Here is a 72,089-nt window from a genome sequence, read left to right as displayed (position 1 = left end):
GCAACATAGGAGTGTGTAACTCTATTTTAGCACATGGTGTCTACAACATTAATTTTCCTATCACACCCTTGTAGGCTTATCCTCTCATCATCGCACATACTTATGTGCTTAATGGAGGATAACCCATATTTGGTGGACATGTGCCTAGTTGTATGAGATATCATGATGCCAATTATGAGGCATTCTAGATGAATCTCAGAGGCCCTTATATATAGGCACTCCTAGTGTACTCTTATCATGGCATATTGAATATATTGTCATTCTGATCATATTCTCTCTCTTGGTGTACAGTTGTTCTTGTGTTTGAGTTCTTAGTTCCTAGATGAATTTTTCCTTTAGGAAAATTCTTACATGGTATCAAAGAAACTTGGAGATTTTCTCATCACATAGCCATTTGAGACCACTTATTGTTTTAGCACCTCAACCCAAATCCAAAGTACTATAGAAATTGGAATTGTCTAGAGCTAGATCTAACCTTGCCATTATGTCCAGAATGTTGAATCGATGAAAATCAACTATAAACTTGGCTACCTTGGCCCAAATTTGACTATGGGGAAATTTTATTTTTGTAAATTGGAACTCAGGGGCCTTGATTTGCAATTTGGGTCTGGTCATTATTTTCATATCTGTAATTTAATTTTAATTTGGATATGTATTTTCTCTATATTTCTATCATATATTTTTAGAATATATTTCTTGGCAAAGAAATTTTTTTTGTAGAACTGGGCTATCAAATCTCAGCTCTACATTGTGGAGGTTTTATTTTTGTTGCAAGAAATTATTTTTAAATCCACCAATAGTGACCAGTGTCATACCATTCACAGCCAAGCCTTGGCTTTGGTTTATTTGAGCACAAGTGTCATTATAAATAGCACAGAGCCCTAACCCACTATGAATGTGGGATCTTTCCCTAAGGAAACTAGCACCCTTTTCTGATCCCAATGAGTGCCACAGTAAACCCAACATCGACCTCAGATTTCAGTTGCATTTTCCAATCATTACATCAACAATGTTAGGTTCTTCGACCTCCATTTTTTTTTTTTGGCGATTTTGTTTCCATTCCTAGCAAGACATCTCTGTTAATGCAAAGTTTATTTGGTTGACTATTGCAAACTTCTTGACTACCTGATTTTGTATTCCTGCACATTGATTGGTGCTCATTGTATTCAAAACCCAGTGGCTTGTAAAGAAATATTCCAATGATGCTATACAAAATTCAACCTATGTCTTGATTTTTTGGTGTGGGTTAGTCTCCACCAACAACGTCAGGAATATTTTGTGGGGCAAAAGGTGATTTCGAGCACTGTGCTTTTCCTACACCGCCCTTCTTAAAATCCAACATAGGTGATTTGAATCTTTGGTAGGAGTTTAAGGTTTCTAGCAGTGTCCTTCTATTTTTGGTGTGTAATCCACCATTTTTTAGTGATTGACAACCATTCTACATCTTGATGCATTTATTACCTTTGGCTTATGCACGAAAAAAAACCTCAGGTGCATATTCCATCTTCGGCATCAAAAAACTCAACTTCCAATTGTTCTACCACCATTCTCCCACTTTTTCTGGCAACTTGTGTGCCACACAACCTACTTGGACAAAGACTAGTAACCCTCCCAATCACATCTCAACACATGTCCAGCCATGGTAAATCTATCCACATGCTGACATGTCAACACATTTGACACATCATCTGAGACTACCACGTTAGGAGTACAGTGCCACCTCAGCTGCCACATAGTGTATAGATAGCCACCTCATCTAACACATCATCAGGGGACATGGATTTTTTTGTTGACGTTATCTTTTCATGAGGTTAAAGTCAATGGTTGTTTGACCATTAAAATAGGAAATTTTGAACTGCAATGATGGTTATTTAACTGTCAAATTTAGACTCATAATTTTTCTCCATTACCCCTCTCTAGATTGCTTTTCAGTTTGGTAGCCTAACTTTGTGAGCTCATATCTCAGATATCTGGACATTGATTTAGGTGTAATTTTTTTAAAAATGTAGAATTTCCTAAATTTTCTAGTGGTTGTATTGTTTTCTGGTTTTGATGCATAGATTTTGTAGAAATTACATTTTTTGGCGATTGTACTTGCATAATCCTACATTTTGTAACTTCAAACACTTTGTACGGGCACGTTTGGTCACTTTTTCAGGTTTCATTTTTTTTGAACGTGTAATTTTTTGTCTACTTTCTAAATATGAAGTTAAATTCTAAGGTTGTGTGGACCAATTTCTCACTTTTAGAATTAGGTCTTTTTTGGCATTGTAAAGCTTTGATTCTTTTTCAAAACTGTTGTAAATTTGAGCTATAGTGCTTAAGTGATAGATTTAAGCCTCATAAAGAAATTATAAAAGAAAAATTAGAAATTCCACTTTGTTCATTTTGACAAGTGCCCCATTGTAAATGCACTACTTATAAAGTGCCAACAACATCTTTTTTGTCGGGTCTTTTGATTGAGTGAAAAGGGCAGGGTGTGTACTATTTTTTTGTGTCTCTCTATTTTGCTCTTTTCATTTTTTGCATCATGGGTTTTAAATGTCATCCTCTAACTTCATGCAACTATTCTACATGGAAAGAAATTACATGGAGTAAATTAATGGAAAAAGGATATAGCCTTTATGTTTATGGTACAATTCCTAAACCTACTAATACTAAAGAATTCGTTGATTGGAAAACTTAAGACCAATAGGCTTTAGAAGCTATTAGGAGTTGTGAACATGGGGATCTTCTCTTTCACATTAAAAATTGTTTAGAATCCAAAGAAGCTTGTGATAAACTTGAACAATTGTATGGTAAGGTGGATAAAGAAAAGGGATTTTAGATTGAGGATGATCTACTTCTCTTGGATCCAAATAATTTTGAGACAATGCAGGATTTCATCATTAATGTCAATGAGTATAGGGAACTTTTGAAAGATTGTGGAAATCCCATGAAGGATGATAGGTTGATTAATCACATCCTGAAGAGGCTATCTCTTGAGTATGCTAACTTTGTTTCAAGTTTTAATTTTGACAGGTTGGCCATGGGATCTACTTATCACAAGCCTTCCTTTGATGCATTTGAAAAGATGTTGATTTTTGAACAATCTCACTTGATGGATTTAGGACTTCTCAAGTCATCAAAGACCAAAGCCTTGGTGGCTAGTGATGAGCACAAATCAAGTCAAGGAGGGAAAAGAAACAATAAGAAAAAGTAGTGGAAGCAGAAAACACAATTTGAGACACAACAATCCTCCTCTCAACAAGGAAATTCTTCTTCAAACAAGAAGCGACATAATGAAAAGAAGGAAAAACACTTTTTTGCATATTGCAAAAAGCCAAATCATGATGAGCATCATTGCAAAACTAAAAGAATAGATGAGTTAGAAAATCTACTTAAGAAGAACAAGATTCAAGTGACAGGTACTTCTAAGGATTCAACTCCAACCTCTTCAAAGGGTAAAGGGAAAGCACTTATGGCAAACACAAGTTTTTCTTTGAAATGGATACTTGACTCAGGTGCCCCTTACCATATGGGTTCTTCAAAGGAAGATTTTTCTTCATTGGAGCAGTCAAAGGTACCACACATCTTTGTGGGAGATGATACGAAAATGGAAGTTGAAGAAAAAGGACATGTGGAAATGGAAAGTGGGGAATTCAAAGATTTTATCTACATTCCAAACCTTAGCTCCAATCTCCTATCAATTTACCAAATCACTCACCTAGGAGATGGTCACAAAGTTGAGTTCCTTCTAGATTCAGTGATGGTGCATATTCTTAAAGATGATTCCTCAGTTGTAGTGGGGAAAGTCAATGATGACAAGAGGCTTTATTCCTTCCCCCACTTTGTGCCTAAGTCTCTTTCTCAAGCCTTTTTGACTCACTCTACTTCAAACATCAACCTATGGCATGAGCAGTTTAGTCACCTTGACTTCCACTCTCTTCAGTAACTTGCTCTAAACAAATGGTCAAAGGTCTACCTAACATTAGCCTTTCTAAGGGAGAATGCTCATCTTGTTCAGTGGATATGAATCTCAAGGAGAAGTATGATAAAGGGAATTATTCTTGAGCTCTAGTTATTCTTTAGCTAGTTCACATGGTTTTAGCAAGACCCTTTGCAGTGACTTCAATCAGCCAAGGCCACTACATCCTCATATTTGTTGATGACTTTTCATGATTCACTTGGGTCTATTTCCTTCATCACAAGAGTGAAGTAATTCATAAGCTTCAAGACTTCAAGACTCATGTTGAACACAAGTCAAGGAAATTCATTAATATACTAAGGGTGGAAAAGGAGAACAAATATGTGGATAGAAGACTTAGAGACTTTTGCATAATTGAGGGGATTGATCTTTAGAACCCACCAACATTCTGTCCGCATAAGACAAATGTTGCAACTATGAGGATTAGGACTTTCAAGACCATGGAAATTTTCATGATCAAAGCCAAGTCTCTTGATCCTACATTAGAAGTTGAAGCCATTAGTAGTGCTACTCACATACTTAATAGGTCTCCTCATAATGCCTTAGATAGGAAGACTCCTTTTGAGGCATTGTGCGGCAGAAAACTAGTTGTATGTCACCTTAGAGTCTTTGGTTGTCCAACATGGGCAAACCTATCTTCCAAGAGTTGTAAGGGACTAACACCTAGGCCTTTTACCTTTATTGGTTATGAAGACAATGTAAAGGCTTACAAACTTATGGATCCAGAGACTCACGAGATCTTTGTGGAGAAGGATGTTCACTTTGAGGAAAGTTCACCTAGCTTATCCTCTAATCCTCTTTGGACATCATACATAGTGGAAATTGATAGTGGCATAAGTACATGGGGTTTTGTCAACAGTTGTAGTGAGAGGTCACATCATCCTAGTCCACATGCTTACATTGCCATAGTGAAAGGTCCATCACAACATGGTACATCTCGTCTTCCAACCCTAGCTTTAGTTGACTTGGGAGACAAACTTGAGGATTCACATCTTCTCATTAATGGAGGTAATTCTTCTATAGTTTTTATGAGGGCTCACTCTAACCCTCATATCCATTCTATTGGGACTAAAAATTGCATGCTTCATTTTTAGTCACATTTCAAAAATTTTGAATCAAATCAAGCCCTATGAATGCTCACATTTGCATGTGTACTCGATTGTGCCTTTGAAGCCCCCTAATGTGTTTAATGTTTCTAACACCCTCTATGTAGCCCGTCCACATGTTCCATGATGTTAGATCGATGTTATGAGCTATTTGGAAAAGTCTTGATTTGAGTTGTTGTCAATTCTGCATTTTCATCCAAGTATCAAACAGCAACAAGAGGCCTTGTTTGCATCTGAATATCTCACACCCAGAATTGTCTCATGACTCGCCACTTTTGGAATATCTAATATCCATATCCAAGAGCCTATGTTTCAGATTTTGAGTCATTTTGAGTTTATTTGATTAGGTTTCAAACCCCTCAAAGTTGGCAGTTTAATGTTTTCATGCTGATACACTGTGCAAAATTCTAGGAAGCCCTGTTCGACCATTGATATCTTTGACCCAGTTGACCCAAATGAAGGAATTATTTTTGTATTGTGTTCTAGGGGTCAAACACTTCATATGTTCAAATTTTGAGGTCATGATGAATCCATTTGATCAATTTGCTAACATGATTAAAAACCCAGTTTGCATTGTTTTGTTATGGCTAAGGTATCAAGATTGATTCGCACCCCTATTCGGCACATTATAACTTTGATTCTGTGATTGGTAAGCCTAAGTGAATTGTACCATTGTGTTGTGTCCTGAAAGTCCTTGATGTATGCCAATTCTTAAGTCATGATGAGTACATTTGCATACTTTAACATGTCTGTACATTTTTCAAAAAAATTACTTTTTGACATATTTGCCAGTTAAAATTTCCAAGTACCTATTTTTAGAAATTCGCCAAATGCTTCCTATGATTCGTCATGAGCCCAAACCATAGAATTATTTTTGCCTCATAGCAAAGAACTTATATCCTAGTTTTCAAAACCCCAAGCGATCAATAACCCAGTTTTATAATGCCAAACCCGAGCCAAGTTTATGTTTTTTAACATTGTTTGCCTGTAGGATAATTGAAGTATGGATGTTCGGCAATTAAAATCTTTTGATTGGGAATTCATCATGGGCTGATAATTTTCAATATGTAGAGTGTGTAGGATTGAACACTCATGTTGATTTTTGTGGCTTGGTTATTGATTGAATCAGTTTTTAAGGCCACCTAGCAGGCCTCCAGACACAAATTCACAGTTTGCAGGCAAGAAGTGAAATGAGTTTTTAATGATCAGTTAGTGCTCAAAATTAATTCTAGTGAGTATCAGATGGTCAATGGATCAATTTGATGGATCAATCATTTGAAGACAAAATTGTTTTAGCCAGACCCACCTTGGGTCCGACTATTCTCATCAAATTGCAAAATCATAATTTCAGAGTAAAAGCAATTGAAGGAGATATTAAAGCAAAGCACCATGAAACAAAGGACTTCAAGAGTCTTGAAAATTGGATGTTGCCTTTCCCTGCACAACATTGGAGAGTTTAATTAGTTTCATTTAAATGCCAAATTGACCTTATCCAAAAGTTGTGGGATTTGAAAAACATAAAAGAGGGATGCATATAGCTACTTTATACAAGGTAGTTTCATGCAACAGATATAATTTTTAGATTTATGAGAGCTGATAATATGCAAAATGTTTTAGCTATGGCTTTGAGATTTGAATAAATTAGTCTCCCAATAGCATCTCAAACCACAATGGAAGAAGTCAGCAACATGAATAAAGTTTAAATTGCCTTGACAAAGGTTTAAAGAAAACGTTGCAAATGTTTTGACTAACTTTTCTTTTGCAATCCACCCAGCTCCACATCTGAAAAGGAGGTTATTTATGCATATTTGATGAAACATAGTGGATGAAAGCTATTGAAGATGGGGTAGACATAACTCAAATGGCTAAATCACAACTGGCAAAGAGAATAAGGAAAAAGCAACAGCTACTGGATACAGATCCACTTAATGCTAGTATTGACAAGAAAATGGAGTGCAATTCTTTGGAGTTGATGTGTATCTTTTTTACAAACATAGTGATCATCCTCTACTTTTGTACAAAGGTCCCAAGAAAATTATCTCTTGACTCAATATCAAATCTACAAAGAGCAGTAAGACAACAGTTGCAGGGGACTAAGGAAGGCCCACAATAGGGAAAAATGCATCCAATAAAAAAAGAGGCATATGCTTAAACAGATTATAATTTCTAAAATTGGAAATATATAATAATATTAGATAAGAACATGGAGGACTTGGTGAGCCTATTTTAGCCTCAAATCCCTCATTTCCAATAAACTTTTATTTCAAGTCATTATTTAGTCTTCCAGGAAATAAACATTTCGTGCCCGCTAATAAATCTTTTGCCTCATTGTGCCATAAAAAGATGGCTTAAAATGAATGTGCTTGGAAAAGGAAAATTATGACAAGATAATTAAAAGGCATCATGTTTAGAAGAAGACACGCATAAAAGGAAGTTGTCAAAGAGTCTATGGAAAGGGAGCAGCTCACGTCAACTAAAGACCACATGCTTGAAGCAAGCTTCCAGCAAGAAAAAGGGAGTGACCACTGATATAGGAGAGACCACAGGTAAGTAAAAAATGTAATCAAAGAATTAAACCCACGTTGCAAAGAATAGGAAAGATGTTCTACAGCAGGGACATGTAAAAGAACAAACCTGTGCATATAAAACTGGAAGTTGCAATCAAAGATTCACCCCATGGAGAGAGCAATACACTCACTTGGGACTCAAGAGGGAAATGAGGAAACCATTTGCAGGAGCCATCCATGCAGATAAGAAGGAATATGTGACAGGAAAGCCTATTGTGGTTTATCCCACATTGGCTAGACAAAAACAATTTTAATAGTTGAAATACTATTCTTTGCATAGTGCATAATATCATAAGATAATGGGGTTTTTTGAAGCCTGTGCTGAACGTGGGCCCAGTGATGTCATTAGAAGGAAAGACAATGTGCAATATTTTAAATGAAAAAGAAAACAAGCTATAGGCGATCGAAAAATGAAAGAATCCAACACCTCGCTACTTTTCTAGCTGAGAAATTTCAAAAAATTCGGCTAACGAGGTAGCGAGTTACCGAAAAACCTCCAAAATTTGGCAAGGATCAAAGTACAATGTGGGTCCCACCTATAGATCTTTTGATGAATCAAGCAATGACAAGTAGAAGCCAACAGGACTCAAGAATGATGACAGGACACATAAAATGGAGATTGAAGGAGATGTTGCCATGTGGCACATCTGGTGGTTCTCGTTATCTCGCTAACTGAAGTTTCTCACTGGTTAAGCATGGTGAAGTAGTAAAAAGATGACACGTGGTGGATGATGTAGACCATGTAGGCCAATCATAGAGTGACACATGGCACTTGGTCAACTAAAGTTTGACCCCAGATTCAGAGGATAAGGGAAAATTTCAAAGGAATTAAAAAATAATTTTTTTCTTAGTGGGCAGTAAGTGTGCACGTTCAAAATTTTTTTTAATTCAAAAGGTCATTTTTACAAACTCTAAACATTAGAGATTTTAAATTTTTTAATTTTTAAAATCTTAAGTTGCAAGTCTGAGTTTTCAACCAGAGGGGACTATTTTTCAAATGAAGATTTTTGGCTTTTTCGAGAGGCTATATATGCCTTATCATATACTGCCAGAATCGTAAGAATCTAAATTTTCCATTTTTGAAGTTAGTTTTTGTACAGGTACTTCCTAGTTTGAGTTATAGGTAGAAATGTGAATTTTGGGGCTTTCTTAATGGAATGGGTGAAAACTAAAAATTCAGTTAGAGGATCAGTAAAACTTGGTGAGAATGCAGTTGGAATTCACTTTTCTCACATTCACTCAATTTAACCCAATTTTTCCCAAGCATTTACAGGGGTTCTCAGATATTTTGGTGAATCACACAATTTTAATCATTTAGAAAGTGATATTTTGCAAGTTTTCCAATTGCAGGAGATTGAATTCCAAGTGGACACTTGTCATTCTGAAATCAGATTCGAGAATTGATCTGGGCTATATCATTCTTTCTTTCTATCATTGTAAGGGTTCTAGTTTTTTGTTACTGTGAAACCATTGTTGGTAGGAAATCTTCAGTCCTTCTGGGAGACCACTTTGTTGGATCCAAATCTGTGATTCCACCTTCATTCTTTAGCATTTTTCTCTTATGTGAATAGAAAATGTAAAGATAATACAGATAGTTCTGAGATGTTAGGTTGTTTCATGCATTTGAATGTATAGTTTCAAGGAAATGAATACATATGAGCAGTAATTTCACTAGTTTCATTTTGGTTCTTGTCTCCTGTCTCAGCAATCTATAAGTCTTATGTGGTTTTGGAACAAAGATCTGAGACCCATTTGCATCCCTTTCAGGTTGTATGTTTGATGTATTTTGCTGTTGGACCAAAGGGCCAAGTAAATGCTTGATATGTTTAAACAAGGTTACTAGTTACTTGAGAAGGATATTGTATGAGAATGAGACTTGAATGAACACTAATTTCTGAATCACAAGGTGATTAGATAGATCTGATGCTGGGTATACAAGATATGTTCCAATGTCATAGATGTATGTTTTAAATTCATGGGATTGCCCAATGGATTAGGCACTAATCAGTTATAGGATCACTTGTTATACTTTTGCATATTTGAGGATTTGTTGAAACTCAACATCAATAATCAAACACTTTTCCCCTTTCATGTTGAAGAGCTATAATAGAATGCCCTCACTCAGCGTTATGAGGTTCCTAGATCTACATTTAGCTACTATAGATTGATGGTATTTCATGAGTTATCAAGAGAAATAAGGGTTTTATCTGCTTCATATTAGATTCAGTGTATGCTTTGATAACTGGTACCATATAAAGAATCTATAGGTCTACCCACCTAGGTTTTGTAGAGCCTGAAGAAGAAGAAGGGTCTAGCCTTATAGTTGGCTTGGTGTCTGAATGGGCATGTTGAAAATGGGAGTTAGCTGCCCCTAGATGTGTTTTATTCTCATTAGGGTAATTGAAAATCAGTAACATTTTCAAACACCAACACATTCTTTGCATGATCAATCTACATAGGTTGGCATGATTGTGGATCCTTATGAACAACAATTAGTGGAGGTCACTTTGTCAGTTGAGGAGATAGATGGTTTAGTGGAATAGGTTCAACAGACATCCTTGCTAGATCCACATTCATTCCTTTTAGCATAGTTGGAAGGGGCAAGCATCAACATTAGCATAGGGATAGTTGAGCAGGTTTTAGGGCCACCGTACATCTTTAGGATTGTACCTTTGCTTTTGTTTCTTCCTAAGGGGAGGAACACCATACTACATTCTTGGACCAGCTTCTTCATCGTAGCAGCTTTCACTTGTTGGCATTCTTCTTTGTGGGGGGGTGGGGGGGAACTCTCTTCCTTCTCTCATTCTCTTATGTATATATTGGATGCATGTAATAATAGGGGGGTCTTAATTACTCCATCCATCCATGCATCCTCTTTTATCTCTCTTTTTGGGGGAGGGCTTTTCCATGAGGTTTTTCATCTTTCCCTACTTTATGAGAGATTGCATTTTCATTATGTACATGGATACCTAATATGGCATAGTAGCTAGGTCCCATCTTGCATCTTCATCCTAGTTTTTGTAAGCTTAAGAGCAATCCCCTAAGTTTCACTTAAGGGGGGTTGTTGGTGTAAATACATATGCACTATTTACACTTACTTAAGTTTACTTAGGTTAATGCATTATTTTATTTCTAAGAAACTTAGGAGTTCGCACACCTTTTTGAGTTGTCAAGTAGACAACATAGGAGTATGAAACTCTATTTTAGCACATGGCATCTACAACACTAATTTTCACTTTACACCCTTGTAGGCTTATCCTCTCATCATTGCACATACTTTCATGCTTAATGGAGGATAACCCATATCTAGTGGACATGTGCCTCATTGTATGACATATCATGATGCTTACTACAAGGCATTCTAGATGTATCTCAGAGGCCTTTATTTATAGGCACTCCGAGTGTACTCTTATCATGGTATATTGAATATATCATCATTCTGATCATACTCTCTCTCTTAATCTACATTTGTGCTTGTGTTTGAGTTCTTAGTTCCTTGGTGAATTTTTTCTTTAGGAAAATTCTTACAAAACCATCTCATACTAATTCATAATTTATTTCCACTCCCTAGCTTAATGGAATGAAGAGATGCCAAATAAGAAGATGTCATCAACAAATTACTAGATAATTTGTGGTGGGCATAGGGATGTAGGTTTGACACCTTTTATTCTACCAAAGTTAGCCATGATCACTATATTTTTTCTCAACACCTCTACTACAATGATGAATAGGTAAGGTGATAGGAGGTCACCTTGTCATAGACCTTGGGAGGAAAAAATGAGTCTACCAGGGTCCCCATTAACAAGAACCAAAAATATGATAGTCTTCACAACACTCCTAATAATTCTGATAACATTCTCATTAGAACCTAGATTATTCAAGGTAGAAAAAATAAACTACCTCTTGACTTGATTATTATCCTTGGAAATTTCAAGTTTAAGGGTCATACCTAGGTTCTTTCTCCTTTCCATAGAAGGAATTACCTCATGTATGGGTATGACCACATCAAGGACCTGTTCCTCTAACACAAAACTATTCTATTGTAGTCCTATAAACCTATCAAGTAGGGGCTTGATGAAATTAACCATAATCTTGGCAAGAACTTTATAGATCATGTTGTAGAGACTAATGGGTTTATAATCTTCCAAATGTCTAGGATCATCTATCTTAGGAACTAGAATTATTAAGTTCCTTCAACAACTTGCTATTTTTTATGAAGTCATTAGCCATGTGAAGCACCTCATACTTAACAATATCCTGGAGTTACTAAAAATAGGTAAGGGGAAACCCATTAGGTCCTAGGGCTTGGTATTGATTCATACTAAACATTTTCTTTCTAATCTCCTCCTCCTTGACCTTACCAATCATGGCCTCAGTCATCTAGTTATTCACCACTGAATGAAATTACTTTAAAATATTATTTTTCATGTTACTACTGACTTGAATGATAGGGGGATTGTAGATTTCCTAGAAATAGTCATTTACCTTATCTTCTATCCCCTCTACTTCCATTATATCCTGACCATTATCATCAACCAACATGTTTATGGTGTATAGTTAGTTTTATTATTATTGTGATTTTAACAATTTTATAGGTATTACTAGTCTAAAACTAATCCTTATAGTGGGGACATTATAGTGGTATCAGAGCATGATCTTGCCATCCTATAGGGTTAAAAAAGATCTATAAAAATATTTTATATCAAAGATGAATGTACAAAGTCAATGACTATTAGAAAGGATTCAACCATTTCCATGATAGCAACCTAAGCATTTGGATTAGAATAAATATATATTTAATTTAGTTGGCATTAAGTTATGTTTGTCATTAGTGACAACACTTATTCATAATTCTATATGGTTACTGAGTTCATCATTCAATCTCTAGTGTTTTCCAAGCAATTCAATGGGTACTAGGTTTCACAATTCATACCGAGCATTCCAGTGGCTACCAAGTGAATTCAAGTAGTGTGAAGTCTAGTAGTTTAGACCATGTAGTTCAATTCTTACCAAGCAATTAGTGGTTACTAAGCTTCGTAGTATTTATCGAGTCATCAGTCCCTGTGATGTGAAGCCAATGTTAAATGAGTGATGGGATAAGTAGAGTTTACCAAGTGAAAGAAAGGTAAACATAGTATTTAGTTTTTACTAAGTTACAAGCCTCTACTTCTACCAAATGCATGATGATTTTGAGTAATGCAATAGACGTTGAGTATCAAAAGTTCACCTAGTTAGGTTTTTGAACCCGAGTTTCTACATTTGGGTTAACTTAGTAATATTGGTGTTAACTTGTGTTTTGGTTGAACTTGAAATTATGAGAATTGGGATGATATATATGTAATGTCTTGTATCATACCCAAGAAGAATGAAGATAGTAATTTTTTGTGAAGAGTAAAAGTGAATTTGATGATCAAGATGTGAATGTGAATCAAAAGTAGAGAAAAGTACTCAACAAGGTTAAATCAAGTGCAGTCAAGTTTTATTTATCACAAAGAGGTGATTAGCATTTCAAGGATCTAATCAAAAATTTAGTTGTAAGTTAGATCTATTGTTTCATCCTAATAGGTGAATCAAATTCAAATCCTTTAACAGGGTAGACTTAATAGTCTTTTCTTAAATCTCTTAATAGAGTGCATACTTCATTGGATGTTTATAAAATATCTAACAAGGTGGACCTAGCAGTCCTAATTGATCCTAGCAAGGTTGATCATCAGAAGTGATCATTGTAAGCCTTAACAAGCCAACTTTATATTGCAGTATTAAAGTTTTGTTGGTATCATCCCCAACCCAATTTTATTTTCTTATTAGAAGATTTTTACATCACCAAATATTGTGTTTAAAGTGTTTTGTGGCTTTCAATTTCTCATGTAGTAGATTAGATCAATTAATGGTGAATGGATTATGTTGTTAAGTGTTGAATTTGTTAAAAGTTTTGAGGTTATTGATTCACCCCTCCCCTCTCAGTAACCTATCCAGTCTTGATTATTTCCAACAATTGGTATTAGGGCTTTGTCATTCTTAGGATAAAGTTTGATAGCTTGAGAAAAGATCAAGGACAATGGAGATATTGAGACTTGACAATGCTATTGACAATGAGAAGCTAGATCTAGAGATGTCCATAGCTCAACTCAAGGAAGCAAAAGAGAATCTTTCCTAATCCCTAAAAAGAAGGAAGGAACTTGTAAAATAGATGAATGACCACCAATATGTTGAAGAAAATATTGAAGACCTTTTCCCTTCAAGTAATTCAAATGAAACAAATGAGGCAATTAAACAACTCCTAGAAAAGAATGGCTCCCTAGAAGAAGAGGTAAGAAAATTGAAAAGAGAACAAGAAAATCAATCAATAAGATTTTGTGAAATTTTGGAATAGAGAAATAAGGCAAATGAAGACTTGGAGTCAAGGAATAATGAAACTCAAAATCAATCGTATCAACAAGAAAGTCTTATCAATCAACTCTCCAATGCAAATGAGGAAATCATAAGTCTGAGATCTAAAAATGAAAGGTTAAGGAATGATTTAAGCATTGAAAGACAAATCAATGAAAGATTGAAAGTTCATCTAAATTTTGAGAAGCAACTAAATGAAAGAATAATGAAATTTCAAGCAAACATGGATCAATTAAATTAGCAAAATGAGCAGAATCTCTATAAGCAAAAGGGTAAAGCAAGACTTGGATACAAAGAAGAAGGTGAATCCTCCAAACAATATGCTCAAAGGAATCAAAGACCTGCTTGCAATCACTATGTTAAGATAGGTCATACATCAAATAAATGTTAGAGAAATGGACAAGAAAAATTTGATTGAAAATGCTACAATTGTAGTCAACATGGTCATAAAGCTAATGAATGCAAGGAGAAACCAAAGTTTGAAGGAAAATGTCACAAATGTAAGAAACAAGGTCATAAGGCATCTAAATGTAGATCTAAACCATTCAATATAGCTAAACAATTTGTAAAGGCAATATTTGGTTGGGACTACAATACTTGGTGTATATGTCATTACTATGGAGAATATGAACACGTTGGCATAAACTATGCAAGGCATCACTTGAGAAGAAAAGATACTACAATAAGATGTTACACATGCACTAAACTTGGCCATACAACTAAGAATTGCATGAATATAGGTAGAGTTGAAGATGAAATGAAAGCTAAAGATGATAACATTAGGAAGTGGATGAGATAATAGTGGATTCCCAAATCTATCAAGAAAGCTAGTTCAAGTGATGATGGTCATGTCACTCAAAAAGTGGGTGAATCCACCATTTCCAATTAAGTACTTGAGGAAGAACTAGAACTGTATTCTTAGGGTCATATCTCAAATAGTTCCAGTAGAAGGAAGCAAAAGATCAAAATTAGTATTCCAAATATAGAGGGATCACAAAAGGTCACCATCAATTTTCACTAAGCAAGGTTAGGTCATACCAAGTGAGGTCAAGAGTAATAGACTTTTGTTTGGCCACCGAGTAACAAGGTTCTACAGAGCAATCTGAACAGATAGTGGATGATAGCCTATCAATCACTATGGAATTATGGCTCTCATTGTACTGAGAATTACTAGGAAATTTTCATTAGAAAGGAAAAATTTTGATTTCATTTTCATTGCTAATTTAGTATATTTAGAGCAGAGTGATTTGCAAAGAATTCAAGCAATCTTGAGCAGAATTTGCAATGAAGATTTTTGAGGAATTTCCTTAGTCTATTGAGTGATCATTGCATCCACCAATAGTAGCAGCAAGGTGAAGAAAGAATTAGAGATGTTGGTACAAGGTGTCAAATGTAAGGCTTCAAATTTCAAACTGGTACTAGCAATTACAAAATCACTCAACCCCAATGGAGCTCAGTCAAAAATTCCACAAAAGGTACTCCTTATGAATGATATTCGTACTCATTTCAAATGTGTTGTATAAGAAATTAGAATCCTAGAAATAGATAGTGCCTTAGGAAAATTGTGTTTGGATGGAACCCTTTAGCCTAAGCATAAACATCTAGAGGAGAAAGGCTTGACCCACATTCCACACCTGCCAAGAATAAGATCAAATGGATTAGGTATATTTTGAGCCTAGTGCATAATGGTCATTTTTGGTTAGAGCAACTAGTCTTGATAATGAAGAAGATGATTCACAAAATCATAGGTCTCCTTATGCTCAATAAGGTTAAAGTTACCAAAACCCTAGGTCAAGATGAGCTACAAAAGAAATCCCTAGCCGAGTGGGATCATAGAGGATTAAAGATTAGCAATGTATCTAATGTGGAACTTAGGTTTAGTATTCATATTATTGCACATAAAATATATAGCTCTGGTCAACTGAATAGTGTGTCGTGTAAGGCTGTGGACCTAGCTTACAAGTTAGTAAAGAATAATTTTGAATATGATTTAGCAAATTTAATGTTGAAACACTTGAACAAGAACATGGAAAACGTCATAACCTTGAAGAATAATGCGTGTAAATTTGGTTCTTTGTTGACTTGATTGTTCTTTTATGTTCAAAATTTTTTTCCCTCCAAAGGAATAGTGGTATGGAGGAAGGATACTTCAGTTTTGTACCAAATTAATGAATCTATTAGAGAAATGGGTGAGAATTTAGACAGTATAATGGACAACTATTTTGAAGCCTTTAAGGAAAAGATGAATAATAGGCTCCAGATTCTACCAAAATTAGTTGAATATTACAAGGCTGATGTTTGTTTCATAGTTGACTATGACAAGGTATACATTTAGGTAGTAGGGCCCAAAATAGTATGGGTGAAACCTCTTCCATATGAGGTTAATATTGAGAAGCATATTTCTTATTCAAAAATAGTGATCCATGATAACAACTTTTCAATTACAAATCATATGGTTAAACTCTCAATAGAAGTTCAAGTTGCATTTCATAACTACAAAATTTTGCAAGAAAACTAGGATAAGACATTAGCTCTTATTCTTAAGGTACACTCTAAGTTTCTCTCACATTTTATTGTCTCTATATAAGTATGTTGTGTATAAATGTTTGGCATTTTTTGTCAAAAAGGGGGAGAGACATATGTACAAAAGAAAAAGGGGAGAGACTTGTGCATAATAATAAAGAGAGGAATTAAGAAGAAGAAATATTTGTGTATACAAGCAGTATGATATTATATGGTATGTACATTGTATGGGAGATATATGTGCAAATGCATTAGAAAGACAAATTTTGAAAAACTAAAAAATTAGCATGGCCTTGTACATAAATTTTGGCTAATAAGTGTTTTTGTCACTAATGCCAAAAGAAAAGATTGTTGGGATTAAGTTATGTTTGTCATTAGTGACAACATTTATTCATAATACTATATGGTTACCAAGTTCATCATTTAGTCTCCAGTGTTTTTCGAGCATTCCAGTGGCTACTAATTGAATTTAGGTAGTGTGAAGTCTAGCAGTTTAGTTCTTACCAAGCAGTTAGTGGTTATCAAGCTTTGTAGTATTTACAAATTCATCAATTCCTATGATGTGAAGCTAGTGTTAACTGAGTGATGGGATGAGTAGAGTTTACCAAGTGAAAGTAAGGTAAACATAGTATTCATTTTTTATCGAGTTACACTACATCTTTTGAGTCTCCAATGTTCACCAAGTTCGAAGCTACATTGAGTCATTAGTATGGACTGAGCCTCTACTTCTACCAAATGCATGACGATGCCAAGTAATGCAATGGACACCAAGTATTAGAAGTTCACCTAGTCAGCCTTTTGAACCTGAGTTTCTACATTTGAGCTGACTCAATAATATTGGTGTTAACTTGTGTTTTGGCCAACCTTGTAATTATGAGAATTCGGATGATATATATGTAATGTATTATATAATACCCAAGTAGAATGAAGATAGAAACATTTTGAGAAGAGTAAAAGTGAATGTGATGATTAGCATGCAAATGTGAATTAGTAGCAAAGAAAAATATTCAGCAAGGTCAAATTAGGAGTAGTCAAGTTTTATCTATCACAAAGAGGTGATCAACATTTCAAGGATCTAATTAGCAATTCAGTTGTAAGTTAGATCTATTGTTTCATCCTAATAGGTGAATTAGATTCAAATCCTTTAGTAGGGTAGACTTAATAGTCTTTTCTTAAATCTCTTAACATAGTGCATACTTCATTGTATATTTGTAAAATATCTAATAAGGTGGACCTAGTAGTCCTAATTGCTCCTAATGGGGTAGATCATTAGAAGTTATCATTGTAAGCCTTAAGAGGTGAACTTTACATTGCAATATTAAATTTTTGTGGGTATCATCCCCACCCCACTTTTACTTTCTTATTAGAAGATTTTTGGGTCACCAAATATTGTGTTTAAAGTGTTTTGTGTTTTTTAGTTTCTCATGCATGTAGTAGATTAGATGAATTAATGGTAAATGGATTATGTTGTTAAGTAATGAATTTTTTAAAAGTTTTGAGGTTACTGATTCACTCTCTCCTCTTAGTAACCTAGCTAGTATTGATTATTTCCAACAATTGGTATCAGAGCTTTGTGGTTCTCAGGATAAAGTTTGATAGCTTGTGCAAAGATCAAGGATAATGGAGATATTTAGACTTGAGAAAGCTATTGAAAATGAGAAGCTAGATCTGGAGATGGCCATAGCTCAACTCAAGGAAGCAAAAGAACATCTTTCCCAATCCCTAAAAAGAAGCAACTCACAAAATAGATGAATGGCCACCGATATGTTGAAGAAAATATTGAAGACCTTTTCCCTTCAAGTAGTTTAGATGAAGCAAATGAGGCAATCAAAGAACTCCTAGAAAATAATGGCTCCCTACAAGAAGATGCAATAAAATTGAAAAGAGAACAAGAAATTTAGTCAATAAGATTGTGTGAAATTTTGGGATAGAGAAATAAGGCAAATGAAGACTTGGAGGCAAGGAAAAATGACATTCAAAATCAATCCTTTCAGCAAGAAAGTCTTATCAATCAAATCTCCAATGAAAATGAGGTAATCATAAGTTTGAGATCTAAAAATGAAAGGTTAAGGAATGATTTAAGCATTGAAAGACAAATCAATGAAAGATTGAAAGTTCATCTAAATTTTGAGAAGCAACTCAATGAAAGAATAATGAAATCCTAAGTAGACATATATCAATTAAATCAGCAAAACAAGTAGAATCTCTATAGATAAAAGGGTAAAGTAGGACTTGGATATAGAGAAGAAGGTGAATCCTCTAAACAAGGTGCTCAAAGGAATCAAGACCTAGTTGTAATCACTATGGTAAGATCGGTCATACATCAAATAAATGTTGGAGCAATGGAATGGTAAAATTCAATAGAAAATGCTACAATTGTATTCAACATGGTCATAAAGCTAATGAATGCAAGGAGAAACCAAAGTTTAAAGGTAAATGTCACAAATGCAAGAAACAAGGTCAGAAGGCATCTGAATATAGATCTAAACTATTCAATCTAGTTGAACAATTTGTAAAGGCAATATTTTGTTGGGACTAAAATATTTGGTGTAGATGTCATTACTATGGAGAATATGGACATATTGGCAAAAATTGTGCAAGGCATCACTTGAGAAGAAAAGATATTACAATAAGATGCTACACATGCACTAAACTTGGCCATATAGCTAAGAATTGCATGAATATAGGTAGAGTTGAAGATGACAAGAAAGCTAAAGCTAATAACATCAAGAAGTAAATGAGGCAGTAGTGGATTCCCAAATCTACCAAGCAAGCCAGTTCAAATGATGATGGTCATGTCACTCAAGAAGTGGGTGACTCCACCATTTCCAATTAAGTTCTTAAGGAAGAATTGGGACTTTATTCTCAGCATCATATCTCAAACAGTTCCAATGGAAGGAAGCAAAAGATCCAAATAAGTATTCCAAATATAGAGGGATCACAAAAGATTATCATTAGTATTCACTGAGCAAGGTTAGGTCATACTAAATGAGGTCAAGAATAAAAAAGTTTTCTTTGGTGGCCAAGTTACAAGGTTCTACAGAGCAATCTGCACAGATAGTGGATGATAGCCTATCAAGCACTATGTCATTATGGCTCTCATCATGCCAAGCATTAATGGGAAATTTTCATTAAAAAGGTAGAATTTTGATTTCATTTTCATCGTGAATTGAGTATATTCAGAGTAGAGCAATTTGCAGAGCATTAGAGCAATCTTGAGCAAAATTTGCAACGAAGTTTCTTAGTCTGTTGAGTGATCATGGCATCCACCAAAAACAATAGCAATGCAAAGAAAGGATTAGAGATGTTGGTGCAAGGTATCGAATGGAAGGCTCCAAATTTTAAATTGGTACAAGCAATTGCAGAATCAATTGACCCCAATGGAGCTTAGTCACAAATTCCACAAAAGGTACTCCTTATCAATGATATTCATACTCATTTCAAGTGTGTTGTGCAAGAAATTGGAACCTTGGAAATGGATAGTTCCCTAGGAGAATTGTGTGTGGATGGAACCTTTAAGCCCAAGCATAAACATCTAGAGGAGAAAGGCTTGACCCACATTCTGCACCTGCCAAGAAACTTTCAAGTAAAATGAATTAGGTATATTTTGAGTTGAGTGAATAATAGTTTGTTGTGGTTAGAGCAGCTAGTCTTCATAATGAAGAAGATGGCTCATAGAATCATGGCTTTCCCTATGCTCAATAAGGTTAAAGTTACCAAAACCATAGGTTGGGATGAGCTAGAAAAGAAAACCCTAGCTGAGTGGGACAATAGAAGATTAAAGATCAGCAATGTATTTGATGTGGAACTAAGGTTTGGTATTCGTGTTTATGGATTATATTTGTTTAATTATATTTATGAATTTTTTAATATTAATGAATTATACTTGTGGATAATATTGTGTTAGCTCATGGGGTTAAAACCATTAAGATTAATGAGACTTGAAGCTTGGGGTTAAAATGAGGTTAAAGTAGAGGGTATAATAATATAGTTAATTTTGTTATTTTTTTGATAACCATTATTTTTCAGGTATTATGTGTCCTAAATGAACCCTAGTAGTGGGGATATTACACTTTTCATGTTTGTCAAGTTGATTATGTGATATGGAGGTCAAGTTTTAGTTCAGTTATAGAGGTGGTTGTCATAATTTATGTCAGAACCTTCCTCTTGTTAAACACATTATATAATGTGTTATTTTGGTTGGAAATAATGCTTTGGTATTTTTTTTAATTATTCATTTTGTTGTTTTTTTCATAATAGGATGAGTTTTCACTTGCTAGAGATGGATGGTTGTCCAGTTTTATTTTAGTCAGCACAAGCATAGTTGGAGAAAGTGTCTTTGTGTTGAGAAATTCTAACATGCATCAATGTTGAATTAATTCACATGTATGACTTAAAAATTGATCAACAATGATTCCAAAGATCAAACTCAAAGATGCCATGGTTGATCTACTTCTAGAGCATCTACAATAGAGTATTTACAATAATTAGATTGCACAAGTTGCTATATTTTGTGCTGATGGTTCAAATAACTGTCTTTTTTTCAGGAAGCTATGTGGACTTCTATTGGAGTTTATTGTAGGTAGATTTGTGTATTGATCTCATGAACACTTGAGAAAGGGGAACCCTATTGAATCACTTGAAAAGTATGTAAGAATTTTCTAGTGTCTATGTATGCCATGAGAAAATCCCTCTAATTTATGGTAAGTGAACCATGTCTTTTAAGAAAGAGAAGATTCTAATGGAGAATGGTTTCAAGAAAGGAATATCAAGTAAAAAAATGAACACATTTTTCTGCCCATACTCTTTATAGTGGGTAGAGGATGGGATGATACTTCTAAACAAGCTTCAAAAAATAACACCCACTTCAGTTGTGAATCATTTTCCCAGTGTAGAAAAATAGTGTGTGAAGATTATAGTTGTATCTCTCATAACTATCTTCATTTAATCACATAATGTCGAGTGAGATCATTTGATAGAAAATGTGAAAGCTTGTGCTGAAGTATGGGACCTATTGACCTTTGTTGAGGAATGTGATATTGATCTCCAAGATGTTGAAATAGTACTCCTTGATGATCTCAATAGAGACAAGGATCAAGTTTGCAGGGCTATAGATAGGGGGTTCTACAAGACATAAATAGGGTGCACATTTTTTTCCTTTCATTGTCAAGATTCATAAAGGGTTTTGGAGGATCAATTAAATGAAAGTAAGGGATTTCTCAAAAGAGAGAATTTATTGGGAGACTACAAGGAGGAGGTTTCTAAAGATTTAAGTTATTCCAAGCACTAGATGGAAATAGCGCTGAGCTATGCCCTCTACAAATTATGTGAATCGACTTTGGATCAAGATATTGAAGATTTTGTGGAATGGACACAAAAATCTTTACAGAATATTCTATGTCCAAGCTACCACACATGCTCATAAAGAAATGTTGGAAATAGGCACAAGAGTTTGAGGAAGATAAGTTATGGGAAGAACCTCAACTCATTGGAAATTACAAGAGGATGATGCAAAAATGGAACCTCAAACTAGTAGTGAGTACCACAAAGTAATGATAAGTCAAAGAAATGATGCCAACTAAATGTCTCCTTGATCCTAAATTATATTTTCTCTATGTGAATAATTACATTTGCATTCATTGCTTGGAAGTCTATTATACTATATCACTATTTAGATAAACCATGTTTGTCAAAGGAAACTTTATCTAATGATTTTTTTATAATGTATACAATTAGATAGTGCTAAGTTCAAATATTATATAATATTAAAAGAATATAAAGTATGTCCAATATATGACACATTTTTACTAAATAATCTTCTTGAGTATTTCAAGAAAAATAAATATTAGTTTTCTTTGACCACATAAACATAATAGTCAATGTGTGTGAGAACATTGAATAATTATGATAAGCTAGATTTTCCTAGATTAAGTTGTCTATAAAAAATTCTCATATAAATTCTATAAAAGAAATATTTTCTTTGTTTATTTCATATTGGTGTTATTACATTAACCGTAGTTGTTAACAAACTTCTACAATATATTTATTTGGATATGTAGTTACAAAATTGCTTATGATTTTTGTAATGCCTATTTCAAGGCTTTGTTTGAATGATTAGAATGTATCAAATATAATTTTGAATACTTCAATATTTTATAAGTTCTTGAGAAATGCAAAGGCTGATTTATGTCAACTCAAATGTAAAGAATGATGATGTTTGTTTGTGGTTGGAGAATGTGTGAAATAATGTTTCCTAACATTATATGTTGAGTCTTGCGATTTGATTACCTTATGGATTTAGGACTTTCTTTTTGTGATATTCTTCTGGTGACAAGCTAGTTTGAGAAGACATTTTAAGGGTGCGTTAATTATTTAAAAAAAATGTTATTAAATAATGACAACAATGAAGAAAAGTAACAAAAAAAGATTGTGAAGACATTCTTTCTCTATTTTAGAAAGAAAGAAGATTTTTTAACCTTCAAAAAGAAACTTCAATTTTTTTGAGGAATAAATCATTTTTTTTTCTATGTTGAGAAATTTTTCTCTTATCTTCAAGAGGTTATATATTTCTTCTTTATGAAGGCAAATGATAATGTTTTCGAGAGTTTTATTGGAGCAACAATGTTGAAGTTGGAGATGTAATAGAGTTTCTACTGAGAAATTAGATTACCAATACTTTCCCCATGGATGTTTACATGACATATTGTCAAGATCATGTATATTTATGTATTGTTGGTTGTGTTGTTAGTATTCATTATCTCTCTTAATACTTATTTGCATCTAATTTGTGTTGCAAGTTTATTATATCTAGTTAATGCTTCCACTTTCAAAACAAGTGGTATCTGAGCAATTTCTTTTTGTAGTGGTTGAGTTAGAATTAAGTGTTGGGATTTTTGCTGCGTCTAATGGAAAATGTTTTGAATGTGAGATTTGAGGTTGAAAAATTTAATGGAAAAAAAAATAATAACTTTGAGCTATGGAAACTCAAGACACATGATTTTTTAGTGCAACATGGATTACATAATGTATTAGCTAGAAATTAAACGAAATTAATAAATATGATATACCATGATTGGGAAGATTTGGACATGAGAGCCTTAATAACAATCTAATTGTGTTCAATAGATGAGGTTCTCTTTAATATTTTTGAAGAAGATACAACTATAGGTTTATGGGGTAGAATGGAGAGTCTTTATATGATAAAATCCTTAACAAACTAAATCTGCTTGAAGAGGGAACTGTATAGCCTTGGGATAAGGGAAGGTACAATATTTTTTATTTATTTAAATTTTTTCAATACAATAATTTGTCAATTGGGTAATATGGATGTAAAAAATGAAGATGGAGATAAAGAAGTTACATTATTATTTTCTTTGCTTAAATCCTGGAATTACTTAATTACTTCTATTAGCTTTAGTACAACTAACTCCCTTGAACTTGATTCTATTATGCAAGCTTTGTTGTCTAAAGAGGTGAGAAGGAAGTCTAATATAGAAACCTCCACATTGGAAGTAATGGTGACTAGAGGTTGTTTTATAGAAGAAGGGTAAGGTTTGATAGATAAATCTAGATCCAATTTAAGAGGTAAAAAGTGTAAGGGAAAGTCTTGGTATCGCAATAAAACAAGGAATATCAAGAAAGCTTGTTGGAAAAGAAAAGAAGAGAATGATGAATCCAAAATGAAAATGAGTCTAGCTAAGGAAAATTCAAGTATAGTTGGTGAAGTGTTATATGTTTGTAATATCTTATAAAATAAAGATGAAGGGATTTTAGATTCTGGTGCTTTTGATCACATGTGTCCACATAGGAGTTGGTTTTCTTCTTACCATCCTATTTATGGAGGTGCTATTTTTATGGGAAATAATGCTTCTTGTAAGACTATTTTTATTAGAATCAAGTGTTTGGTGGTTTAATGTATTATAAATATATTAATAGGGGTAAGACATTAACATGAACTAGAAGTAAAAAAGAATTTAATTTACTTAGGTGTTTTGGATTCTAGTGATTATAAATTCTCTTTTCAAGGTCGAGTTCTTAAAATGTCTAAGGGAATTTTAGTGGTGATAAAGGCTACAAAATTTGGAAATCTTTGTATGCTTGAAGGAAGTACATATGTCATTCATGTGATAGTTGTATCTAAGGAAAGTGATGAATCTACTTGTTTATGGCATCGATGATTGGGTCATATGAATGAGAAAGGGCTAAAGGTACTCATAAATCATAAGTTACTTCCAAACTTAAAATCTTTCAATTTGAATTTTGGCAAGCATTATGTCTTTGGAAAGAAATGTAGATGAACGTTTAAATATGGTAGTCACATAAGAAAAGGTATTCTAGACTATACCCATTCAGATGTTTTGGGTCCATCCTGTATAGTTTCTTTTGGGAGAGCATCATATTTTGTAGCATTTATAGATAACTACTCAAGAAAAGTATGGGTCTTTTTTATTAAAAGTAAATCTGATGTGTTTGGTATATTCAAAGAATTTAGAGTTTTTGCTAAAAAGAGTACAAATAAATCAATCAAGTACTTCAGAATGGATAATGGAGGTAAGTTCACATCTTTAGAGTTTGAGAATTATTTCAAAGAAGCTAGGATTGTAAGGCATAAAACCATAGTTTACACTCCTAAAAAAATGGTGGAGTTGAATGCATGAATATGACTCTTCTAGAGAGAGTAAGAAGTGTGCTCAATAATGCCAAATTGTAGTGAGAATTGTGGGGAGGAGTAGTTAATACAACATGCTATTTGGTAAATTGGTCACCATCAATTGCAATAGATTCCAAGATTCCTAAAGTAGTATGGATAGGTCATTTATGTGATTTTTCAAATCTGAAAATATTTTGTTGTGATGTTTATGGTCTTGTTTCTAAAAATCAGCATTCTAAGTTAGAAACCAAATAAAAGAAATACTCCTTTATTGGCTATGATAATAGAGTTAAGGGATATAGATGCTAGCAAAATTGTTAGTTGGATGTCTAGTGTGTTGTCATTTATGGCAACATGTATTCAATATTTTATTTATGCATTTAGAGTTAGAAAATTGTCTAAGTCTTAGATAGTTTGCAACAATATAGAGACATATGTGTTGTGTATGGATGACACCCTTTGAGTTATCTTGTGGGTAGTTGAGGATAGCTTTATGGAAATATCATGATGACTTAGGTAAATACACATATCCATATAGATAGTACGACACAAGTTACAGTCAAAATACCAATTCAGGTATTTAAAAGAGCATAATAGAGCATATCAGAGAATTGGATTGTACAACTTAAGGAATTACTTTGGTGACAAAATAATTACTTAATCATGATGGGCCATAATTTTGGATACTAATCCCTAAGTTATTTTATATTATGCCAAGCATGTGAAGACATAAAGGCTAACTAAGTAGAGAATTATTAATGTGAGAGGTAGAAGTAAAGTTCTTATCTAGCATAGATAATGTGTAAGATTTATGAAATGTGAACTATTGTATGGATAGCTTGAAAGATATGTGAGCCTTATGGGGTGCGAGATTTGATGTATGATAAGAGAAAGTGCAAGTTTCAGAACTAAGAAAGTATTGTATGTATAACTATACTTGTGAAGAACTTTTTTATTTATTGCATGTTAGGGTAGTGAGCTCTTTTTGCATATATTATCTTTGATCCACAAAATCCTAATAGGGTTGAAGCAAGTCCTACTAGGGTTGAGTCTTTTAATAGAGCCTAGTCTTCTAACAAGGACTTAAGACACTATGTGTACTTCATAGACTCCTAATAGGATCAATATCCTTAACATGATTCTTTTCTTTAGTGAATAATCTAGTGGGTATCATCCCCATCAAGGCTTTCCCTTGCCCAAGGTTTTCCTAGTTAAAAAATAATGGTTTTATAATTTATCTTTGTGTATGTTTATACTTATTGTTCAACATTGTTGGTTTACTTTCATATGAAATTTATAAAGTAATTAACAATATTTAGTTGTGGGAAAAAGTTTGTAGAAAACTAATTCACCCCCTCCCCCTCCCCCCTCATTATTATCTATTTCTAACAATTGGTATTAGAGCCTAGTTACTTTGAAGAGTCTTTAAAAATTGAGTAAGATCCTTAAGGATATGGAACAGTTAAAGAGAAATCTTAAAGAATCTCTCGAACAAATTGATCTTCTTACAGAAGAAAGCGACAACTTGAAAGACATATATTAAGATGAAAAGGTCTACATTGGAAAACTAAAATACAAGATAGATGATCTAAAATCTAGTAAGGAATCACATATGCCAACTAGTGATGATGATGAAGTAGGAAATGTCAAGAAAGAAAATGAGATTTTGTAACATGCGTTGATAATTGTGGAACTTAAGTTGAGTCTTAAGAAAGATAGTAATAAGAGTGAACCTGATCTAAAATTTATAAATATGGACCTTAGATTTGAATTGAGGCAAGTAACATCTGAGTTAGATTCTATTGAGATTGAGCATGCAAATTAGAAAGTACAATACCATTGTGAAAGAAGAATTGACATAAGCTAAGAAATAGTTAGAGAAACTTTATTGTAGCAATGAGAAAATTGATGAACAAATATTTCACTTGAGACCTTCTTATGACAAGACATGTCTTGGTTACCTTATGGAGATAAATTTATCAAGAAAATTGAAATTAGAAAAGAACCAAATCCATTTGTTGAATCCCCTAAAGAATTTGATTTGAGTATGATTGAATCAAGCATTACAACTAAAGTATCTAAAGAGATTGAACTAGTTAATTTGTCCATGAAACATGATGAGCCTAAGAAAATAGAGAAAGTCAGTAAACCTAAGAAAGATGAAGCACCCAAGAAAGTAAGACATGAATTTAGTGGTAGATGTTTCATATGCAATGAAGCTGGTCATATGAAAAGAGATTGCATAGGTAAGTCTTTCAAACCTATTACTAATTTCTATTGTTATAATTTTCATGGTTATGGATAGAAAACAATAGATTATAAGAAACCTAATTTTGATAGTAATAATGCAAATAGTAGAATTTTTAGGAACACTAACCCTACATATAATGAAAGAGGAAGATCACTAAGAAAATCTAATGATGGAGAAAAACCCAATAGAGAAAGGAAACTATTGAAAATATAGATGGAGTAACTGAGAGTGGGGGTGAATTAGTTACCACAAAAATATTTCAAATCCCTTGGATGTTAACAATAAAATTGATTGCTGCTATATTTAATAAACACACAAAAATTGTTGTAACTTGGTAAAAGTAGCGTGATTTACTTATTTTTTATTTTAAAAATTCACAATGATTAACTTGAAAGCATAAAAGAAATAACATGAACACATGAGGCACCAGGATTTAACGTGGAAACTCAATATGGGAAAAACCACCAATGTAACTAGTTATTGCTTTTCACTCTTCTAAAGTGAGCCTTGTTAGGAGCAAACCTAATTAAAAGTTACAAAACACACTATTAGGTGTGACCTTGTTAGACGATTTGATCACCTTGTTAGGAGTGGCCTTGCAAGAGGTCTTAAAACAATTCAATAGAACTGTCACCTTGTTAGAGGATTTACAAATGGCTATTAAACCAACTAGATTAAGAGATTTTGGAATCACTACTACAATGGTAGAAAAGAAAAAATGAAATGACCTAAAGGAGATGCAATTGAATTATTGATTGGAGATCTCTATTCTTCTTCATGCTAGATCCTTCCTGATTGAATATTACTTTGTTGCTCCACAAAGATATCTGACCATCCTTCAAGTTCACTCACACACTTTCCTATTAAATCAATCAATACACTTGCATTCTCTCGCATACATTATAATCTCAACTTGATCTTATATTTATATAGTTTAGATTATCAAGTTGGCTCAATTACAAATTGCAATGACCAATAATCATTACCACAGTTGGCTAGAATCAATACTTGAAATAATTAAACTTCATTTCTCAAATCAACAAAATCCTTTGATAGCCGACCCAGTTCCATAACCATTGATCATGAAATGATTTCCTGTGTTAATCAACATAAGCTTGGTTAACACTACAAACTTGCAAAATCCTTTGGCAACTAAGTGAACTCGGCAGACACTGACTCTAACCAACTTTCCTTTGTTAACCATGAGAACTCAGTTAACACTACTTTCTACCATAATTTTCTTTGATGCCCAAGTGAACTCAGTAGACACTGTCTTCATAGAGTAATCTCTAAGAATGCTTGGTAAACAAGGAAAAATTGTCTTGTTGACCAAGTGAGCTTGGTAAGCACTGACTACCAACTAATATGACATTTGTGTCACATCAAAGACAACACACAATTAGACAATTGTATCCAACAATCTCCCTCTTTGGCATTGCTGGCAACACAACATGTCATAGCACAATAAAATTTAAAAACAAGACTTTCTATGATAGAAAGTTTCTCCCTCTTAGATTTTTATACCACAAGCTTCTCTTATGCAGTAATCTCCCTCTATGAAGTAATTACATAGCTTCTTTTTCAATTTTTTTTTTGGAAAGATATGATAGTAAACTCTCCCTCTTTGACAACACATGACAAAGACAACACATACCAGATGAGTATCAATGTACCTTGAGTACTAGTTCATATGCAATGTTCTCTTGACTATGCTACATCAACTGATAGATCTTCAACTTGGTTCCTATTGATGCATCACTAAAACTTTATTTTAGCGAGCTTTAGGTGGGGGAATTACCCCTAACTTACTTCTTAGATACAAGAATGCATCCTTAGGTAATGGCTTAGTAAATATGTTTGCAATCTGTTCTTTTGTATGGACATATTCCAATTTGATTTTTTTGTCCTGAACCAATTCTCTATAAAGTGGTATTTTATAGCAATGTGTTTGGTTTTGGAATGTATCACTAGATTCTTTGATATGTTAATTGCACTTGTATTATCAAAAAAATGAGAACTAGTTTTTTTATCTCAACCTTCATACCTTCGAACAACTTTTTAAACCAAACAATATTAGAATAGTTCACTATTGTTGCAACATATTTTGCTTTTGTTGTGGATTGGGATGTGTAATTTTTCTTTTTGCTTGTCCAGGATACCAACCTTTTACCAAGAAAGACTCCACCACTTGTACTTTTTTTGTCATCAATATTTCATACCCAATCGGCATCAGTATATACTTTTAAGTCTAAATTTCCTCCAAGTTTATACCATAAGCCATAATCTTCAGTACCTTTCAAGTATCTCAAGATTCTTTCAATTACCATCATATGATTTTCTCTGGGTTTTTTTTAGAATCTTGCCACTATACTAACTACAAGAGCAATATCAAGCCTTGTATGAACTTAATAGTTTATTTTCCCAATTAGTGATCTATATAAGGTTTGATCTACCTCTTTTGAGTCATCATCTTTGGTAAGCTTAAGTCTAGTATACATGGGGTTTCCAACTAGTTTTGAATCTTCCATACCAAACTTCTTGAGTATCTCCTTGATATACTTAGATTGAGTGATGTAGATACCATTCTTGCTCTATTGTATTCGAAGACCAACAAAGAACTTAATCTCACCAAATATAGACATTTCAAAATCTTTTTCCTTCTTTGATGTACAAATTACTATTATTGTTAGTTCTCTGGAAACCAATCTATATAGAGTAGTTATGAAATCTTTTATGCCATGCTTTAAGGGCTTGTTTTAGAACATACAATGCTTTGTGTAATTTGTAGACCAGTCTATATCAACAAAACATTTTGGTTGTTCAATGTAGACTTCTTCATCAAGAATACAATTGAGAAATGTAGATTTAACATCCATCTGATATACCTTAAATCTTTTATGTGCTACATATGTAAGTAAGGTCCTAACACCTTCCAATCTTGCAATAGGAGAAAAAGTTTCACCATAATCAATGCCTTCTTCTTGAGAGTAGCCTTTACATACCAATCTAGCATTCTTTCTTGATACCTTCTAATCTTCATTCAACTTATTCCTGAATACCCATTTTGTTCAAAACTCATTTTTATCTTAAGGCCTATGTACAAGAGTCCAAGTGGTTTTTTTCTTTATTTTCTCTATCTCTCCATTCATAGCCTCAATCCAAATTTCATTTTCCAATGCATATTTAACATTTCTAGGTTCAAAATTAGCTAGTAAACATGTACCTTTTAGCTTACTTCTTGTGATAGTACCTTTTGATTTATCTTCAATAATTTGATCTAGTGCATGATGCCCCCTAACATACTTAGCCAATATAGGATATTTTCCTTTTGAATGAATTGCATTGTCATTCTCTTGAACTTCAACTTCTGGTTCTAATTACTCAGACTCAGTAGGCATTGGCTCAGTAGCTTCAGAATGTGACTTGGGTCCTTGTGACTCGGTTTGAACTTCTTTCAATTCAGTGACTAAGGAAGACTTGGGAGTAGAAATCTCCTTATTGATAGATGTGTCTAGCAATGTATCAAGTTCAAAGTAAACAAATCTCCAGTAATTTTTTGGTTCATTTTTGAGTAGACAAATTTAAACTTCTATATGTCTTACTTCTACAAGGATAACCAAAGAATATACCTTTATCACCTTTCACATCAAATTTTTCTTGTCTAGATTCTTTCAAGATATAACATTTACTTCCAAATACTTTCAGGTAACTTATATTGGGTTTATAGCCATACCATAACTCATAGGGAGTTTTATATGAGTCCTTCTTCAACTGTATTCAGTTTAAGGTATGAACTACAGTGTTGATATCTTCCTTCCAGTATTTGATAGCAATGTTCTTTTCAATCAGTAGAGTCCTTGCACAATCCATGATAGATCTATTTCTCCTTTCAGCTATTACATTCTGCTCAGGAGTTCTAGGGACTAATACCTATCTTTTGATTCCTCTTTCAATGCAAAAGTTATTAAATTCATTGAAGATTAATTCACCTACTCTATCTAATCTTAAGCATTTTAATCTTTTCTCTATTTCCTTCTCTACTCTTACCGAATACCATTTGAATTTATCAAATGCTTCTAACTTCTCTCTTAAGTACATAATAGTCATCATTCTAGAGTAGTCATCAACAAAAAGAATAAGAAATTTTCTCCACTATAGCTTTCTATTCCAATAGGTCCACACAAATAAGTATGCACAATTTCTAATATATCTTCAAATTGCTAGTTTTTTTTTTTAAACTACTCTTTCCCATTTTGCCAATTTGACAATTCTTGCATAAACTAACCTCTAGTTTCTTCAAACTAGGAATGGCTCTCACTTTTTTGAATCTTCTTATTTTCACCATGTTATCAAAATTTACATGACATAACCTTCTATTGCACAATCAAATTTCTTCAACTTGAGCAATAAAACATGAGCTATCATCAAGATCTCTTACCTTTCATTTTTTTGCCTGATCCAATCAGTTTTCCTTTGTCATCTAGTAGTCTTGCCTTGCCATGCATGAATTCCACCTTGAATCCAATATTGATTAGCTATGCCACACTCAAAAAATTATGTTTTATTCCTTCAACCCAATAAGCATTATAACATACAAATTATTTGGTTAATGAGATTCAAACTTTCCCTTTTATGCAACAAGGTTCATTGTTTGTAAACCTTACACTACCACCATCATAGTCTTCAAAGTGTTCAAATTTTATTTTATCACCAATCATATGATGTTAACATCCACTATCTATGATCTATGTATCATTTTTTATCACATGAGAGATAAGTGTCATCTTATCTTCCTCATCATTAGATTCATCTTTTATAGTAATGTAAACTACTTCATGTTCATTGTTATTAGAATCTTTAGCCATAAAACATGTCTTGTTACCTTTTTCCTTGAATGATTTGTGATTTTTGAAATCCTTCTTGCCATTGCATTTGTGACCTTTTTTCTCATCCTTTCTTTCTTTGTTTGGGCACTTGGCAGCAATATGACCAATTTCTTCACATGAAAAATAGATTAGGGGAACTTTACCTTTTATATTTTCCTCTACCTCTAGAATATTTCTTTGTAAGTAGAGCTTCAACAACTTCAAGATCACTATCAAAACTTTCCTTTAATTATTCTTCACTTTTTGACTGAGTGTCCTTTATTTTCTTGCCTTTTTCTTTAAGTAAAATCTTGGCCTCAAATACAAATTCAATATTCTTGGAAGATGGAACATAATTGTCAAAGTTTTCTAGCTCAAAGGCTATCAATCTTCCTACTAGGGTATCCAAAGTTATCTTATGATTTGTCGCACACCTCCTTTCTTGAATACTAGATACTCTAATTGCATAGATAGGAAGCAATGTTCTAAGAACTTTTCTTACAATAGTTTCTTCTTTGATGTCTCCTCTAGAACCTTTAATTGCATTAACATTGGCTTTGATTCTTTCAACATATTTAACAATATTTTCATCTTCTCTCATTCTCATCTGACCAAATTGTCCTCTAAGGCTTTTTTCTTTGGCTCTACTCAAATTCTCATCACCACCATAGATGTCCTTTAGCTTGTTCCACATTTCAAAGGTAGTTTTGTAGTCCTTGATATCATCAAATTCTTCATAGCTAAGAGAAGATGCAGTATCTATCATCATGGTATTATAGTTCTTTTTCTCAGTAATGTCTCCAATAGATAATGTACTAGTAGGAGTTGTGTATTCTTCATCAAGATATTTGCATCCTAAATCACCAATGGAAGCTAGATGAAGTCTCATGAGTCCCTACCATGCTAAAAAGTCATCTATGTTAAGCTTTAGAATTTCTCTCTTGTAAGACATCCTAATCTTTGGCTTAGGCCCTTGAAACCTTTCCTGCAAGCACCAAAAGCTTTTATACCAATTGTTGGAAATGTAGATGGAGTAATTGAGAGGGGGGGTGAATCAGTTACCACAAAAATATTTTAGATCCCTTGGATGTTAACAATAAAATTGATTGCTATTGTATGTGGTAAACACATAGAAATTCCTATAACTCGGTAAAAGTAGTGTGATTTACTTATTTCTTATTTTAAACATTCACAATAATTAACTTGAAAGAATAAAAGAAATAACATGAACACATGAGACACTAGGATTTAAAGTTGAAACCCAATATGGGAAAGACCATCAATGTAACTAGTTATTGTTTTTCACTCGTATGAAGTGAGCCTTGTTAGGAGTCAACCTAATTAAAGGTTACAAAACACACTATTAGGTGTGGCCTTGTTAGAAGATTTGATCACCTTGTTAGGAGTGGCCTTGCAAGAGATCTTAAAATAATTCAATACAACTATCACCTTGTTAGAGGATTTACAACTAGCTATTAAACCAACTTTGTTAAGAGATTTTGGAATCACTACTACAATGGTAAGAAAGTAACAATTAAATGACTTGAATGAGATGCAAATGAATTGCTGATCATAGATTTCTATTTTTCTTCATGCTAGATCCTTCCTGATTGAATATTACTTTACTGTTCCACAATGATATGTGACTATCCTTCAAGTTCACTCACACACTTTCCTTCTCAATCAATTAATCACTACACTTGCATTCTCTCACATACATTAGAATCTCAACTTGACCTTATATTTATATAGGTCAAATTATCAAGTTGGCTTAATTACAAATTACAATGACCAATAATCATTACCACAGTCAGCTGGAATCAATACTTGAAATAATTAAACTTCATTTCTCAAATAAAAAAAAATCCTTTGATAACTGACCTAGCTTGGTAAAAACTGATCGTGAAATGATTTCCTATGTTAACCAATAGAAGCTTGATTAACAATATAAACTTGAAAAATCCTTTGGCAACTGAGTGAACTCTGTAGACATTGACTCTAACCAACTTTCCTTTGTTAGCCATGAGAACTTGGTTAACATTGCATTTTTCCATAATTTCCTTTGATGCCCAAGTGATCTTGGTAGACACTATCTTTGTAGAGTAATCTCCAAGAATGCTCGGTAGACAAGGAAAAATTGTCTTGCTAACCAAGTGAGCTTGGTAAGCACTAACTACCAACTGATATGACATTTGTGTAACATCAAATATAACACACAATTAGACAATTGTATCCAATAGAAATAATTTATATGTTACAAGTGTAACAATCCTGGACATATTGTAAGGAATTGGAAAGCATCTGATAATAAGAATGGAACAAATCAAAGGAAAAATGCACCTATATGCTAGTTAAACAATAACTTTGGACACCCACCAAGATATTATAGAATGGATAGAAGAAACTTCAACAAGAATCCTAATTATAGAAGATAAAATAATAGAGATGATAGAAGGAATGATAGTAACAATGATAACACTCAGAAGGAAGAAATCAAGGAACATGTTGATGAATTCAAAGAAGCATTTTTGAAATCTAAAGATCTAGAGAATTCTTATACAATTTTGGATGAATAGTATTTTGATGCACCTGATGAGAGATTGAAGTCAGAAGATGTTAGGAGCTATATCCATTATAAAATTGAAAGTATTGGAGATGATGATATAAACTAGGATGTAGGAGTCATGTGTAATAATGGCCTAACCTTGAAATTTGAGTATGCACATTTGAATGAGTTAAAACTAGTAAAGTATATGTTTTATATAAAAAACTGACAATCATGAATGTACCAAAATCATTCTAAGTAGAGTTCATGGTGAGACATTTTGGATAGGTTATGTACATGTAGAAATTGATAATGACCTAATTTACAAGTTCATAGGTCTAAGAAATGAGGGATGCAACCCAATGAATATCATAAATGTAAGGAAGTTAGTGAAACATATCTATATACTAGCTATGATAGAAGAAATATAAAGGTGAACATGATTTAGGACAAAGGAGTCAAAGTGTTAAGTACAATTTTAGAGTACAAATTTAACCATGGGTCAAGGGTTTGTTAGAAACAATAGTCCACCAAGATAATTGAGAGGGTGGGTGAATTAGTTATCCAATAATTAAAAAATTTATCTTCTTTAAATAAACTTAACTATTCAACCAAATTAAACACCAACCACAATAAAATTTTCATAGAAAATTAAACCAAATATGTTGAGCAGGGAAACCCTTGATCAGAGGGAAAACTCTGGTGGGAATGATGCCCTCAAGATGATGTACTAATATAAATATTCCTTCTTAGAGGATGGACCCTATTTGGAGTCTATTTAAATATTTAGTACAATGAGTCCCTATTAAGAAACTTTGAATCCCTATTAGGAAATTCCAATCCTTTTAGGAGTTGTGCCAACCTTGTTAGTACTTGTGGTATAATATATGCAAGAAGAGCCCACTGCTCAAACATGCAATTTCAACTACGAGAAGAGCTCATTACTCCAACAAGTAATTTACTATTATCATCTTCTTTCCTATGCTCTTTCCTCTATTCTATAAATTAGACCAATCACTATTAGAGCTTGTAGAATAGGTCATGAACCTTGGATCCAAATACCAAACATTGCGTCACTAAACAAAACCTCAGCAATGAAGTTTCCTTCACTTCTGTACAACTTTTCTTAGCTTTGAATTTTGTACTCATTGTTGCTTATCATTGATCATTCAATAGTTTTATCAAATACCATGATAAAGGAAAATGTCCTTCCTTTATACCAAGTCCATTAAAAAATTCCCTGAGTCAACTATTAGACCTTCTCAATTAATTATTATAGGACTACATTAAGAACACATTATACTTAGCAATAACCTTAATCTTTCACCTTGCAAGTTGAATAACTTTCTTTACATACAATATTATGATGAGAAAGCTTAGCCATGTCATCCTCAGCATGCCTTCCCCATTTCCTCAACCTTTATCCTCAAGATATCAACTTTGCCAAGAGATATAACAAGTTTACTAGAACATGGCTCTGTAAACTCTATCTCAAAACATACGCCACCAAAACTTACATAACTTCTTCTAGACTTATCCTTTATGATTCTAATGTAAACTATATATACCAATGCTCAAAAGTGTCTCCCATAACCTTGGGTGGTTATAATGCTGAACTAGCTATGCATACCTACTTGATCTATCTACTATTCTTCTGTCAGATAACATAGAAAATTCTATGTAGACATCAAACATGTTATGGTGATATCAATGAAAAACTTAGTCATGAATGTAACATATCATCATAGTAGTACTCCCCCATATGAATATCATTAGCATTCATGCTTCCAACCAATCTTTCAACAATCTCCCCTTTTGGCATTGGTGGCAACATAGATGAAAAACATCTAGTTCCAAGAATACCAACAAAAGACTATCAGTCTTCAAATCCTCTTTAGCAATCATACTCCCCCATTGATATACTTCAATGTGCTCTATACTAAACTATTATTCTGCATACTACCAAACTTCTCCCTTTAGCATAGTGTTTATCATGCCAAACTTCTCCCCCATTGACATTGATGTCAAAATTTTCTTCAACCAACATCTCTATATCAAACTTTGCAACAATTGACTAGCTCGACTATCAAAAGAAACTATTCAAAACAATATCAACAAGAGTCCTAGATGACTCTATCCATCATAGATACTCCTCCATATAGGAAGCATCAACATCTAGTCTAAACAATCAATGGTGCTCTATTATCCTAGACTGATGCACTCTTGCATCATCTACTCTACTGTAGGAAGGGTCATAACCCCAAACATACCTCACAAATACTCAAAAGTCTCTTTGGGAAGAGATTTAGTGAATATATCTACAATCTTCTCTTTCGTGCTCACATTCTCCAATCTAATTTCCTTTTCTACAACTTTTTCCTTGCAACATATGATACTTAATTGAAATGTGCTTAGTCCTCAAATACAATACCAGATTCTTAGACATATTTACCATGCTTGTGTTGTCACAATGTATAAAAATAGGTTCACTAATTTTTATCTTTTATCCTTTAGCATTTATTTCATCCAAATAACTTGATTGTAGTTATTTGGTAGTACAACATACTCTGCTTATATTGTATTTTGAGATGTACAATCTTGCTTCTTGCTTAACTAAGAAACCAATCTTCCTCTAAGAAAGAAAGCTCCTCCACTGGAGCTCTTTCTATCATCGATATTGCCTACCTAATCTGCATCAATATAAGCACTTAGAGTAAAATCATAAGATATGTCATACCATAATCCAAACTCAAATCTTCCCTTTAGATATCTAAATATCCTTTTCGCTACTACATAATGTGCTTCTCTAGGATCAACCTAGAATCTTGCAATAATTCCAACTGCATTTTCTATATTTAGCCTTGTGTGAGTTAGATATTACAACCCTCTGATCATAGATCTATACTTTTTCTCAATAGTAGGTGTCTCATCCTTTGTAGATAACTTGTATCTAGTTACCATAGGTGTTCCAATGGGTTTGCATGTTTCCAAACAAAAACCTCTTAGTAAATCATTCAAGTACTTAGTCTGAGAAATGGAGATTCCTTCTTTATTCTATAAAATCTGCAATTCTAGGAAATATTTCATCTCTCCTATCATACTCATTTCAAATTCTTTCTTCATCTCTTCTACAAACTTCTTACTTTCTTCATCATTTCCTCCAAATATAATATCATCAACAAATATTACCAAAATTATCAAACCATCATCAGTTTCTTTCCAATATAGATTAGTATCTGCCATACCTTTGTTATATCCAAGGTTTGTTAAATTCTTGTCTAACCTCGCATACCAAGTTCTAGGCACTTTCTTTAATCCATACAATTCTTTACTCAATCTGCATATTATGTTCTTGTCATCTATCAAAGGACATCCTTTACGCTACTCAATATATACCTCTTTTTCAAGTTCTCCATTAAAAAAATGCTAACTTGACATCCATCTAATATACTTTGAATTTATTTTGTGCTACATAGGCTAAGAATAATCTTACTGCTCCTATTCTATCCACTAGAGCATAACTCTCCTCATAATCTATTCCTTCTTTCTATGAGTAACCTTTACATAACAATCTTTCTTTATTTCTTACAACTTCTCCTTGCTCATTCATCTTGTTCTTGAAGACCCATTTAGTTCTTATCACATTCTTATCTATTGGTCTGGGGACCAATACCCATGTTTCATTCTTTTCTATCTAATCCAATTCTTCTTTCATAGCTTTCTTCCAATAGTCATTGTTACATGCTTCATCTATGTTCTTAGGCTCAACTTGAGATATCAAACATAGTTCTTTATTTACTCTACTTCTTTTCATCGCACCTTTGTCTTTTCTTCTAATGATCTATTTGGATGGGTGATTCTTTATCATGTTCCATCTTGAAGTAGGAATTGTTATCTCAACTCTCACCTCTACTTAAAATTTTGAGCTTTTTTCTTGCCTTGGTTCTTTTTCATTTTTTAAATAATCGCTAGTCTCAAGAAATACCTCACCATTCCTTGGCTTAGTAATAACGTCATCATATGAATGTTGATCTCAGATTGGTTTTGAAAAGTGAGTGTCAACACACTTAAACCATTTACTTAGTTCATGCCAAACTAGTAATACATGTCAAGCACAACATATAAATATTAGACCATGTCAAGTTACAATGAGTGTTGAGCCACTCATGTGCTAAGTCACTCAAGTGCCGACTAGATAGACCATGTTGAGTGATTCAAGAGTTGAGTAAATAGTGGATACTGAGTAGTGTAGGTACCAAATCAAGGTAGAAAGAATAGTGCATGCTAAGCATTAGTGACTTCATATGTCAAGTAACACAGTTTTGACATATTTGTTTGTAATAGCACAAACAACTATGTAAACCATTCTTTAGCCAATATAAGATTAAACTATAATATTTTGGAGATAAGTACAAATCTCAAGTTATAATCCCAAGGCAAATCCAATTAGGAAATGGGAAGGTTTAAGTGACAATATTGATCAATCTTAGTCCTAGATTCATACCTTTTCTTGAGGAGGATGAAGCCCTAAACTCTTTATGGTGAGTAATTGAATTAGAGGAGCAAAGAAGATAGTTTGTAGAGCATTCATTGATACTTAGAAGTTATGAAGAAAGAGTGAATTGTAGAATCAATTAGAGAAAAATAGAGGATAGAAATAAGGATACAACATTGAGACATCTAATTGAGAAGGATCAAGGAGATAAGTGTTTAGAGGTGATATGTCATCAGGCAAGTAAGTACCAATGCAAGATCTATGCTAAGATATTTTAACAGGTGATTTTAGTCAAATCTCTTAACAGAGTAGTCGTAATAGGCTGTATGAAATCCTTTAATAGGGTGTTTACTTAGTTGTAAGTTGAAGTCTTCTAACAAGGCACACTTCTAATAGGGTGTTGAAAACCTCTAACAAGGTGAGACCTAACAATCATTGTAAGCCTTTAACAGGGTAGACCTTTCATAAGGTAGATCATAGCGTATGATCAAAACATTGTAATCTTAATTGGATACACTTTATTGCTGCAATAGTGAAGATTTATGGGTGTCATCCCCACCCCATTCTTACCTTCTCACTTGGAGGGTTTCTAGGATATCATATCCAGTGTCATATGTGTGATTGCTTGTGTTTACATGACTTAGATGTATGTGTTTTAAATATTATTTCAATTTATCTTTTGAATTTATGAGATGGATGGATGGTGAAAGTTTTATGGGTCCAAGTTTGAACTACTGATTCACCCCTCTCCTCCCTCCTTAGAAGTTTGTCTTTCCTATTGTAATTCCAACACTAAATTGTAATCAACTATTCCCTCTTATATTATAAATTTCTCAACAATTCTCACATTGGCACTTTCCATAATAGCCACGAAAGTTGTTTCTTCTGATACATGCTTTTCATTAACCAATCTATACTCATTACCTTCTCTCTTTGTAAGTAGATCAATACCTTCCTTTATCTTTATGTGATCTTCTATTCTGGATCTATCTTCTCTTGTGCTACTGTTCCCTTGTATACAACATAAAGTTTTTGGATTTGTAAACTCAATACTCTACTCTTTACACAAATTTTATTAGTCACCAAGAATTTCCATAACTCAGGTGTCAAAATTTCTTTTGTTAGATGTAGGACTATCTTCTCTAAACATGTTATCCATGGATCTCCCAAAGCTATTAAATTTTTTCTTCAAGGACTTGATGCTTTAATAGCAATTGTTAGAAACAATAGTCCACCAAGATAATTGAGAGGGGGGTTGGGGGGGGCATGAATCAATTATCCAATAATTAAAACATTTATCTTCTTTAAACAAAATTAACCATTTAACCAAAGTAAACAAAAACCATAATAAAAATGCCCATGGATAGTTACACTAGATATGTTGACTAGGGAAACCCTTGATCAAAGGGAAAACCCTGATGAGAATGATGCCCACAAGATTATGTACTAATATAAAAATTCCTTGTTAGAGGATGAACCCTATTAGGGGTCTATTACAAAATTTAGTACAATGAATCCTTGTTAGGAGATTTTGGATTCCTATTAAGAGATTCCAACCCTATTAGTTATGGTATAATGTATGCAAGAAGAGCCCACTGATCAAACATGCAATTTCAACTACAAGAAGAGCTCACTGCTCAAACAAGTAATTTATTTTTATCTTCTTCTTTCCTCTAATCTTTCCTCTATCCTATAAATTAGACCAATCACTTTCTAACCTTCTAGACTAAATCATGAACCTTGGATCCAAATACCAAACCTCAGATCACTTAGCAAAACCTCAGTACTGAAGTTTCCTTCACTTTTGCACTACTTTTCTCAACTTCACATTCTATACTCACTACTTCTTATCACTAAGAATTCAATCATATCATCACATACCATGATAAAGGAAAATGTCCTTTCCTTATACGAAGTCCATAAAAAAATTCCTTGATTCGGTTATTAAACCTTATCAATTAATTATTATAGGACTACACTGAGAACATAGTATACTTAGTGACAACCTTAATATTTTGACTTGTAGCTTGAATAACTTTCCATACATTCAATATTATGATGAGTGAGCTTAGCCATGTCATCCTTTATCATGTCCCCTTTTCAAATAATTAAAAATAATAATCTTTTCTAAGGCAGGCAGGCCCAAAAAGGTGAAGTTTCAAAAAAAGGGGATAATCTTTGGAAGCTAATGGACTAATAAATGAAAATTATTATTAAAATATGTTTTATTAACCCCTCTTGGACGTGATTTAGGGTTATGCCCTCTTTTAAGGAGTTTGGAGGCATTTTGGGTAGATTTCAAAACTTGATTTTTGCTCATTTCTTTGTTGTTCTTCAAAGGCTGCCAAACCTATGGAGAAGGAGACCCAAGAATGGGAGTTTGTAGGTTTCTAGGAAGGCTAATTATAGGAGTTTGAAAGCCATTCTATGTGCATGCTCATGCAGAGTTTTCCTTTGTGCTGAACAGTGCAGATTTGTAGGTTTTTCAGTGTGTTTTTTTTGTAAGAATTTGGTGTTTACGGTTGAGTATTTCATATCAGTTTGGTTTGCTACTGTATATCATACATTAAGATGTTAAAATAGAGCTAAATATATTTATTTGGATATGATTATACTTTTGTGATGGATTATTAGTTTTTTTGTGGTGTTTCCAGCTATTTTGTGTTAGTTTTGGGAGCTTGATGAGCATTGTTTTTGTCCTCCGTTTGGGAGCTATTGTGTAAATGTTATAAAGATCTAGAAATTTCATTTTGTAGGCTGTTATGCTACTGAAATTTTTATAAAAATGTCCACTTTCAGATTTATTAATAATATGTGAAGTGGTGAAGTTTTTGGCACTATTTTCGGCATACCCGATTTGGGGTTTATTGAGACATTGATGGATCTTTGAAATATTGGTTGTTTGATCTTAAAGATTTGATTAGAGGCTTGAAATATCATATAAAATCAGTAAAGGGACATTTCAGTGGTATTAGAGCTATGATCTTGCCAGTCTGAGGGTTTGTAGAAGTTTACATGTCAGTTTTGACAACTACCCAAATCTTGTATATCAAAATTTATGGTTGCATGCTACTTCTAATCATTTGCTTGTTAGTTCTTGGTGAATTTGGTGGTTGCATGTTGCTTCTAATCTGTTGCATGTCAAAATCTATGGTTGCATGCTACTTCTAATCAATTGCATGTTAGTTCTTTGTGTTTGAAGAAGTTATAACCTATTGGGGTTACACTTTACTTTATCTGAAATGGACAGGTATAGTACAGAGTCTCAGAGGACACGATCTTGGACAATTGATATCCAGAGTCAAACCAGTAGAAAGTATGGTTATTTAGACATTCAAGATAAACTTAGAAAAATAAGTCATGACATGTTTGAATAGTTGGTTAGGCACCACCATATGATGAATGACATGTTTTCTGACCCAGCTAAGGTGGATAAGTTGACTAGATTTCTATTTGGCAGATTTTCTCACAGGGCAGATGACACAATTACCAAGAACTTGCATGAGGAGTTTGAGAAACTAGCTTATAGCCAGGCAGAGGTCTCAGATTCTACTCCACAATAGGAGGTAGTGAGAAAGGATATTACGCAAATTGATAGTAATGGTCAACTTGATACTCAAATTGAGACAATTGTATATAGGTTATCAAAGGGTGATGTCACAGGTATTCAGGATGGCATAGTTACAACAGGCAGTGACTATAGCGTAGTGGGTTCAGATGATGATTATGAGGATATTATTGTGCATGATAGTGAGATACCTAGTAGAGATGAGCAGACATTGAGCATTCATGACTTTGCTAAGAAAGAGTACCAGCCACAATTAGATGCTTCATCACATGAGGTTGAGGCTGGTAGTACTCCACATGATTTGTCCAGCCAGCTAAAAGTGAACAAAGACAGTATTGTGACTTCATTATCTCATCATGACAAGTATGTGGAGTTAGTTGGTATTGGTCATATTACTTAGGTGAGGAGTTTTCTCGAGTTACCAACTGATTCTAGTTTACAGATATGGACTCGAGATTGTTATATTGGTGTTTGGGATTCAATTGACTGGAGATCTTTAACACTTTTTGGTAGCAGTGTTTGTTTGGGTGCTATCTGTTAGAATCTGATAAGATTAATAACTCAGAAAACTAGTGCAAAGAGTAAATATCTAAACTATGAATGCAAATGATACAAAATCAAAATAGCATCATAGAGTTAGTCTCCAAGAGAGTAATGCAAATGCTAGAAGAAAAATAGCATTAAGAGGATGCAAAAACAAGAGATGCAAATACAAGCCAGGTAGCATGCTTATATAGGCTAGGAAGAGGGAGGAGGTGGTAACACCAACCAATGAGGAGCAACCATCTATCGGACTAAAGATAGCAAAGTATCTTCCCAAGATAGCTAATGGATGCTCACATGTAGGAAGGTTACACCTCACAACTATTCACCTAATAAGACATGCTTTATTAACCTAAGTGAGATTATTAAAAGTGTAGGAAAAACCTAGCAAAATAGGAAAAATAAAAAAACTACACTAACACCCCCCCATAAGCGAAGCTTAGGTGGATGTAGAAATGGGTCCCGAAAAGTCAAGCCTGATGAGGTACCCATGTACATAAAATTCCCCCAAAACAGAGAGAAATAAGACTCCCCAAAGAAAATTAGGACTCCAAGTGAGAGGAAGCGGCCCTCCCAAAAGATGAAGCATCCCGCACCTCCAGCAAAGCTTGCAAATTTTGTTCGGTAGATCCACTTACATCGAACAAATTTTCTTCCCTTAGGAAAAGGGACAAGATCCCAAGTGTGGTTCCTCATCAAGGAACTATACTCTTCTTGCATAGCTATATCCCACTCAAAAATAATAGAAGCCTCATGAAAGGACTATGGATTTGAGGCAGTAGCAATGAAGATATGTCGAGCATCCTGGAATTGTGAATGAATCTGCTTGGTGTCTGATGGATCCCCAACCCAATCACCTACAAACTGCAAGGTCTGTCTAGCCCAAAGTGGATCAGAAGATGGAGAATCTAGAGGAGAATCATAAACCTATGAATGATGACTAGGAGAGGAAGGAGGTGAGTCCTTTGAATCACTCTCTACATCAGAAATGGAGGTAGAAGACTGCTCAAGTGAATCTGACCCATTAGAAGATCTATCATGTATTCCAAGTGACTCGAATGTCAAAGTAGAAGGCAACCCTGTGACCATGCTTTGCTAGTTAAACTGATGCAAGTAGTGGAAGTTAAGATGGCCAAATCGCTCATGCCATAATCTGCTCACATCATTAGAGTGAGTGAGTGAAACAGTTAAAGGAGGATCAGGAAGAAAGTGAGAAAACATATAGAGTCGTGACTAACGATCTGCTCTCCCAACTGCAATTGTAGAATCATTGTGCAACTCGCGTATCTCCACTGAATCAGGAGTGAACTCAACCTGCTTGCCTAAACCTGTGTGAGTGATTTGGTGTACCGATAGGAGATTATTTGACAATGAGGGTACATAAGGAACATCATGGAATGTGTCATCCCCCACATCAACAGACCCTCTCCCACACACCTCAACAAGAGTGTTATCACCCATCAAAATAGAAGGCATAGTACACAGCTCCAAGGATGCAAGTTCTTCCTTAGATGAAGCCATGTGGTGTGAAGCACCCGAATCAAGAACCCAAGTGGATGGTGAGGAAGCAACTGCAAAAAGGGCCTTGCCCTTTCCTTTCCCCTTGCTATTTTCTTTTTCTTTGTTAGACCCTTCATTAGAACTTTGTTTGATAGACTCATGAATACTTATATTATTCTTCTTAAGAATGTATGTCAAGTGATCAAGTTGTTTCTGCAAACATTTATGTTCATCATGACCAGGTCTTTCACAATAGGCACATTTGACCTTTTCTTTTTTAGGCTTATCGCCCTTGGAAGATGGTGTATCAATAGTTTCTTTTGATATCTGATCCTTCTTCTCCTCGCTATTCTTTTGTTTCTTATCCTTACTATTGTTGTTACTACTTTGTCCTTGTTGTTCTTTTGTGCCTTGGTTGGCAGCCAAGGCATGTGACTTAGAGGACTTAAGAGTGCCCATCTGGATTAGCTTGTCCTGTTCTCGAGTGAGATTGATAGCAAAATCATCTAAAGATGGCATGGTGAATTGAGTACCAAGTGCACCCTTAGTAGCATAGAAGGTAGAGACAAATACAAAATATTTTGAACTTAGATTAGAGAGAATACTAAGAATCAGTTGTCCATCTTTCTTTTCAATTCCACATTGTTTTAACTATAGCCTTAGTGATTTTAATTTGGTGAAGAAATCTTGGATTATGTTGAAATTTCCTGAACTCAAACTAATTAATTCATTTTCCAACATATGACCCCTCATTGAATCTTGTGTGCCAAATAGTGTCTCTAGCTTTGTCCATACTTCATTTGGTGTATCCAAAGACTCAATGTGAAATAGAAAGTCAGGAGAAATAGACAAACACAATGTTCCATATGTCTCATCACATTTGTTAAACCACTTAGGCTTGTCTTCATCTTTAGTAGGTTCAGTTTCAAGTCCCATAGTTATCCTATTTAATCCAGCTTTCTTTAAGTGAATTTTCATGTGTGATTTCCACTCAAAGTAATTGTATGGAGTTAGGATGGGCATATTTTTTTGATCCATGATGAAGAAATGCAGAGAAGAAATGCTAAAAAGAAAAGAACCCAGCCACGACAATGCCCCCCTCCCCCTTTTTTACTCAATCAAAGAACCCCCCCAAAGAAATATGATTTGGCACTTTATTTTAGTGCGTTTACAACTACCACTAGAAAGAAACACTCAGTGGTCTTGATTTCAATACATTACAAACCCTCATGAAGAGCATATGTTGAAAGTGAAACTTGGGCACAATAATCAAGGAAACAAATAGCACCACTGTGATCTACTCAAAAAATCATGCACTTTCAAAAAAAGAATTGCCTTGATACGAGGTCGTATGAGAAAGTTATGATCTTCTGAAGTTTTCAAAATGAGAATTGTGCATAGTCATGGCTGAGAATCTACAATTTCTGAAGAATTCATGGATGAAAATCAAAAAACAACTCCACTAGTGGATAGAGCACAAAAAAATAGCCAAGTTCATAACAAGAATCATCAAAATCGGAGTCCGTATGAGCAAGAATGAGACATTTGAAAACTGCATTCAAATCTGCGACTGCCAATGGAGAGGGGTATGGCTGTAGCTTTGCATGCTTGATTCTACAAAATATACAGCTTGCATACAAAATCTAAAAGATACCCAGATGGTTTTTCGGGGCTGCAAACAAAACCCAGAAAGCATTTTTCTTTTTGAAGTATAAAAGATGTTGTTGTAGTGTAAATTAGACGCCTTTAACAGTAGAAACGGCTCCAAAAATTTAAAAATGACCCCAGCAACCAGAATATGACATGCAAATGTTGAATCAGCTTCCTAAGTCCATCAATGGTATGCTAGAACCTGCAATAATGATTGAAAACTTCAAATATGCAAGTTGGTTGTCAGATTTGAGATTGAAACCCCAGAGAAAAACTATTTTTGTCAAAACTTTTCTAATTCTCAGGATCATCCAAAGATGCTTCATCACATGAGGTTGAGGCTGGTAGTACTTCACATGATTTGTCCAGCCAGCTGAAAGTGAACAAAGACAATATTGTGACTTCATTATCTCATCATGACAGGTATGTGGAGTTAGTTGGTATTGGTCATATTACTTAGGTGAGGAGTTTTCTTGAGTTACCAGCTGATTCTAGTTTACAGATATGGACTCGAGATTGTTATATTGGCATTTGGGATTCAATTGACTGGAGATCTTTAACACTTTTTGGTAGTAGTGTTTGTTTGGGTGCTATCTATTAGAATCTGATAAGATTAATAACTCAGAAAACTAGTACAAAGAGTAAATATCTAAACTATGAATGCAAATGATAAAAAATCAAAATAGCATCATAGAGTTAGTCTCCAAGAGAGTAATGCAAATGCTAGAAGCAAAATAGCATTAAGAGGATGCAAAAACAAGAGATGCAAATACAAGCTAGGTAGCATGCTTATATAGGCTAGGAAGAGGGAGGAGGTGGCAACACCAACCAATGAGAAGCAACCATCTATCGGACTAAAGATAGCAAAGTATCTTCCCAAGATAGCTAATGGATGCTCACATGTAGGAAGGTGACACCTCACAACCATTCACGTAATAAGACATGCTTTATTAACCTAAGTGAGATTATTAAAAGTGTAGGAAAAACCTAGCAAAACAGGAAAAATATAAAAACTACACTAACACTATCATGGGTTTGATTAGCAGATTGCACGATGTTGTCTTTTCTTGTGCCAGCAGCTTGTCCGATGTTGGTATTAGTTTTTATACACTAGTGTTGGGCTTTGTTCATATATCTAGTCGACCATACTTGCTAGAATGTGTTGATGATCTTTTATATTTGGCAGTTTGTACAGATGAGTCCCAGGATCATATTGGCATTGATGACATCCAGGAGGATGCAGTGGGCAGTTTTGAAGACTTAGTTTCCTTGGTGGTTTCTTTTGGTATAGAGGAGTTGGATAGCAGTGCTACAGTTTTTGATACTCTGTATGTTGATATGAGCTTTGGAGTTGATTCGCATGATATGGATGGTAATACTCTAGAGACCAGTAAGCTTGAGGATACTCCTTTAGATAATGTGTCAGAGGAGGTTTGTAGGATATAGTCTAGCCAGTGCCATCATGTGTCTAGTTAGTTAAGAGTTAGTGAGTGAGACTTGGTATTGCTTGCCAACATTTCAATACTGTTCGTCAATTGTTAGCAGTTTATGGATGGGGTTCTCTTACTAGTGATGAGCAGGGAGGCAATTATCTTTCCTTGATAGAGTTCCACTCTTTATGGGAGGCTATCTAGATTTTTAGATAGGATTATATGTAGTTGGTAGCCGATAGAGATTATCTTATGGAGTGGGGCAGTACAGCATACGATGCATTGTTGGCCAAGGAAGATGAGGTGAGTGAGCTTACTCAGTAGCTTGAGGTGACTTTTGAGATTCTTGAGAGGACACAGTTAGCTTTCAAGGAGTAATAGTTTCATTTGGCTAAGGTGACCATGGAGTTAGAGCAACTATAGTCTTTACCAGATTTTGTACAGTCACAAGATATGGTGTCTAGTGATCTGAGGATGTCCATGGTCGAGATTGTCAAAGAAAGTGGAGGTGGGGATGCATCCATCCTTGATACTAACATTGGCATATCAGGTTCATCCCCACTAAAGTTTGGTTCAGTTGAGCTGGTTGCTGCAGTAGATTGTTGTGGTATGCCTGACATGGTGGTGACCTCTAGTACTAATGGCACAAAAATTAGAGATGTTGTATCAAAGACCATGTATGATGTTGGTGAGCCAACAGTTGGCATGATTCCTGCTAGTAATACTACTCCCTTGGCAATGTCTTCAGAGGTAGTAGTCAGTTCCAACTTGGTTAGTGATTGATTGCAGTTAGTTACATCTGGATTGCAGTCTGAGCCACTGACTGAGATTGGCACATTCTATTAGCACTACACTATGAGGTATGCTCATCAATTCACCTTTGATGACCATGTTGATGAGATGATGATACAGAGATGTATTTTGGTTCCTAGTGCTTATCATTAGTTATGGGATAGTTTGATGCCTCAGGATGAGAGTTGTGATCGGCACGACATGGTGATAGGTTATGCAGTTGACAACTTGATAATACATGAATTAGAGCAGGAGTTTTGGAGTGATGCTTCAGCAGGTGTTGTTATTGATTTTACTCCTTTGGCTATGAAATCTACTGACTTAGCTGGTGATCAAGCATAGTGGGTTGTATCACTTGTTCATCGTGAGTTATTGACTGAGTTTGGTCTTTTATATCAACATTATATTGCAGGGTATGTACATCAGTTAGCATTTGATCCTTATGTTGAGGAGTTGATGGCAGGCAATTTGGTTTGGGTACCATTTCTTGTTGTTTATCTTGTGATGGCCTTTTACCATCAAGGGTGCATGGGAGTTATGGTTATGAGATAGTGGCCGATGATCTGCAGAGTTGTGTTGACTACAGGAGTTGTATAGTGTGTGGATTCTCCATACTTGGTACAGTTTCATTCGAGAGCGTTCACCATTGTTGTAGAGTTGGATTGTACATTCCATATAGGCCAGTGGGATGCATTGATGGTATTTACTATGTTGGAAATTTGATTTGTCCACTTTACTTGGGTTTTGATGTTCTAGGATTTTGTGTATCGTGGGTTTCTGACTGTAGAAGTTGTGACTTTGGAGTTTGGTTGAGTAGTAATTGTCAGTTTGATCATGGATTCCTCTTGGTTATATTGCAGAGGATATTGTAGGAGCCTATGTTAATTGACAATAGTATAGTTCATGACTACATTTGGGATCCAGGTTGATTTATTGGTTTATTTTTCAGCCATTGCTTGAGGAAAAGCAATATTTGGAAGGGGAGGACTTGTCATGTCCCCTTTTCAAATAATTAAAAATAATAATCTTTTCTAAGGTAGGTAGGCCCAAAAAGGTGAAGTATCAAAAAAAGGGGATAATATTTGGAAGCTAATGGACTAATAAATGAAAATTATTATTAAAATATGTTTTACTAACCCCTCTTGGACTTGAGTGCCCTCTTTTAAGGAGTTTGGAGGCATTTTGGGTAGATTCCAAAACTTGATTTTTGCTCATTTCTTTGTTGTTCTTCAGAGGCTGCCAAACCTATGGAAAAGGAGACCCAAGAATGGGAGCTTGCAAGTTTCTAGGAAGGCTAAGGATGGGAGTTTGAAAGCCATTACATGTGCATGCTCATGCAGAGTTTTCCTTTGTGCTGAACAGTGCAAATTTGTGGGTTTTCGAGTGTGTTTTTTTGTAAGAGTTTGGTGTTTACGGTTGAGTATTTCATATCAGTTTGGGTTGCTGCTGTATATCAGACATTAAGATGTTAAAATAGAGCTGAATATATTTATTTGGATATGATTATACTTTTGTGATGGATTATTAGTTTTTTTGTGGTGTTTCCAGCTATTTTGTGTTGTTTTCGGGAGCTCGATGAGCATTGTTTTTGTCCTCTGTTTGGGAGCTGTTGTGTAAATGTTATACAGATCTAGAAATGTCATTTTTTAGGCTGTTATACTGCTGAAATTTTTATAAAAATTTCCATCTTCATATTTATTAATAATATGTGAAGTTGTGAAAATTTTGGCACTATTTTCGGCATACCCAATTTGGGGTTTATTGAGAAATTGATGGATCTTTGAAGTATTGGTTGTTTGATCTTAAAAATCTGATTAGAGGCTTGAAATATCATATAAAATCATTAAAGGGACATTTCATCCTTAACATGTCTTCTCCATGTCCTCTACCTTGATTCTAAAGATATCAACTCTGCTAAGAGATATAAGGAGTTTACCAAAGCATGCCTTTGTAAACTCTATCTTAGAATAGACAGCACCAAAACTTACATAACTTCTTCTAGACTTATCCTTTTCACTTCTAACATTAATTGCATACACTAGATACTTATAATTATCTCCCATAACCTTGGGTAGTTATCACACTCAATTAGCCATCCATACCAACTTGATATTTCCACTGTTCTTCTATTAGGTACCATAGAAAACTACTATGTTGACATCAATGAAAAACTTAGTCATGAATATAACATATTGTCATAGTAGTACTTCCCCCATAGGAATATCATTATCATTCATTCTTCCAACCAATCTTCGAATTGGGATGACTTAGTACCAGTTGGTTTCTTACATACAACCTATGTAATGGGAATTGAGAAAAGAAAAGTGACCCATTTGAAATAGTTAGAACTCAACTATTGGACAACATTATAAAATTGAAGAAGAATAAGAATGTAGTCTTTAGATTTGCATCTCTATCGAAACATTTATTATTCTATGCAACCAAGAAGTTCCTACGAATGAAAAATTGGGAAAGAAATGAGTGCACAATGAAGTTGGTGACATAGTACTATAGGGAAAGGTTAGAAATTATTAGAGACAATGACATAGATAGGATGATGAGGAATTTTCAGAATGAGATGAAACAATGTTATATAGTTCCTCCATCTATGGTGGAGAAGTAAAAAGATAAATTATGCTTCATGGTGGAAACTTACAATACATGCATGGAAGCAGTAGAAAACAGGGTGAAATTCATTGATCCAATGGGATATGAGATGAGTGTAGAACTCATTGAAGGGTATGTGTAGATCATATTCCAATTAGAAAAGGGCATTGCATGCCTTATATGGGGTACATATGAAGAAAAGGTGAGGGAAGTCCATTCTGACCTTAGCAATAAGACAAGCAAGAAGAAAGTGGAGAAAGAGATCAATTCATTATTAAGGAATCTAGTATTACTTGAGAGGAGTTTAATGAAATCAAATGTATTGAGGTCAAAATGAAGAATATTGGAAAGACTGATGTAATAACAGCAACACTGATTGCTATTGTAGCACCATCTAAAGAGGTAACAATTGGAAAACCTATTGCATAGATTCCCATTGTACCTTATGCATTAGTTGCACAAGTGCAACCACTTAAAAGTCAACATGATTAACCTAGGAGGCAATCAGAAGTTGAATCATTAGCTATATAGAGAAATTTTGAAAGATTGGTAAAGGTAAAGGAAGAACCTACATTATCTACAAGAAAAAGGGTGAAGAAAACTTCTAGTAGACCCAAAAAAAGAAAGACTTTACAAGTCAATGATTTAGAGGAATCAAAGGATGAAACTAAGGATAAACCAATTGAGCAAGAAACATAAGAGGGAAGAAGACTAGCTTATAAATGATGATAATTTTGTACAATTGAATAAATACTATAGCTTGTATAATAAAATGGATAGAAGGCAACTAGAGGATGGCATAGTAGGAAACATGGTCTTAAGGAAGAAATAGTTCAACAACATTCAAAACAAGATCCCATAAGACCTATACAATAGGTTAAACTTAAATAGAAAGTAAAGAGTGATAGAAGAAGACACAAAGTTAAGAGAAAACATGTGAAGTTAACTCTATAGAAGATATGGACAAGTTTTTGAAGGGTATTGAGCCCTTGCTAATGAACAAAAGGAGAACAAGTTTTTTGATGAGAGACAATTATGAAGAAGTTAAGAAGGAAACAAAAGAATCCATAGTAAAACATATGACTTCTATGCTAGAAGTATGTGCATAGTAAAAACTAGTGAGCCTAGTATATGTACAAGAAAGTACAGCATCACCTCCTTATATTATCAATTGAATTAAATCCATGCAAGTGGATAGTACTCACATACTAGTGGACACCAAAGAAAATCCATTTTCTCTATATATATAGATCAATAATTATTGGCAATGTCGACTATATTATTTCCTATACTAGCTTTGATGAAGAAGATGAAGAAGAAGAAAGAAAGAGGAAAGAAGAGGAAAAGAAGAAATAAGTAGATGAAGAAAAGATTAAAGAAGATAAAAAGAAAAAATAAGAAAAGAAAAAAGAAGGAGACAAAAAACTAATGAAAGAAGAAGAGGAGAAACAAAAAGAAGCATGAAGGAAGAGGATGAGAAGAAGAGTATATAACTGAAAGTAGTTGCACTCATTCCCACAAAAAATCTAGTACCAATAGTAGCAATAGTATTTTCTAATGATGATGATGAGAAAGGGGTAATGAGCTCATTGAAAAAGTTATTTGAAAAGAATAAATCTATCAAGTCCTTGGGGAAGACATTAAAGTGAAGTCTTGGAGAGCATACAAAAGATAGTTACTACAACTATAACTAATCTAGAGTTGCAATCAAAGGCTAAAGAATTGGTGAAATCTTTCAATGCAGAATTAACAACCTTGTTTGAAGTTGCTTCAGTACAAGCATAGGCAAAGCATGTTGAATCACTTTTTGATACAATGTGCATGAATGTAAAGAATGACTTGAAGGCACTTGATGTATGCATCAAGGAGTTAAGAAAGCATATTGATTAAGGTAAGAAGTTGTATGGACAATGCACACTATCATATAAATACCTAATAGATTTTGAGAATTAGTTAAAGGGTCAGATGAGTGAACTTAATACACTCACTACAAGTTCATAGTTACCTGAGGCCAGTATTGAAGACTTTTCATCTAAAGTTGAGAAGATCCATAATGCAATTAGAGGCACAAAGACTGATAAGAAAAAGGTAATAAATAGGTTCTATACTCTTAGGGAGATTTTTTCACCTAAGATTAGCATTTATCAAAGGAAATTGGAGAAGTGTCTTGCAGCTAAAGCCTCCATGATATGTTTTCCTATAATGACTTAAGCACGGTCGAAGTGACATCTTATACACTTTGTGCATTGATCATTATCTATGATTTAGTTAAGGAGAACTAGAAAAATGAAGTTGAAAGACTAACACTTGTGTATGTAGATTATTTTTCTAGGATATCAAGTTGATGAGCAACAAGTAAAGTTTTTTTTATAGTATTTTGAAACCTTTTCCATTGTTGTTAAAGGGGGAGTAATACATGTAAAGAAAATTGTATGTACTAAGGAGGAGTATATTTAAATTAAAAGGGGGGAAAATATTATATGTGAAGGAAATTATATAAGTATATGTGTGGGGGAGTACACTTATGTATCAATATAAGGAGGATAAGGAATGTAATGATCCATCAAAACATGAATAAAATTGTTAATTTTTTTAAGGCAATTTTGTGTAGTTACTTTTATTTGTTTTGTTTTGTATGACATCATTTTTTGACTTAGACAATTTTTCCAAATGTTTCCATCAATGCCAAAAGTGGAGATTGTTAGCAAAATGTTCAGTTGGATGTCTAGAGAGTTGTCATTTATCGCAACATGTACTCATCATTTCATTTATGCATTTAGAGTTAAAAAATTGTCTAAGTGTTAAATAGTTTATAATAGTACAAAGATAGATGTTTTGTGGATAGATGACACACTTTGAGTTATCCCATACATAGTCAAGGATAGCTTTATGACAATGTCATGATGATGTAGGTATGATGCAAGTTACAGTCAAAATACTAGTTCAGGTATTTAATAGAGAAGAACAAAGCATATCAAAGAATTGGATTGTATGGCTTAAGAATTTATTTTGGTGACAAAATAATTACTTAACCATGATGGGATGATATTCTAGATACTAATCCCTAAGTTATTTTAAATTATCTCAAGTGTGTGAAGACATGAAGGCTGACTAAGAAGAGAATTATTAATGTGTGAGGTATAAGTAAAGATCTTATGTTGTGCAGATAATGTGTAAGATGTATGACATGCAAACTATTGTATGGATAGCTTGAAAGATATGTGGGCCTTATGTAATGTGAGATTTGATGTATGATCAGAGAAAGTTTTCCTTTCAGCAGTGAGTAAGTATTGTATGTATACCTATACTTGTGAAGAACTTTATTTCTTATTGCATGTTAGGGCAGTGGGCTCCTCTTGCATACATTATATTTGATCTACTAACTGCTAATAGGGTTGAAGCAACTCCTAACAAGGTTGAGGTTTTTAACAGGGCCTAGTCCTCTAACAAGGACTTAAGACACTATATGTACTTCATAAACTCCTAATAGAGTCAATATCCTTACCATGACTCTTTTTTTTAGTGAATCATCTAGTGGGTATAATCCCACTAGGGTTTTCCCTTGGCTATGGTTTCCCTAGTTAACAAATAATGGCATTATGAATTCTCTTTTTGTATGTTTATATTTACTATTCAACATTGTTGATTTACTTGATTTACTTTCATATACAAGTTATAAAGTAATTAACAATATTTGGTTGTGGGAAAAAGTTTCTAGAATACTGATTCACCATGTTAGAGTAATTAATTAATTAATTAATTATTTATTCTATTTACTTAAGCTTACTTAAGTAAATGCATTTATTTATTAGTTGTAGCCTAGGAGTTTGTTATAAGTTGTTGACAATATGGGAGTTTGTTCTCTCTAAGTCATACTTATCCTCTCACCTTGTTTGAAGACTTTCCACCTCATGTGGATGTATGCTTTGTTGTCATAGTTATCTCCTAGCATCTTCTAGCTTTTTCTAGGAGATTTTTTGAGCTCTTTATATTCAAACTCTCTCATTGTATTTCATCATCACATTTTTGCATATTGTAAATACATATTTTCTCATTTCCAATATCTTGTGTTCTCTCATGTCCATTTAAGGTTTTTCCCTTGCTCCACACTCTTCTCTCCTTGATTTATCTTTGACAAGTTTTCGCATGCAAGTGATCTTGTGCATCTTTAGAGCTAGATTTCATCAACTTGAACATGGTATCAGAGCCTCCCTGCTACTTCTTGGTTGAAGAATTTTTGAAGCCATGATTTGGAGTCACAAATCCTAGTTTGTTTATGCATTTTTCTTCAAATCAAGAGAACAACAAATTTCTATAGCACTTTCAACCCAAATGGATGCTACCATTGGATTTAGAAGGCATTTTTCAGCTAGGATCCATATAAAACTTGTCAATTTTGGAGACAGGGCTCCGGAAGGAATTTTTTTTTGGTTGGAGGGCTTCTCCATATGGATCATACAGTCATAGGTTTAAAAAAATAAAAATAAATTAAAATCAGGCCACACTACCAGGCGGCCACCACCGTGCCACCCAATGGCCCCCCGTGCCTGACCATAGAGAGGTTGCACCGCCCTTGTCTCCAAATCCACCTATGATCAAACCTTCCAGTGATGCCATAACATCCCTTCACCACAGAGCCACCATAATCCTCTACTCTGCTAGGCTACTTCGCTTCTGTGTTCACCACTTCGCTAGAGTCTTCAACCTTTCCATCATCAGTCTCAACCTAATAGATTAGTAGCTTGTGTCAGATTTGTGCACCTAGTTAGCTGCTTTGTAGACACTATGTGCAATTGACACATGTTTTTTGCAGTCACACAGAGTGTGACATGTGGCAGGGCTACCACATGGCACTTTTCCACATGGTCCCTACCATGTGGCTACCACATGGATCTACCATATGGCATGCCACATGGCAGTTTTCCATGTGGCCCCTGCCATGTGGCTACCACATGGATCTATACACCAACCCATCCCCCCTCTAGGTATTATCTATTTCTAATATTAGATTTTGGGATCCTACTAAGCACAAAATTATCACTAGCAGAGATGTAGTATTTGATGAATCCTCTCTAAAAAAATCAAATTTTGTAGAAAATAATTTTGAACAGGAATAAGTACCACAATATAAACAGGTTTAGTTGGAAACTCATCCTTCTATAAAATAAAAAGAGCAAGAAGATCTATTTGAAGAAAAAGGTGCAGATTTAAAAATTATACAGGAAACTATAGAAATACCACAACCACATCTTATGATATCTACATGAGTCAATACTCCTCCTAAATGGTATGATGATTTCATTTCATTACTTGCTTTGATTTCTATTCAATGAGGAACCAAGTTGTTATCAAGAAGAAATGAGGGATGCTAAATGGAAATAGAAATGAAAGAAGAAATGGATGCCTTAGAGAAGAATAAGATATGAGATTTGGTAGAACTTCCAAAGGGTAGAAAGGTTGTTCACTCAAGTGGGTCAACAAACTAAAGAACGGTGGTGATGATAAAATTGAAAGTTACAAGGCAAGGTTGGTAACAAAAGGATATTCTAAAAAGAAGATATTTATTTTCATGAGGTTTTTTCACTCATTATTAAGCTAGTTTCTATTTTGACTATATTAGCATAAGTTGCACTACTTAATCTTGACTTAGAGAAACTAGATGTTAAAACAACATTTCTACATGGAGACTTAGGTGAGGATATATATATAGAAAAACTATAATGGTTTGTTCAAGATCATAATAGGAAACTTGTTTGCAAACTCAAGAAATCATTGTATGGCCTAAACTAGTCACCCAGGGAATGGTACAAGAAATTTGATTCTTTCATGGTGAGCCAAAAATTTGTAAGAAGTGAGTATGACAATTATATTTACTTTAAAAGCTTAGAGAATGGTTTATTTATTATCTTGGTATTATATGTTGATGATATGCTTGTAGCAATTAAGAGCATGATTGAAATTAATAAGTTGATAGCTTAGTTGGCTAGGACATTTGATATGAAGGATCTAGGAGCAACAATTATTTTGTTGGGTATATAGATACATAGAGATAAGGAACATGGTAAGCTTTGGTTCTCATAGAAGAAATAAGTGGAGAAGATTCTCATGAGATTCTATATGCAAATTATTAAACCTATTAATATCCTTTTAGCTTCCCATTTTTATCTTTCTTTAAGTTTATGTCCTAGTACTAAGGAAGAAGTAGATTATATGTCTCGTGTAACCTATTCAAATGTAGTAGGAAGTTTAATGTATGCAATCATATGTACAAGACCAAATTTTTCACATGTAGTGGGTTTTGTCACTAGATACATAGAAAATTCAGGTAAAGACCATTGGACAATAGTAAAATGGGTGATTTAGTATCTTAGAGGTAGAAGTAATTTTTGTATCACCTATGATATTAGTTGTAGTGATTTAGTGTGTGGTTATGTTGATTCTAATTTTATAAGTGATTTGACTAAAAGGATATTCACATAGGTTATGTCTTACTCTTGAAGGTGGAGAAATTAGTTGTATGTCAAAACTCAAAGTGACAATTGCTCAATCTACAATTAAGGTAGAATATATGGCTATCTCACATGCTTATAAAGAGGCAATTTGGTTATAGGGTTATTTGGGTGAGTTTGGAAATGTAAAGGACAATGTGATTATATTTTGTGATAGTGAAATTTTTATCTATTTAGCTAAAAATATAGTTTACCATAGTAAAACCAAGCATATTGATATTAACTATCATTTTGTAAGACAAGTTATTGAAGAATGTGGACTATATCTTGGAAAAGTTCATAGACCTAAAAATTGTCTGGATATGTTTACTAAACCAATGTTGGTATAAAAGGTGAAGTGGAGTCTGGCTTCTCTTGGTTTTCAAAAGGGTGAGGCATTGGCTTGGGCAAGTGTTGGGTAAATTTTTGTCAAGGTGAAGATTGTTAGATAATGACAACAATGAGGAAAAATGAAAAAACAAGATTGTGAAAATAATCTTTCTCTATTTTAAGAAAAGGACAAATTTTTATCTTCAGTTGGAAACTTCAATTTTACGATGAATAAATCAAGGTTTTTTCTATGTTGAGAAGTTTTTCTCTTATCTTCAAGAGGTTATATCATTCTTCTCTATGAAGGGAAATTATAATGTTTTCAAGAGTTGTATTGTAGTAGAAAAAATTGTTGGAGATGTAATAGATTTTCTTTAGAACAATAAGATAACTAATACTTGCCCCATGAATCTTTACTTGACATATTTTCAAGGTTTTACCACATATCTATGCATTTTTGGTTGTGTTGTTATTATTCATTATATCTCTAAATATTTTTTTGCATCTAATTTGTGTTGTAAGTTTATTGTTTCTAGTTAATGCTTTCACTTTCATAACAAATGCCCCAAGAGAAATGCAATTGAATTCTAAAGAAAATATCATATATCTATGGAGAAGCTTTCTTTTAATTGAGCTATGCCAATCTTGGTGGAAGTAAGATAAACATGGGTGATAAAAGATGTTTGAGATCAAAGAAATTGATGAGATGTGTTGATAAATAGACACCCAGATTAGATTTTGTATGAATATTCTATGAATGGGTATCTGCGAACTTGGTAGACTTCACCCTCAAGTTGATGAGTATTGTGAAATCTATGGAATGATGTTGATTAATAGGTTTCTTTCATAATTGTATGAAGAAAGGGATGCTTTAATTATTCTACATAAGAAGAGAATTGTTGGGGCTCTTGAAATGGGGAGTTAGTCTCCTACAATTTCAAAGTTTTCACTTATTTAATAATTGTGGTTCAGTTGTTGAATTTTAAATGGGTTCTTGTTTGGAGTGAATAATTTTGGCTAATTGATGAAATAGATTAGAAATTCTAAATGGAGATAAATGCATAGTATTCAAATTTGCTTAACTTTCTTTCAAATAATCAGATGGAAAATATAACCACAATTGTAAAATTTGAAAGATCTAAGTTGCATACTTGGAAAATTAAAATTTTGTTTCTTTTAATTGAAAAATATTTATGGGACATTGGGTTAGAGTGGGGTTTTTATTACACCAAAATATCAATCTATCAATTCTTGATACAACCACTCAAATTATAGTACATAGGAGGAAGTTAAGCCCCTGTCATGAATCTTGAGGGAAGTGTTGAAAAAAATTCCTATAATCTCTCCTTTAGTGTTACTTGAGGGTCTGAGGATTCGAACTTGTGACCAAGCTTTGATACCTTAGAAAACTGCTATGTTGACATAAATGACAAACACAATCATGAATGTAACATATCATCATGCTAATGATCTAATCATGTTTCTACAATAACCCCTTATAGGGATAGATGAAAAAATCTAGTTCCAAGAATACCAATTGTTGAAGACTATTATCCTTTCTTTTCAAATCCTCTTCAGAAATCATATTGGCTTCTATGTTCACACACTTCTACCCCATTGATATACATCAAAGTGCTCTATATCAAAATGTTTTTTATTCTCTAATCTCTCCCCTATTGATATCAGTGTCAAAGGTTTCAACAACCATCTATCATTGCATCCTATCAATCTCTACAACAACTATCTCTAACTTGCTCAAGTGTCAAAAGATATTGTTCAAAACAACATCTATCAAGAGTCCTAGATGACTCTATCCATCATAGATACTCTACCATATAGGAAGCATCAACATTCAATCTACATAAACAATAGTGCTCTATTCCACTGGAGTGATGCACTCTTGCATCATCTACTATGATGTAGGTAGGGACATAACCCCTAGCATACCTCACAAATACTAAAAAGTCTATTTGGAAAGAGATTTAGTGAAAATATTTGTAATTTTCTCTTTGGTGCTTACATACTCCAATCTAATTTCCTTTTTTGCAACTTTTTCTCTCAACATGTGATACTTGATAGAAATATGCTTAGTCTTAGAATGCAACACTAGATTCTTAGGCATATTCACTATGCTTGTATTATCACAATGTATGACAACACATTCACTAAATTCTATCCTTGTATCCTTTAGCATCTACTTCATCCAAACAACTTGATTACAATTGATTGTTGGTGCAACATATTCTACCTCTATTGTACTCTGTAAGCTACAATCTTGCTTCTTACTTAACCAAGAAACCAATCTTTCTCCAAGAAAGAATGCTCCACCACTGATGCTCTTTCTATCATCCATACTGCCTACCCAATCAACATCAGTATAAGCATATAAAGTGAAATCATTATATCTTTCATACCACAATCTAAACTCTAGTGTTCCCTTCAAATATCTAAATATCCTCCTAAATATTGCATAATGTGCTTCTTTGGGGTCATCCTAAAATTGTCTAACAATTCCAACTAAATTTTTCTATATCTGGCCTTATGTGAGTCAAATACTTTAATCCTCAAATCATAGATCTATACTTCTTCTACTCAACAAGTAGGCGTCTCATCCTTTGTAGATAACTTGTTAGAGGATGGACCCTATTAGTTGTCTATTAACACATTCAATACATAAGAGTCCCTGTTAAGAGACTTTGAATCCTTGTTAGAAGATTCAAACCTTGTTAGGAGTTGTAGAAGGAAGAAAGACCCACTATCGAAACAACTTCTAGGGCAAAACCACTGAACTTCATTATCCAACTGATCTTTCAACTATTCTTTGTAGAATAATAGTTCATGTTGGAATTCTTTATAATAACCAAGATAGGGGGTGAATCAATTATTCAAGGTCCAGATGTATAACTAAAAATGTTCATAGCTTAGTGAAACCATAAAACATTTATCATCATGTATGCATCCATAAGATTATGCAATGACTTAAAACTTGTAGGTTACAGTCAAATCAACTTGCAAAACTGTAAACATGAAACATAATAGATTCAACAACACACTTGAAACAATGATTTATGTGGAAACCCAATTGGGAAAAAACACTAGTAACATGCTACTCTTTTTCACTCTTCTAAAGTGATTCCCTATGAAAGGCCAACCCTATTAAAGGTTACAATACACACTATTAAATGTGACCTAGTTAAAGGATTTAAATCACCCTAATAGGAGTAAGCCTTGTTAGAGGACTTTAGACCATTCACTTAAAATGTCACCCAATTAAAGGATTTACAAATGACTATTAGATCATCCTTAATCCAAAGGATTTACCCTAGATTGATACAATTATTAGAGAGTAACATTAAGGATTGATCTAATAACAACTTACAACTCCATTTTTAGATTACAAATCTTTGTTTTAGTCCTCCATTCTACTTGGCTTTCACACATTTTAGCTCTGATAGCTTGTTCATCCCTCAAGCATCCACACCCTTAAGCCTTCTTTCTCAACATGCCAATATAGACTCTTAATCAAGTCATTGAATGAAGTAATACCCTTGACTCTTTTTCTTCCTTAAGTTCTCACACATGACAACCTTTTATTTTTATGATCCATCCCTATAAATAGGAAATTAAGATACTTTTTCATTCATTCTCCATCATCCAGTTTAAGGTTATGATAGATTAGGTAGGATTCAATGAATCTACTCCTTATTTCATTTCATCCCTTTATAGAAACTTCTCTTCAATCCTCTTTGAATTTTCTTCAAAATTGTTTACCATAGATTATGTATCACTAGCTCATCAATCTTATCTTTCACATGGTTCACACAATCAAAGAAAATAAACTTGTCAACTTAAATCCATCAAATTCATGATCTTTCAAATAATAGTAACACTCGGCATTAACTTGCTTCTACTGCTTGGCATAAATTGCATTGCTCAACATCCTCTATAAAACCATTGAACATGAACTAAAGTTTACTAGTGCTCAACATCAACTAAACTTTACTCAACATCCACTATTTTTCTCAGCATGCACTAAAATAGACTTTTACTCAACTCCAAATAATTTTTTTCTTGGCTGGCACTAACTTTTGTCAACACCTACTATCTACTCGGTCAATATTTGTAGAGAAACTTTGTTATAATTGTTCTTTTGAACTTGCTTAGTGTACCCAACCTTTTGCAACCTTAAGTAAATTATAAATGCACTATGTTACCATTGTCTTAGTTGATTCTTGTACTCTTTTTCATATCAAAACTCAACCTTTCCTCTAGGTTATATTGTTAGATATTTAGGTCAAATCCTTGTCATCAATCAAATAAGTGATAGTGCTTAAATCATATAAGGAATTATCTTACTAGCAAAATAGAAGGTTTGACATCAGTGACAAAACAATGATTGAAACAAATTTATCATACTTTTATTAATTTTCTTTCAATAATCTCCTTCTTAAAAAATCTCCCTCTTTGGCATTGATGGCAAACAAAATTGATCAACGAAACTGACTAGATCAAAATAGTAAGACCAACAAAATACCAAAAAGAAAACAATTCCTTGTATTTAAATCTCTCCCTTTGTAAACAAATTCCATCTTTTGAATAGGTTAGGAAACTCTATTGTGTCATTCTTATGACTCTCTCTAAATTACTTTTTATATCTCCCTCTACATTATCGTCCTCTTGCTAGGTAAATGTAATCAATAGATACACTTTCTATTTCATCAGTCATAATTTCTCCCTCATACTGTGAGTTAGGATTTCTCTATCTTTATTTACTTTTCCTATATTATATATCTCCCTCTTAGTTGTATACCTCTCATTTTTCATATATCTCCTTTTGTAATATCTCCCTCTTTGATGACAAGGCCAAAGACATGCCATCTTAATATGAAAATATGAACTTTGTTAGTTTCTCCCTTTGTCAACTTGCTTTTGACTAATTTGTAGATCCAACTCTTTGATTACTTAAGGTAGCTCTTAAAGTAAGATCCACTATATCAATTTTGATGTAGGGAACTCTTTTTGTTACTTAGATAGCCTTTGATAATGGTATAATGCCTATTTTACCTCTTTGATACTCATGAGAATCCTTAGGCAATGCTTTTGTGAAGATATCATCAATTTGCTCTTTTGTGTTAACATATTCCATCTTCACCTCTTTATCTTGAACTGATTCTCTCAAGTATGATACTTGATTGCAATTTTCTTATCCATTGTGTGCATCATAGGATTCTTTGATATATTTATAACACTTGTATTATCACAATAAAGTATCACTAATTTAGTAATTTCTTCCTTCATACTTTTGAGTAGTTGTTTGATCCATAAAATGTTTGTATAATTTACAACAACAACAACATATTTAGCTTCAATACTAGATTGTGAGGTGCAACTTTATTTCTTGCTAGTCCATGTAATCAACATCTTGCCTAAGAAAAATGCTCCTCCACTGGTGCTCTTTCTATCATTAATGTTTCTATCTTAATCAACATCAGTATAGGCTCTTAATTCAAATTTCTTATGTTTCTTCTAGTATAGACCATATTCCTTTATTCCTTTTAGATATCTCATTATTCTGTTTACAACCATCAAATGATTCTCCCTGGGATTAGTAGAGAGTCTTGCAACTATCCTTATAGATAAAGCATTATCATGTCTTCTATGTACTACATATTGCAATGTTCCAATCATAGACCTATATAATGTTTGATTCACCTTAGTTGAATCATCATTCTTTGAAAATTTATATCCTATTACCATAGGTGTACTTACTAGTTTAGAATCCTCCAATCCAAAAAAAATTAGTATCTCCTTGATATACTTAGACTGAGTGATGTATATACCATATTTCATTTGATGCACTTCCAAACCCACAAAGAACTTGATCTCTCCAAACATAGACATCTCAAATTCTTGCTTCATTTCATTTGCAAAAGCCTTACATAAAGAATCTTGACCTCTAAATATGATACAATCAACAAAAAATTCAAATAACAAAATACCTTTTCCTTTCTCTATCTTCATGTACATATTGTTTTTATCACCTGTCCTTTCAAATCCAATCTTCATAAGATAATTATGAAGTCTCTCATACCATGCTCTTTGTGCTTGTTTCAAACCATATAAAGCTTTGTGTAATCTATATACCATGTTGTTATTGTTAACATCAACGAATCCTTCTGGCTATTCTATATAAACTTATTCCTCTAATATACCATTCAAAAATGCAGATTTAACATCCACCCATTTGATAAACTTTGAAACTTTTGTATGCAAAATAAGCAAGTAGAGTTCTTACTCCTTCCAATCTAACAACACGAGAAAATATTTCTCCATAGTCAATTTCTTCTTCTTGTGCATATCCTTTGTAGACTAATCTTTCCTTTTTCCTTGTGACTTAATCATTTTCATCTAACTTGGTTATGTATACCCACTTGGTGCCAATCACATTTTTGTCTTCTAGTCTAGAAACTAGAGTCCATGTCTCTTTTCTCTCAATTTGTTCAATCTCTTCTTCCATGGCTTTACTCCAGTCTAGATCTTCTAAGGCATATTTCAGTATTTTGGGTTCCTTCATGCTCAAAAAACATGTATCACTTCTTAACTTGTTCCTTGCCATTGGTCTAGCATCTTTATCTTTAATGATTTGTGCAGTAGGATGATGTCTCTTAACATATTTAGACAATCTTGGTTTAGCTCCAGTTTCTTCATTTGGTTTTTCAGCTTCTGAGTCACTATGTACATCTCTATCAAGTAATTCAACATTTCTTTCATGTACACTAATCTTAGAATTAGAATGTGCTTCAACTTCATTCTATAATTCGGCATGTAAATGTAACTCAATTCTTGAATGCAACTTGACATTTGTAGTATGTGACTTGACAATCATTGAAACTTGTTGTTGCTTTGTAGCTTAATTTGTAACATCTTCTTCACCAGGCATACCTTCATAAAAGTATAAAAATGATTTTTATTCTTCTGGTTCTTTCACAAGTTCAACCTCATGTACTTCTATAAATTCATCAAATTTCACATTTGTACTTTCCAAAACTTTTTAATGTTAGTATTTAAACATTTATAGGCTTTACTTCTTGTGGAATAACCTAGGAATATACCTTCTTCACTTTTTGCATCTAGTTTTCCATTCATAAAATCTTTGAGAATATAGCATTTGCTTCCAAATACCTTAAAATATTTTACATTGGGTGAGTATCCATACCATAGTTAAACGGGTGTTAAACGCGTACCTTTTTTGACTTGTACATGGTTCAAGGTGTAGACAGTTGTACCTATAACTTCTCTCCAGTATTTCATAGCAACATTTGTCTCCATCATGAGTGTCATAACATAGTCCATTATAGACCTACTCCTCCTTTCAACAAGTCCATTTTTGTGGAGGGGTTCTAGGAACATATGTTTGTCTTTTGATTCCTCTGTCATTATAGAACATCTCAAACTCATTTGATGTAAATTCTCCTCCTATGTCAGATCTCAAACTTTTTAGACTTTTACTTATTTCCTTCTCGACTCTAGCTAAGGACCACTTAAACATTTGGAAAGCATTAGATTTCTATTTTAGAAACATAACTATCATCATTCTAGAATAATCATCAACAAGAAGTATAATCTACGTATCTCCTTTATATCTTTGCACTTCAATTGGTCCACACAAGTTAGTATGAATAATCTCTAACATTTCTTTAGAGGTATGAGTTTTACTCTTAAAACTTGACTTTGTCATCTTGCCTAACTGAAATTGTTTGCACATTATATTGTCAGGCTTCTTCAACTTAGGAAAACCTCTAACTCTTCTCATGTTATTGATACTAACCAAGTTATCAAAATTAATATGACATGACCTCTTGTGCCATAGTGACACATCATCAAATTCTACAACTAAACAAGTAGCATCCTCTATATCAAGATAGAATAGATTACTCCTAGTTTGATAACCCTTTCCTATCAGTTGTCCATCAATATCATATATCTTAGCAATCTTGTTTTCAAACTCAAACTTACATCCTAAATTATTTAGTTATGACACACTCAATAGATTATAGTTAGGTCCTTCAACATAAGAAGCATTATCACATATAATATTTTCTGTGAGTTTGATAGAACCTTTTCCTTTTATTAAACATGGTGCATCATTATTGAATCTTACACTATTTCCATCATAAAAATTCAAGGTAATCAAATTACTTTTATCTCCAGTCATGTGATGTGAACACCCACTATCAATGATCCATCTGTCATTCTTGTTTACAAAAGACACAAGTGTAGTTGCCTCATCTTCATCAGATTCTTCCTTCATTGCAACATACACCACTTCATCATCATGTTCATCAGATTCATCTCTTGTTTCCTCTTTAGCAATGTAGAAAGACTTCTTTCCTTTGTCTTTGTAATCCTTGTTGTCTTCATCTTTTCTACTTTTATGCTTCTCACCACCTCTGCAATTCTTCTTTTCTAAACATCTACCAACAATATGACCAACCTCATTGTAATTGAAAAAAATGATGGGTAATTTACCTTTAAACTTACCTTTACCTCTATGAAATCTTCTTTCCAGTAGTGCATCAAGTTGATCTACATCCTCCTCATCGGTGTCACTATCACTAGACATATATTTTACATTTTTCTTCTTCTTCTCATCAAGTTATTTCAATTACAACTTATCTTTGAAAGTAGATTCAATATTTTCATGTTTTTAATTATCAACATTAGATAGCTCAAAAATAGTGAGCCTACCTACAAAACCTTCAAGAGTCAGATCATTCCTTGGTATACATCTTAGTTCTTGCATTGTAGAAAATCTAATAGCATAGATGGGTAGCAATGTTCTCAAAACTTTTTTTAGTACAGTGTCATCATCTAATTTACCAGTAGCTCCCCTTATTGCATTAACAATATCTTTTACCCTAGAGCAATATTGAGCAACATTCTTACCTTCTTCCATTCTCATAACATCAAACTTACATCTTAGAATTTTAGCTTTGGCTCTTAGAACATTCTTATCTCCTCCATAGATGGTGTGTAGAGCATCTCACATTTTCTTTTCACTGTCAAGGCTCCTAATATCATCAAATTCAGCATAGCTTAGGGAAAATGCAATCTACAACATTGCCTGGTTCTATTCTTTTTTCTTTTCTAGATCCTCACTAGTTAGGGCTATAGTAGGATCAACATGCTCAATGGTAATGGTAGATTGTGCATGATCTCCAAGTCCTCTAAGGTGTAGCTTCATTATAATTTTTCATGAAGGAAAGTTATCTCTATTAATCTTGGATACTTCTTTTTTGATATCTTGATCTTTGTGCTTCTAGTACATTCAAACTAGTCCTCTTAAGAAAAAGGCTCTGATACCAATTGTTAGAATTCTTTAAAATAATTAGAGGTGGGTGAATTAGTTATTCAAGGTCAAGATGTCTAAATAAAACTTTTTACAGCTTAGTGAACCTATAAAACATTTATAATCATGCATGCATTCATAAGATTATGCAATGACTTAAAACTTGTAGGGTACTGTCAAATCAATTTACAAAAATGTAAACATGAAACATAAAAGATTCAATAACACACCTAACATTTTGATCTATGTAGAAACCCAATTTGGGAAAAAATACTAGTAACATGCTACTCTTTTTCATTCTTATGAAGTGATGCACTATGAAAGGCCAACCCTATTAGAGGTTACAATACACATTGTTAAATGTGGCCTAGATAAAAGATTTCAATCACCCTATTAGGAGTGACCCTTGTTAGAGATTTTAGTCCATTCACTTGGAATGTCACCCAATTAAAGGATTTACAAATGATTGTTAGGTCAACCTTAATCCAAAGGATTTACCCTACATTGATATAGTTATTAGAGAGTAACAATAAGGCTTTATTTGATAACAACTTACTACTTCATTTGTAGATTATAGAGCTTCATTTCAGTCCTCCATTCTGCTTGGCTAAATCAAATTTTTTATCTTTAATAGCTTGTTTACCCTTCAAGCATCCATACCCTTAAGCCTTCTTTCTCAACATGCTAATGCAGACTCTCAATCAAGTCATTGAATGAAGCAATACCCTTGAGTTCTTGTCTTCCTTAGGTTCTCACACATGACAATCTTTTCTTCTAACTAACCATCCTAACAAATAGAAAATTGAGATATTTTTTTTTTCATTATCCATCATTCAATTTAGGGTTAGGACAGATTAGGTAGGATTCAATGAATCTACCCCTTATTTCATTTCATCCCTTTCTAGAAAATTCTCCTTCAATTCTCTTTAAATTCACCTCAAAATAGTTTACTATGGATTCTTTGCCACCAACTCATCAATCTTATCTTCCACATGGTTCACACAATCCAAGAAAAAAAACTTGTTAGCTTAGATCCATCGAATTCATGATCTTTTAAATTATGCAAATACTCGACATTAACTTGCTTCTGATGCTCAACACAAACTACATTACTCGACATCCTTTGTAAAATCCCTCAGTGTGAACTAAAGTTTACTAGTACTTGACATCAACTAAAATTTACTCAACATCCATTGTTTTTCTCAGCATACACTAAAATAGACTTTTTCTTGGCTCCAACTAATTTTTTTCTTGGCTTGTATCGACTTTTCTTGACACCTACCATACACTTAGTCAAGCTTTGCATACAAACTTTGTTATACTTGTTTTTTTAAACTTGCTTAGTGTAACCAACCTTTTGAGCCCTAAAGTGAATTATCAATGCACTGTGTTACCACAATGTTAGTTGATTCTTGTACTCCTTTTCATATAATAACTCAACCTTTCGTCTAGATGCTACCATTACATATTTTAATCAAATCCTCTTCACCAATCAAATAAGTGATAGTACTTAAATCATATAAGATATTGTCTTACCAACAAAATAGTAAGTTTGACATTAGTGACAAAATAATGATTGAAACACATTTATCATACTTGTATCAATCTATTTTCAACAATCTCCTTCTTCAACAATTTGTACTATACTTTATCATCTTTCTTCTATCCTATCTGTTGGTGTTTTGAAATGTCATGGTTTCAAATTACCTCAATGAGAACAAAATACATCTAGGGGCAGCTACTTCCAATCTACAACATATCCTTTCAGACACTAGACCAACTATAAAGCTGGACCCTTCTACTTTAGGCTCTATGAAACCTAGGTGGGTGGACTTATAGAATCTTCATATGGTACTAGTATTCAAATTATACATTAAATCTAAAACAAAGAAGATAGAACCCTTATATCTTTTGTACTTATGAAAAGATCATAGATATGAAATAACTAATAACATGGTGTAATAAATTGATAAGCTAAGTGAGGGCAACACCTTTTAGTTCTTTCAACATTAAAGGGAAAATATATTTGATTAATGATGTTGATTTAAGAAAAAACAAGACATGAACAATGTAACACTTTAATCTTGTAGTTGATAAATGCCTTATCTATTGGAAAATCCCAAAAATCCCTAACACGCATCCTAAAAGTCATTAACATATCTCATACATCAGGACTTCATGATCTATCCATTCATCTTGTGAATCAGACATCTGCATCTTTCTAAATCTTATACTCGACCTATCCCTTCATGAGATTTGAAACCCTATGATGATAAACTAAGCATTTACATGACTCCTTGAATCACAAGAAAACAATATCAACATATATGATCTAAAATAGATTGTAACGAGATAATATGCACCTTATACATATTTCATAAAAGATCACAAATAGCATGAACAAGAGACAAAACTTAGATAGAAGATTAACTTGTTGCTACACTTTTACTTATTTCATTGAAACAAATACAATAAGATGCATGAAATTGAATCATAAAATTGCCTAACAGATCAAAACTATCTATAGTTATATTACTTTTTGTTCATTACAAATAAAATGTTGAAGAAAAGGGTATCATAGTAGTAAAAATATATCAAAAATTGGAACTAACTGGTCTCACAATAAAAACTGGAACCAACCTGGTCTCATAGTGAAAACTACCAACCCTTACAATAGATGAGAAAAAGAAAGATATAGGAAAGGAATGTAATCCTAGATCTGATCTAGAAGCAACATGTGTCCACTTGAATCTTTATTCCCTATTGTTGCAAGGCATCTCTCATTTACCAAAATCTGATATGATTCTCATTATTGTTGTGTAAAAAATTTGAAAATATCTCTTCCTTAATGATGAAAACCCTTGTTTTGCCAAAATATCTTAAATACTAATAATACCTTCATCAAGCTAACTTGGAGGTCAAAATATCCATCCCAACAACATTCTTACTACGTCTAGCATTCGTCTAGTTCACTATCTTGTCAAAATTCAAATCTAAAATTCAATACCTAAATGAAACTAAAAAATAAGTATTTGAGACAAAACCCTAAATAGCTTGAGTAGGTGGTTTCCTATGTAGAAACAAACTCCAAAAATGGAAAGTTCATTCTCTCCCAATTCTAATGGTATATAATAGTGCTATATCAGCACATAAAAAATGACCAAAATCTCAAAATGAAAAAAAAGATCCTAGCATGGCTTTCTGGTATGATTTTCATGACAAATATTTAAATCTCTTCAAAAGTTCAAACTTTACAATATAAATCAAAAAATTTAAAATGTTTTGTCATGTTCACAAAACAAAAGAATAATAAAAAGTATTATTTTTTGAATCTGAACTTTTCCCTCCAAATTTGATCTAGGTCAAACTAGTTTGATTGGCCTTGACATGTGTTAGCACGCCATTGCGTAGATTCTATACTACCACCTACCACCTAGGTGCTATGTGGCACCCTTTAATTGGTCCACTGGTCACCTAACATGCTGCCACATGGTAACTTCTCATTGATTCTCCAACTTCTTAGACACCTTGCTCAATCATCTTCACATCATCATCAACTGAGGTTCATTGCAATGTGTCAGCAAGGCACTTCCTTGAATGCACAATCAACAATTTTCATGTCGCATATTGGAATGCACCTTTATGAAATTTGTCCTACCTTCCCACATTGGCACCTCAATTTTTGTGCCACATATGAAGTCCTCTACCACATGTAATTCTACAACTCGTTCTTCTAGCTACCACATGGCACATTTTAGTTGGTCAATAAAATTTAGTCAGCATGCCACATCATCATTTTGGTTTGCATGTGGTTGGTCAAAATTTCTCTAAGGTTTCCTCTAGCTAGTCAAATGGGCCCTATGCATGAGATGGGTGGCTCAAAAGAGCTCTTGTCTTAAAGACAATAGCCTTTTGTGTGCTTAAGCTTATAAACAACTAAAATTACCTTTATTCCCCCAATGTGGGATAGAAGAAAAAAAGAAACACTTTGTGTGTAACACATAATTCTAAAGACAAATCCATTCCTTTCACTGCATGGATGCCCTACCATTACTTATCCTTTCATGGCTGTTGTGATTATGACAACATCACCTTCTATACGTGGAGCTCCTATTCATGCTTTCCCTGGTGCTCTTGCCATGGACTACACATGGATTTTCCTTAGACCTGCTCTCTCATAAACTGCCACAAGGAATGACTAGCACTTACTTTAAAGCTTTGCAAGGATTCAAATGACATCTTTCTCCATCATGTGCATTGTATTACCTATATAATCCAATGATAAGCCTTTGTGATTCAAAAACCATTTATGCGTTATTGTCCACGTTGCATAGAGATTATTCATGCATTCATTTTTTTCATTTAGTTGTAGGTGTATGTGGAAGAAGAAAATTTTTGGTCAGCTGGTTACCAAATATCTTTGCAATAAATACCTTGTTCCATTATTTTTTCAACATTTCCTCATATGGAAAA

Source organism: Cupressus sempervirens, chromosome 3 (assembly GCF_028749045.1).
Source record: "Cupressus sempervirens isolate cs-2001-9-10 chromosome 3, ASM2874904v1, whole genome shotgun sequence".
NCBI lineage: Eukaryota > Viridiplantae > Streptophyta > Pinopsida > Cupressales > Cupressaceae > Cupressus > Cupressus sempervirens.
This window is presented reverse-complemented; position numbering follows the sequence as displayed.